At 33.9% G+C, this 72,089-nt stretch overlaps 5 protein-coding genes, 1 non-coding gene and 1 pseudogene across 8 annotated transcripts; 4 read left to right on the top strand and 3 right to left on the bottom strand.

Annotated features, from left to right (window-relative positions):
* Positions 1-25: 25 nt before the first annotated feature.
* LOC143617959 (serine carboxypeptidase-like 18) lies at positions 26-7,248 on the bottom strand. Its single transcript, XM_077090339.1, has 6 exons — positions 7,200-7,248; positions 6,714-6,849; positions 6,083-6,228; positions 1,862-1,938; positions 1,626-1,748; positions 26-106 (listed from the first exon to the last, which is right to left on the bottom strand). Exons 1-6 carry the CDS (start codon positions 7,246-7,248, stop codon positions 26-28), a joined length of 612 nt encoding a protein of 203 aa, XP_076946454.1.
* Positions 7,249-11,648: 4,400 nt separating this feature from the next.
* On the top strand, positions 11,649-18,229 carry LOC143617956 (ABC transporter G family member 3-like). The gene is made up of 12 exons (XM_077090337.1): positions 11,649-11,752; positions 12,641-13,162; positions 13,783-13,862; positions 13,947-14,233; positions 14,701-14,872; positions 14,973-15,086; positions 15,678-15,806; positions 15,893-16,084; positions 16,461-16,547; positions 16,641-16,913; positions 17,366-17,473; positions 17,931-18,229. Exons 2-12 carry the CDS (start codon positions 12,682-12,684, stop codon positions 18,180-18,182), a joined length of 2,175 nt encoding a protein of 724 aa, XP_076946452.1. The 5' UTR covers positions 11,649-11,752; positions 12,641-12,681; the 3' UTR covers positions 18,183-18,229.
* A 1,647-nt stretch (positions 18,230-19,876) lies between these two features.
* On the top strand, positions 19,877-25,759 carry LOC143617961 (dolichol kinase EVAN-like). Its single transcript, XM_077090343.1, has 14 exons — positions 19,877-20,248; positions 20,644-20,756; positions 20,826-21,032; positions 21,143-21,247; positions 21,380-21,450; positions 21,526-21,606; positions 21,695-21,909; positions 22,510-22,699; positions 23,410-23,475; positions 23,573-23,661; positions 23,742-23,856; positions 24,811-24,862; positions 24,940-25,040; positions 25,564-25,759. The coding sequence occupies exons 1-14, from the start codon at positions 20,061-20,063 to the stop codon at positions 25,675-25,677; spliced, it is 1,707 nt and encodes a 568-aa protein (XP_076946458.1). The 5' UTR covers positions 19,877-20,060; the 3' UTR covers positions 25,678-25,759.
* A 1,127-nt stretch (positions 25,760-26,886) lies between these two features.
* LOC143617962 (serine carboxypeptidase-like 18) lies at positions 26,887-39,358 on the bottom strand (annotated as a pseudogene). The gene is made up of 13 exons (XR_013150927.1): positions 39,310-39,358; positions 38,668-38,803; positions 38,041-38,186; positions 34,759-34,835; positions 34,542-34,669; positions 34,314-34,454; positions 34,133-34,234; positions 33,925-34,011; positions 27,803-27,982; positions 27,631-27,702; positions 27,376-27,524; positions 27,119-27,290; positions 26,887-27,037 (listed from the first exon to the last, which is right to left on the bottom strand). The product of XR_013150927.1 is annotated as a serine carboxypeptidase-like 18 (transcript).
* Positions 39,359-58,163: 18,805 nt separating this feature from the next.
* Positions 58,164-58,523, top strand: LOC143617957 (auxin-responsive protein SAUR50-like). The gene has a single exon (XM_077090338.1). The coding sequence runs from the start codon at positions 58,164-58,166 to the stop codon at positions 58,521-58,523; it is 360 nt and encodes a 119-aa protein (XP_076946453.1).
* Positions 58,524-61,867: 3,344 nt separating this feature from the next.
* LOC143617960 (lactoylglutathione lyase-like) lies at positions 61,868-64,962 on the top strand. Of its 2 annotated transcripts, none has more exons than XM_077090341.1 (9): positions 61,868-61,972; positions 62,221-62,349; positions 62,467-62,528; positions 63,208-63,268; positions 63,382-63,461; positions 64,026-64,096; positions 64,212-64,301; positions 64,622-64,736; positions 64,823-64,962. In XM_077090341.1, the coding sequence occupies exons 2-8, from the start codon at positions 62,257-62,259 to the stop codon at positions 64,732-64,734; spliced, it is 570 nt and encodes a 189-aa protein (XP_076946456.1). In that variant the 5' UTR covers positions 61,868-61,972; positions 62,221-62,256; the 3' UTR covers positions 64,735-64,736; positions 64,823-64,962. The 2 variants fall into 2 exon arrangements, with proteins under 2 accessions (XP_076946456.1, XP_076946455.1); XM_077090340.1 differs by having other exon boundaries at positions 61,944-62,126.
* Positions 64,963-66,743: 1,781 nt separating this feature from the next.
* TRNAF-GAA (transfer RNA phenylalanine (anticodon GAA)) lies at positions 66,744-66,816 on the bottom strand. Its single transcript has one exon. It is a non-coding gene; the product is annotated as a tRNA-Phe (tRNA).
* Between the last annotated feature and the right edge of the window lie 5,273 nt (positions 66,817-72,089).

Here is a 72,089-nt window from a genome sequence, read left to right as displayed (position 1 = left end):
GAAAAAACGAAGAGAATATGTTACCTTAATTAAGGGATTTTGACTCTTCTTTTTTCTCAACTTCAGGGCCTATAACAGGACCTAGTACATCAGCAAGCCCCTGTTCCTATAAAAACACAATTTAATTAACACAAACAAGTATGAACAAGCTAAAAAAAACAAGAACGGGTAATTAACACTTACATCAACAAACACTTTAGCATTAAGTGTGCCCTCTTGACAAACATCCAATACTTTCACTTGAGAATTGTTCCCGACTTCAAAACAACGATCCTTGAAGAACATGAAACTAACCCGAGGTACGCTTATCTTGATATCTCAACCGAGACCGGATAATCACCAATATAACCCCCGGTGGGCTCAGATTAATGTTCTCCGGTCTTCATGATGAAAGAACTCACACCTCGATCTTCTTTTCCGGTTTGCTCGAGACTTGCTAGGGAAGGCAAGGGAAGTAGGGGTGTGCATTTGGATCGGCCCGACCCGAACCGAGATTTTCCGGACCCGGACCGAAACCCAAAAAATCACAGAAATAAGACCGAAGACCTGCCCGTTTGAGTCACTTCGGGTTCGGGTATTATGGGTCTCGGTCACCCGAGTATCGAAGAAAGACCGAAACCTGTTTTAAACTACAAGCAAGTGTTAGTTAGGCTGTTTTAAACCTGTTTTAAAAATCACAGTGGGATAGGGGTGTGTTAATCACTTAATCCAGCATCATCCATAGCGGGTTATAGTTATAATTGATTTAATAGATTATAGTTCTAATAGAATTAATAGATTATAATTATTGGTTTAAAAAGAACAAAAGAAGTTTCAAGCATATTCATTGGTTTAGCCAATATTCAAATTATACATTTGAAGATGGGCCACCGAATCTCTTTATTTAAGTATTTGGACTTTGAACTTAATAATATTCTTTCGGTTATATCAGACGGGCCTATCACGGTTTGACTTTCAATTCATCTCACCACCATGATGCAATTGTACAATTATTATTAGAATAGAGTACTAATCTCTTTATTTGAGTATTTCGGTTAGTGGCGTTAACTGTCACTAAAAATATGTTATAAGCAAAGTTGGCATACACAAAATGTCATTAAAAACTAAAATTAGTGGCATATGAGCTAAATGACATTAAAACGTGTGCACTAGACTTTTAGTGGCATACACAAAGTGCCATTAAAAACTAAAATTAGTGGCACAAGAGCTAAATGACATTAAAACGTGTGCACTAGACTTTAGTGGCATACGCAAAGTGTCACCAAAATCATAAATTAGTGGCATTAAAACTAGATACCACTAAAAATGTGTTATATGCAAAGATGACAGACGAAAAGTGCCATTAAAAACCTAAATTAATGGCACAAGAGCTAAATGCCATTAAAAACGTGTGACACTAGATTTTTAGTGACATTCGCGAAGTGCCACTAAAATCATAAATTAGTGGCACAAAATCTAAGTGCCACTAAAAATGTGTTATAAGAAAAGATGGCATACAAAAGTGTCATTAAAAACTTAAATTAGTGGCATAAAAGCTAAATACCATTAAAAACGTGTGCCACTAAATGGCATTTTATTTGTAGTGATTTTTTAATTAAATTATACTATATATATAATTAACCAACCTTTCTCATAAATTCAGCTGTTTGTGCTGCTGATTCTGTATCACTGGAATGCGCGGCATCCGGAGTTGTAGTATATGAATATCCAGTTAATGTTGGTGCATCCAGATATATAATATTTGCCACCTTTTAATTCACAAATCACCCATAACAAAAAAAACATGCATGATTTTAATTATTAATTGCAGCACAAGGCAGGAAACGTACGTCTTAATTAAATGAAAAACATATATATGTACCTTTGTCCAGGAATTTGGATCCAGTTGTAATGCTGGAACATTATCCATGTAACTCCCATACTTAAGTTGCATTGGACCTATTTATACACACACAAAATTAAACATATGAATATTCCTTAAAGACTTATCCTTCAAATTAAGATAATAATCTTAGGTTTTGGTCAAGTAGATAGATAATAAATGTCTTTGTTTAGCTAATCTCTCTTACTAATAAATGAGTGGATTTCAAATCAACTTTTTTTATTTAACCAGAATCCTTTAAAATGCCACATGGCAATTCCTAACAATTTTTATTTAATTTTAATTCAATATTATAATTCACATCTACATCTGACTATTTCAAAATCAATATCGCAGTTTCATATTTAGAGATATGTTTATCAGCACTCAACAGCTTCTAACCCTAGCAATCAACTAAACATGTAACTATCAAACCTTTGTGGATTCATATATTCAATCTTCTCACCTAAACAAATTCAATCTTATTTGCAGCTTCAATCGGATTCAATCGATTCATCTTCACATCAAGGTTAAATCAGGTTAAACTGATCAATCTTTATAATTCTATTAACATGTTCAATCGATCAATTTTTCTAATTGTATTAATCGGTTCAATTGCTCAATCTTCGAATCTGATTATGCAATCTGATTTAGTCGATCAATCTTTGTAATTCTATTAACAGGTTCAGTCTGATTCAGTCTTTTTAATTATTTAATCGGATATATAAATCTGATTCAAATTACATGTATTCGATCAATCTTTGTAAACTTTTGAATTTCAATTGAAACCCTAATTCAATTTAAAAAACCTAAATTGATAGTTACTAAATATCAAAGAACAATAAAGATAACCATTTCTTAGAACAATAAATATATGTTTAAGAATCCAATATATTATACACACATATTTTATAAAGAAAACTATCTCTTAAAACAGCAAAATACCATAGAGATATGATCACAGGCTCAATAGTTTTTTTTTAGATTTTTATTCATCTTTGTTTTATAGTTTTCATTAACAAATTTAAAGCAATTACCAATCATATTACGTCTTCTTCATCTAGGTAATATCGGTTCCAAATAGCCTTACATACAATAATTATATCATCACTTCTTTGGTTAATAATATATTGGATTGGATGTTTTATAGATTATCCAATAAATGACTTCGGACAGGGAATGTCAATGATGAAATTCGGAACTTAACACCCTCTGACTTAACAACAAACAAATACGTCAATCAGGTTTGAATTTATTTTATTCTTAGTGAATTTTTAATGAATATTTACGGACTTTTATTGTTTTTAAGGAGATGATGTCCTTCAATGGTGACACTATGATGTATTCTACATCTACCAATACTGCATGTGTTGCGAATACCTATATCTAATAGTAGTGATGGTATATTTCTCTAAACTCTTATTCTTACTATTCATTATTGATATTGATTACATCATATTGTTTATTTATTTGATACAATTAGCATATTTCGTTTTTTTTAATATAGGTATCAACAATGAGAATTTCGCCTCTACACAACGAAAATTGATCACAAATTGTAAGCTTACTTATTAAACTTTTTTACCTTTACATATATGTAAGGAAAACCGACGTATAAGAAAAATTATTCGTGATAACAAAAAGAAGAACCCCAGATAGATAACTTTTCAGTCTGTACATTATAATGCAGTTTCATATCACCCACACCAACTTTGACATCAGTGTTTGTGTTTAGGTAGTCAAGATCTACTTGTGGCTTTTGTTTTATCTATAACCATTATACCCTTCAGATACATGCTTCTACACTTGCTTATATGGAAAAATGATTCTAGACTCGATGGATATCATATAAATTTTTTCAAAATTATTGCAGTAGAGCAATATAATTTGATCAAAGCTCAACATCACACGTAACAGTTGCCTGCTACAAAATTAACATATGTTTTTTTCCACTAAAAAAAGTATGGATATGTTATATTTAAAAATGTAATGTTAATATTTTTAGTTAAGTCATTTTTGGCATACAAAATTTATTTAGAAAGTCTTTTGTATTATAAATAAAGTTTGTTTACCATATGGTGATCATATTTGATGTCATTTGTTAAATTGGTTAGTGACTATGTTTTCTTTTATTTCAACCATCTATGCATTTTATGATGTTTTACACTAACAGTAAAAAGAGACATATTTGAAGTTTATGCATTTGATAACATTTAGGCTTAGGTGTGTTTATATTCTAGGTGATTTTTTGTCACTGAAGATATTATTGTCTTTTTATAAAAAGAACAAAATAAATTCTCTATCTTATGCATTTGTGTTTATAAATTCTCAGGTTATGAAAGGAAGTTCAGCTTGGTTTCTTTCATTAGGTATAGTTTGGTTTTGTAGAAATTAGAAGCTGCAAGTTTTAGTTTTAAATAAAGTGGCATATGAATTGTTTAGCTGCAAGCATTAGAGACTAATTAACACATATAGAGATGTTTGTTTATTTGTATGCAATATAAATTATTGAACAAAACTTGAGCAATCGATATCGCTTATTAATTTTAGACTATTTGGATTGAGATGTTAACTATTATTTTTGATGAAAAGGTACAATATATATCTAATTATTTCTTTTGTTTTTTATCAACCCGTGTATCACACGGGTTCTAACCTAGTTTAGGAATAAATAAGTGTATCAAACCCATACCAAATTACAATGTCAATAAATCTTCTTTCTTTTCATTCTTAACATAAATTCTAATTCTGTGACTCTCCCTTCATTTTCACAATATAATAATTATTATTATTAGAGTAAACTGCGGTTTTCGTCCTTATGGTTGTCCAAATCTACGGTTTTGGTCAAATAGTTTCAAATTTGCGATTTACGTCCATGTGGTTTTATTTCATTTGCAATTGAACCCGAATTTATTAACTCCGTTAAATATGTTCGTTAACCCATCAACGCGCACGTCATGTGAGGGGAAGTTTTGTCCTTTTTCTCCCTAAATAAACCTCAGTCCTAATTCGCAAGCCTCTCACGTGAGGGGCTGGGGTGTATTTGGGGAAAAGGAAAAACTGTCCCTCACGTGAGGTGCACGCTGATGGGTTTAACGACCATATTTAACGGGGTTAATGAATTCAGGTTCAATTGCAACTAAAATGAAACCGCATGGACGAAAATCACAAATTTGAAACTATTGGACTAAACCACATATTTAAACAAACAACGTTGACGAAAACCGCAATTCACTCTAACAATTATTTGAGCTATATAACGAAAACAAGTCACCCCTAGCAAGTTGCTAGTGGCAACTATTACAACAATACAACCATCATTGTAGCCTATTGCATCCACGCCTATACCTTAAATCCCCACCAATACAACCCATTAAAACTAAATGCACACCATCTCCCCATGTTCGATTCGACAACTAATTCGGCCTATTTAATTTGCACCCATAAATAACTTAATGCCTTTGCTTCACAATACTATCTATAATTCTAGTTTCTGTAACTTGTTTCAAAATGGGTAAGCTAACAGTTTGAAGAAAGACAGGCTGTTATTTACCTAATTAACATTAAATAACGATGATGCTTCATTTATATTAGTTTATTTTTGTCCACCAAGTTGTCACACAAGTTGTAATTAAAAATAAACGAGGAGTAGTTGAGTGCCAGAGATGGATAAAGATCACCCATAAATTTTGATTGTTAAATACAATAAATGACAATAACTATGTTTAATAAAATAATAATAATCATTGATAGTACTTATAGATTTATTAAATACAACTATATAAACCAAATTTATACTCTATTGACTTGAATACTTGATAGATATCTTGCTACGTTACTAAAAAAACATAACTTTTTAATTATATCTATGGATAATGCACGTGCAACAAATAGTACATAGTTGGATGGAAGCAAAACTCATCAAAAGCATTCAAAAGGGTTGCATATAGTGATCTGACGTAAGATTTAATATAGTAGTACTCTTGCTATCTCACACGTACATGCTTGATGCATGTCATTTAAGAAAGGCAGCATTAAATTAATAAAATCATTTCTATATTATATAGATCGAACACATGATCAAGTAGACTAATTAATAAAATAATTAAAACCAAAACACAATAATGGTTTTGCGTATTTATTTTGTTTAATAAATAGTACTTAAAATAACGTTGATCTAGTTAATTAATATTAAGCTAGCTAGCAGTGACGTAGACGTACCTATTTCAAAAAAGAATGCCCGGAGAGTGCCACAACCGGGTCCTCCGGCGAGCCAAATAATAAGTGGATCTTCATCCGGGTTCCCTTCGGACTCAACAAAGTAGTAAAATAGCTGCACAGCTTCATCTTCTCCTACTCCGATGTACCTCATCCATCATATATATATGCCTTACTAATTTGAAGCAAATTCTACATACATATGTCATATGGTATATACAAACACACCGCAACTGAATTAAAACACACCGCACAATAAACACACTTTTCATATCCACCATCATATCAACATATATAATGCACCAGATTACTTCTTACACTTCTTATACGCACTTCACTCCTTATTTTATCCTCACTCTCTCTCTCTCTGTATATATATACACACACACACACACATAGAGTTTGAATCAAATACAAATGAAATTAACGTGCTAAACGTGAGAATTAAGTAGAGTAATTATGTAATTGCTTTATAATAATTACTGTATGATGTAATTACATAATTACTCTACTTGTATATGTATTTACTCTACATGATTCTCACGTTTAACACGTTAATTTCATTTATACGTTAACTATCCCATATATATATATATATATATATATATGGATAGGCAGGTAGATAAGTACGTACCCGGTTTCTAGTTTGAAAGGGAGAGGACCAGGATAACCGGGCAAGGATGTAACGATGCTTTGAGAGGATACAAGTATGGTGGAAAAAGAAGCCAAAATAATAAGGATGAAGAGGACACAAATGTTTGGTTTTGCATCTTAGTTGTTTCTTTTTCTTTTTATTTTCCTTTTCTTTTTGGTGAGTGGAAATATATGATTGGTTTGTTTTATAGGGAAGTGCAAACGAGATCCATGAGGGGGGTAGGTATGCCTTGTACCAAACTTAAAATAATATTAGCTCCTGCTTGTGTTTTTCAAGGTAAAAAATGATTGAAATGTTTATATATATACCAAAGTAAAACGTGTCTATTTTAAATTTGTATCTAAAACCGGGCTTCATGTCAACATGCATGAGGGAGGAGTGAGAGTGGGAAAGGTATATGCCCGGGTATTGAAGAAAGACCGAAACCTGTTTTAAACTACAAGCAAGTGTTAGTTAGGCTGTAACTTTGAACGATGTCTTCATCGAAGTGGATTTCATCTTCATCTTCATGCATGTATGAAGGCGAGGTAGAAGGTTAGAGAGGCGGTGGGACGTGAATTACGAAACTATCTATTTGGTTGTTTTAAGAGGGTAGAGAAGTGGCGTGTGACAGAGTGTGTGATAAACAAACACGTTCTTGAGAACATTAGATAATAAATTTATTTTTAATTTATAGAACGTAGTTTTATCCTATGGATAAAGAAAAGATATTACTAGCGGGTAATGATCCTTTTTCTTTATTGATATGATACAACTTTTTCTACTATGTTCTCTCACACACAGTTATCCCCGATAACCTTAGACTCAAACATTCAATTACTTCTCCAAATCGTCATAGATTCACCGCCACTCTCGCTTTAAGTTGCAACTGCTTATATGAAGCCATCTGAGGCTGATAATTCATGGGCGGCCTCACCTGCTTGGATTTTGATTATATGTTTGGTCGGGTTCGGGTTTTGTATGATTTTCAGGGTAACCGACCCGAGACCACCCAAACCCGAAAATGCAAATATACTGGAACCGAAGACCGACCCTACGCAGCATATTGCTCTCGGTTTCGGTTAAATTTTGGTCCGGTTTTCGGGTAATTTCAGGTCGGCCACACCCCTAGAAGGAAGTGGAGATGACTGATAAGAGTTTCCTCTTGTTGATAGACACAATAATATGTCGGAGGCCAATGGTCATTTCAAATGAGAGATAAATCCCCCTTATATAGAGCACTCATGACCTCCATTATTAAACCCTAACCTTTTTGGGCCAAGCCTGGTTAGGGATTACCTCCACAACCCTCAATCCATTGGCCTTGGTTAGTATACAATAATCTATATCTAAAATAAATAAAGTTTTCTAATGTCACATGTCATTATCAAAATGTTTCTTACAAAATTTTCTCTCTTCCCTATCATATTAAATATATTTCTTTCTTATTAATAGTTTTGTATTTTATTTTTTCTTTTTAATCTTTCATGTTCTCTTTTTAATATATTTTTTAATTAAAAAAAAACTAAATGCCAGCAAAAATATGTTATTTTGTTTTTATATAAATATATTGTATTGGTTATAATATTATGTATTTATAAGTAACCGATTTTCACGTTGATTTATAAATAATGATTGCAAAAATTAAGGTTTTAAATCTTTTATTATATATTAGTTAATTTTATTAAGGTTTTATAAAAAATGATATTACTAGATGAAAATGCAAGATTAACTTAACTTTAAATTTACAATAAACTTTAACTTATTAAATATATATATTTGTTGACTAAATTACAAGTTTTTTTTCTTTCAACCCCTTAAAAAACAAATTCACTATTGATGTATTTTCAGTGTTTATGTTAATTTAAACGAGCGAGATTTTTAATGCGCTCGGACCAACTATACTTCACTTTCTAGTTCCTATTCGAATATCACAAAAACGAATAATTAAGAATAACATCAAATAAAAGCTCCTTGGGAGACCTCAGCGGACACAATGTGGAATCGTCTCAGAATCCCCATAAAACCCACCAATATGTCTTGTTTGAATAAAAGCCTCCATAAGTTGTTTTCGCTTACTCGGAACCGATAAATCATCCAAAGATATGATAATCTCATTAGGTTTTGCAATCCTAAAACACCGGAATATCAAGCCATTTGAAATCCAAGACAATGTATATGGTACCCAATGAGTAGGATTGCTCGGGTGTCAGAGCCAAAACACATTGTATAACAAATTAAGAAGTAGATAACATGCAAAGTTATTGATCACTCAATAAGGACCTAGTTAGATAAGTCTTAAAAGGTTATAATGAAATAACTACCTGCTAACAGCCTAACATAGAGAACATGCTATAACGAGTATAAGACAATTCATTCCTCCCACATAGAGAACATGCTATAAACAGTGACTGAAAGATCTTGTCGAGCTTCATCAAGCAACAAACCGCCAATTTTCATGTTGCTCATATGTGAGACCCGGGCTCCATCATATTTGGTTCTAATTTCTTCAAAGAAATATCTTCCCAGGTTTACAAGTGTCAACTATTTCCTTTTTAGTTTAAGACACGCATTTATTTGATTGACTTATATTATGGTTATGCACTTATACATATGTGACACATTTTGCTTTCAGATTCGTATTTACTCTTTCAAAGTCCTATATGCTTGTTAAAGTAAGCTTTTGAAAGTTGGCTGTCAAACATATGATTTTGATATTAATACTTTTAAAGAGAATCGATAATCAAATTGTTTAACTAATATTGAACACCGGCGAACTAGACGTTGCTACTTGCTACCGAACAACCTCCTAGATCTACATAGCATTACAATACTAGAAGACATGAGACGGTCGTTTTAATATTAGACATCATTGTTCATCAATTGGGTGTACCAAAATGATTAATTTAGAAAATAAAATAGACATGTATAAACCTATTTATGTAAGTTTTAACATTTATAAATTTGATAAGAGTTGATGACTATTTTACGATCAATACATAAAATTATTTTACGTTAAAACTTTTAAATAAGTTAAGTTATAGAGTAAATTAAATTAAAAATTAGATAAATTCACAAATAAAATTAAATTTAAAAAAAAACAAACTATGTATCTAACTAGCTTTTTACGAATTTAGGCTTAACGTATAGTTGTCATGATGAAAAGTTGGTGTGAAAATATTTACAATATGAACGAACAAAGTTGATGAATGAGATCCAAAATTTGAGTAAACTACAATTCAATTATAATAATTTACTTTATATTTTAAAATTACTTGTTTGGTGGTCTTTAGTATATATATTTTCTTTTAAATATTCAAATTAAATAAAAAGGTGTTCCATATCTTTTCTCCTAAGTTATTAAAGATGTTATTCACCCATTTTAAATTAGTATGAAAATAAAGGAAGGAAACATATATAGTATTTATATGTTCCAGAAAAGAATATATGTTTGCTTTAGAGAAAGTAATTGAACGGTAGTGTTAAAATATAAAGGGAGACAAATATAAAAAGTATCAGAAGTATTTGTTATCATACAAAAAATCTATTAAAAATAAATTCAAAAAAATAAAAAATTATAACTCATAATATAAATAAAAAATGAAAAAAATTTAAAAACTAAAATGTTTTCACTATTATTCTCGTTCAACTTTTTTTAAAAATACAAAAAAATAAAACAATTTGACGAAAATACACAATGCCGAGATCAAATACACAATGACGAAAATAAACAAAAGACACAATTATAACTAAAAAAAACACAATATATCGTAAAATATAATACAATACCGAACAAAATATAACACAATGTCAAGTAATATTACGCAATATAAAGAAAAAAGACACAATCAATTACGAAAATTAACCCAAAACACAATGATAAACAAAAAGACACGACGATTTTTTCACTAAACATTGTGTTTTTTTATGAGGACGAGAAAGACGGTGGAAACATTTTTGTGTTTTTAAAATTTTCAATTTTTTATTAAATTTTGAGTTATGATTATTTATTTATTTATTTTTATGAGGGTTTTTTTTGTTGGTATAAATCATTTGCATTTTTTGCATTTTTGTTTTCACTTTATAGAATAACTTGACTCAATAATTAACAATTAAATAAATAAATAAATTAAGAAAATCTACAAGATTTTCATTTCCAACCAAGGTAAATTATAATTCACAGGTTAGCCCCTAAATTTAATGACTTCTATAGCATATAGATAGCTCGAACTAAACTACATTAAACGAGTTTTTCATGAAGAAAATTCGTAAAAGTATACTATTATAACACAATGATGGATGCATAATCAGAGTTAACTATAATTTTAGTCGAAACGTTACAAGCGTAGTAATATCAAATTTTTTTTAAAGATATAGTAGTGAAACTATATCCTTTTGAGAACATACTAATGAAGTCAAGATATCCCATATAACACACAGAAAACAATTTTTTATACAAATAAATAAAATGTTGAATAACCCTAACCTTAGTTCACACCTGCCATAGACTTGATTCATGGACTCACAATTTATAACTCGAAATAACTCAACACAAAGACAAACTAGTAAATACTCGGGAAACAAAGTTAAAACAAGTCATCAACACAATTAAAAAAATATGTGTCTAAGTGGATTCAACCCGCTTTACCCGTCACAACACCCAAAATCATGTTAATATTAGATTGCAATGGTACGATCAATATGAACAAACTGATTACAATAAAGTGACATGTAAACCAACAACAATCTGTATCACAACCCCTTTCTGAATAACAAATCCGATTATACTAAAAACAAAGTTTTAAGTCTCAGGTGCCGAAGAAAAACTTAACCCGCTGAACCCTGTTAAAAATTTCACAGACTCTGATGCCGTACTACCGGGAACCCAAATTGCAATTAGAGAGAATAATAGAGGTTTTTATAAAACTAATAATCATTCCACAAGTGGAGTAATGATGAGCCTTCTCACCTCTACGCTGTCTTTTGTCTTCCACCACTCTCACACATACAAACAGTCGATTTCTTCTCTTCAGATCCAGGTTACTTTGTCACTCTCTACTGCCATCTTTGTCTTCCATTTTATAGCTTCTTCTTCTTCTTCATTATTCCAGTATTATTTCGGCCCAGTTTGATTTAAGTGTTGTTTCTTGAACTTAATGTGTAGTTATAGTTCAAGATTCTTGTTTCTGGGTGGTTATTTTTGTTGAAGATTTTATACAATCTTGGTTTAAGTTCATTTATTTAACTAGGTTAGATACAGTTTAATGTATTTGGAATGACTTGATTTTGTAGATTTGAATGTGTTAGATGCCCACCAAGTGTTTGTTAAAAGTCTTGAGCTATTTTATGTACTTTTAGTTTTTAACCGGTGTTGCAATAATAAGTATTATTAATCGTCGGCTGGTCGGTGAGCTACTGATTAAACATTTTCTGCTAATCGGTGACTTTAGTCTGCAGTCGGTCAAAAATGGTCAAACCGGTCCAAATCGAACCTTTTCTTTTTTATTTTTTTAAAGGCAATTGGACCTTGGTTTTCTCATTGATTTGTTATGTTTACGTTTAATTGTTTATGTTTGAAGTATTTATGTGAACATTTATATTGATTTTGAAAAATTATATGTTCGAGCCGAGGGTCTCACCGGAAGCAGTCTCTCTATTCCTATGGGGTAGAGGTAAGGCTGTCTACATCTTACCCTTCTCTTACCCTACCATAGCTTTGCTATTGATGAGATATACTGAGTATGACGATGATGATGATATATAATTTTGAAATTTTATGTAAAAATTATAATCCGATTAATCGCTAGTTGGGTACCCCACTGCCTGACTAGCGGTTCACGAGTTCTACAATACTGGCTTTAACTTGGTATTTTAACATTTCTTAACTATTTATGGCATATAGTTAATTTCCAACTTGATGGCTGCAGGGTTTTGAATGATTTGATGCAGTATCTAGTTAGATATCATAATGGAAGAAATACAATCTCAATCAGAAAACTATAGATCTTCATCATCTTCAGCTAGCAGTCCTGCAAGTAGAGTGCCATCAAGTAACTTCTTTTACTTAAGAAAACAAGGAGCGTTAAGACAATCGATTTCATTTGAAGATTCACCCGATTGGGGGGAGGATAATAATGCAGATGTGGAGGTTAGGGTGGAAGAGGGCGGTGACTCCATTAACACCGCCACTACTCCCATTTCACCGTCTCTTTCAAAGCTCAACAGTGGGTCCCTACCATCACCACCGTTACCGGAAAGTGCGGTTGTGGCTAGAAAGATTGCAGGGGCTACTGTTGTGTGGAAAGATTTAACAGTTACTATAAAGGGTAAACGAAAGTATTCTGATCGGGTTGTTAAAAGTTCAAATGGTTATGCGTTACCTGGCACGATGACTGTGATTATGGGCCCCGGGAAGTCGGGGAAATCGACCCTATTGAGAGCACTTGCTGGTATGTAGCATACTTTTAAGAGCACAATGTGATTTTAACGTTTTTTGAATCATTTTATGCAATAGTTTGTTACCATAATATGAAATTTGTAATCATGTGATGCAACTAGTTATTGTTCTTTAGTATTTATTATTTAATGAGACGTATTCTAAATATATGTGCAATTTGTAATCATATTATGCAACATATTCTTGCAAAAATTTGCAATTTAGTTTTAACTTTGTACATGCACACGTAACTTATATCTTTTAACCATTTCATGCTATAGTTCCTTACCAAAATATGCAATTTATAATCATGTAATGCAACAGCGTATCATTTTTACTATTAAATGCAATATGTTCTTACAAAATGATGCAGTTTCTAACCATATAATGCAACAGCTTACCATTTTTTACCATTTAATACAACATCTTCTTACCAAAATATTCTATTTGTAACCATGTAATGCAACATGTTTCCTGTTTTTACCATTTAATGACATACTTATCATTTTTTAACTATAGGTATGATAAGTTCACTTTCTTGTAGTTTTCTCTGTTTTAATTGCTAATTTTGATAACGACATTTTACTCATTTGTAGCTTTGATTAGATTTAATAGCTTCTCATTCTCTTTTAGGAAGGTTGGATGATTCAGCGAAAACATATGGTGAAGTATTTGTCAACGGGGCTAAATCGAGCTTGCAGTACGGATCCTATGTAGGTCTCTAGATTTAACATTAAACATCACTACGTTTTGTGGGTCCTGCAACATCCAACTAATAATTCGTTTTCAATATACAGGGATTTGTTGAGAGAAAAAACACACTCATCGGATCATTAACCGTGCGTGAATTTTTATACTATTCGGCACTACTTCAACTTCCCGGTTTCTTTTATCAGAAAAAGAGTGTTGTAGAGGATGCTATACATGCAATGTCGTTAGGTGACTATGCAAATAAACTCATAGGTGGCCATTGTTACATGAAGGGTCTACCGAGTGGTGAAAGAAGGCGAGTCAGTATTGCTAGAGAGCTCGTGATGAGACCACAAGTTTTGTTTATAGACGAGCCTCTTTATAATCTTGATAGGTAAAAACTCTAAATCTGCTTGCCTGTTTAACGGGTCATGTTCGCGGGTCGGTCATCCACCAGACACGAACCCTAACGTGTAACACAAAAACACGAACACGACATGAATATTCGTGGGTTGACATGAACACAACCCGGACCTGAAAGTTTGACAGAGCCCGAACATGAAAATCATGTTTGACATATAAATTTGAACACGACAAGAATATTTGCGGGTTGACATGAACACGAACAAAACCCCAAAATTGTTTCAGACGTATAAACTCGAACATGACTCGAACATTCGTGTCAAACCGGAAGGTTCGTGTGTTACCTGTTTAACCCTTTTATTTTTTGATTGATGATGGTTTGACCCCAAAACTGACAAGCCCGTCTATACTGAACATTTAAACCCAAACCCACAAATTTTGTGTTAATTCGTTCTTAATTTATCAGTTTGCTCCTAAGTAACAATAATCTATTTTCAGTGTTTCTGCACTTTTAATGATGGTGACATTGAAGAAGCTTGCAAGCACCGGCTGCACTCTAATCTTCACTACTTATCAGAGTAGCACGGAAGTGTTCGGTCTTTATGATCGGATTTGTCTTCTTTCAAACGGGAATACATTGTTTTTCGGTGAGACATTGGCTTGTTTGCAGGTAAATCATCTAGTTTTAATAAGTTTGAAGTAAATATTCATTTTGTTATATGTTTATATAGTTACTGAACGCATGCATAATATATTTTATGATCATGTAGCACTTCTCAAATGCTGGATTTCCTTGCCCGATTATGCAAAGTCCTTCTGATCATTTTCTTCGTGCAATAAACACTGACTTTGACCGGATTATTACAATGTGCAAAACTTGGCAGGTAACATATATATTTTTTTCTGTCTTTTTTATAAATATTTGTTGTCAAATATGATATAAAAGTTATAATATATCAATAATAACCTATTTTTCTAAATAAAGTTATTCATGATGTTTTGATGTGTTATGCATAAAAAGTACAGTTTAGGTTAGGGGTGTGTATGAGTCAGTTTCAGGCGCAAATCAAACCTAAAACTGAAATTTGATTTTCATAATGGGTTTGGTTTCGGTATATTCGGTTTTATCATTTGAGCTTGAAAATTGGTTGGCCAAAAACAAAATGCTCAAAATATTGAATTTGGGCCTAAATATCTTTGTTAAATGATGAATACTTAATTATTGGTTTTCACTTTTTTGTTGATGAAAAACCGAAACCGAACAAAAAAGTCGGTATTTTTAAAAAATATAACATCCAAACCATCTGAGTTCGGTTAAATCGGTTTCGTGCAAACCCCTACTTTGGATGATTTCGACCAATCTACTGTGTATCCTTTTAAGCTATTTTCTTCATATTTGTCCTGTTTGACCAGTTATAGATAAAACATAGCACAAGTCGACCGTTTCATAATATTTCTTGAATTTATTTTTTCAGGATGATAATGGGGATTTTTCAAATGTTAATATGGACACAGCAGTAGCAATCCGTACACTTGAAGAAACATATAGATCTTCAGCAGATGCAGCAGCAGTCGAGACTATGATACACAGGCTAACCGAAAGAGTAAAATATGAATTCAAGTTTACATTTTTATTTTATAATAATTAATTTGGGTGTTAAAAATGTACTTTATGACATCATGGTCACAGGAAGGCCCGACTCTCAAAAGCAAGGGAAAGGCAAACAGTGCTACAAGAATTGCAGTGCTGACTTGGCGATCGTTGTTGATTATGTCACGGGAATGGAAATATTATTGGCTTCGGTTGATTCTTTGCATGCTTCTTGCGTTATGTGTTGGCACTGCGTTTTCGGGTTTAGGCCATTCTTTGTCTTCTGTTGGGGTATGCATAATATTATACGCTTATTGGATATTTAGTTATTTTATTTGTATGCATGTACAATAATGTGTGTGTGTATATTAGTTATAGTCTTATGGCTATAGTTATAATTACATAGGATCAGGATCATTTCAAACTTCCATATAATTTTAGAACTCTTAACAAGAACAAAATATATAATATTACACATAAAGAAAAAGAAGAAAATATTTAATATTTTGTTATTCTTTAATAGTTTTTTATAAAATAAATATCATCTTATAGATAAAAATTATCGATTTGCAAGCCTAGTCAAGCTTGGGCTCGAGCTCGTTTATTATATAGAGTATTAAGTCATCATTTATTTATAAATAATTTTGATGATCAAATCGTTATGCAGACAAGAGTTGCAGCAATATTTGTGTTTGTTTCTTTTGCTTCACTCCTAAGCATTGTTGGGGTACCTGCACAATTAAAGGAGGTTAAGGTATATTTATATATTTAATATTGTTAATTTTACCATCTACATAAGTTAATAGCATAAATATAACATGTCAAACCGTTCACATGTTTAATGCAGGTGTATGCCTGTGAAGATTCAAATCAACACTCAGGAGGAATAGTTTTCTTAACTGGTCAAATTCTTGCCAGTTTCCCGTTCTTGTTTTTAATCTCGATTACATCGAGTCTCGTTTTCTACTTTCTTTTGGGGCTTAGAAACGATTTCAGCTTTATGATGTACTTTGTGCTTAATTTCTTCATGTGCCTTTTGGTCAACGAAGGACTTGTGCTCGTCGTTGCTACCGTTTTGCAAGATGCTTTCTGGAGTATTTCAACGCTCGTGTTTATACATGTGGGTTATGCTTAAAATTATGGGTGTCAAGATCAGTGGGTAGTTGGGTAATGGGGGGTTAAAATGGGTCATTTTTTATATAAATTTTAATGCGCCAGGTCGGATCCATTTGATCATAAACACTCTTTTCTTTTCTAATAAAATAATTGTGAATAGGAGTATGCATGGGTTGATTTTGGGCTCAAACCAAACTGTTAGTTTTTTATTGGGTTTGGTTATTTCGGTTTGATTATGTCGGCTTTTCTGGTTACGATTCGGTTATTTCGATTTTGTGCACACTTATAAAGAATAAGTAATGTTTAATTATGATTAGATAAACAATGTTATTAGAATGGTAATCTTAATCTTTGAATCAAATAATATAGGGGGGTGTATGCATAAAAGATTATCGGTAAGGATCAAACAACTTAAAACTTATGAATCTAAAATCCTACCTGCATGATGTTTTACAGGTAATGATGATGATTTCTGCGGGCTATTTCCGAATTCGAAGTGCTTTGCCGGGACCCGTTTGGATGTATCCTGTTTCCTATATTGCTTTCCACACGTATTCAATCCAGGCAAGTCTATGGCAACACGGGCTGGGCCGTTAACTCATTTTATCATAGCTAATATTATTTTTAGATACATTAAAAAAAACTTTGCTTTATAGCGCATCAGTGTTCGGTTGACTATTGAATCAGGATGCCAATCGTGTCCGGTTGACGGGTTGAGTTATAGAACATATTTTTATTCGTGCCAAAAACATCAACCCTAACCTGCACATACGTCAAATTGTGTAACATGAATACGACCCGTTTAACCCATTTATCTAAACATGTTAATGAATTTTAACCGGGCTGGTGGGTGGTAAAATATGGGTTGAAAAGGTCATGAACGGGTTAGCGGGTCGACTTGTTTTACTAAACGGTTTGACCAGGTCAACCTAATCACAACTCATTTAATTAAACAGGTTGACCCGAACATGATCTGTTTTCTAATCATGGAAAGTAATTGACTTTGAATTATGTGTTTTAGGGTCTGTTGGAGAACGAGTATGATGGGATATCATTTGCAGTCGGTCAAGTTAGAACAATATCCGGGTACCAAGCTCTTCATAACGTTTATGATATTTCACCCGATGATAATTCAAAATGGAGGAATCTTCTGATCCTTTCACTAATGGCTGTTGTTTACCGAGTTGTTGTGTTTGTGTTGCTACATTTTTGTGTGAAGAAAAACTCGTCTTTGTTTAGATTTGTGTGTTGTAAACTCAAGATGAATGAATGAATGAATGATATGTACGCGCTGTGTAATATGATCACTTCAGTTTTGTTCTTGGTGGCTTCAAGTTTTGGTTTTTAGTCATTAAAGATGATGCAAATCTGAAATTTTGACTTGTTTTCCGAAATTGTAAAAGATTTAGTTTATATTGCCACCATGTTACAAAATTTCAGTCCTGGTTCTAGTTTGACCTGGTCAAACATGATCATAAAACTGAATTTACTGACATTTGTACATAACTGGCTACCAAATTATGGTCTGACATGGTCCAAGTCATGCAACAATATTGTGGTCCATAAAACTACATTATGATTTAAACATTAAATTTAAATAGTTTATTGATATTTCGAAAACATTATGTAGACTTTCTGGGCACAAAATAAGTAGTCTTCTTTCATTTATATTTATTTAACTTTTAATTGAATCCAATTTTTTCAGCCATCTTTTAAAGATCTGGCTATGTATACACTTAATAGAGATGAACATGCTCGGTTATGGGTCATATTGTCATAACTCATAACTTAGCCTACAGCCGATTTTTTGACTTTTAGATTTTTATAACCCATCGGTTTCGCTTATAAATGATTTAATTAACTATGTTAGTGGACAAGGTGATTCGGTTAATCATCGGTTTTGAATTTGAGTGAATTATAACTAACTTCAGTTAATAAATTCAACTAGATTTTGAATAGAATCAAACATTACAATTGTTATAAGACAAATTGAAAACTTTATCACAAATCACCCTGATAATAATGACAATTTCACTTTAACAGAAATATAACTATGTTTCATTCATAGCATTTCAAAACAAAAGTACAAGATGAGATGAAAATCAATTAGTTATTCATCAAACACAACCAAAATTATTCCACATTTGAGTATGATTGCCCTTGATAACAAAGTGAAAATTGTAATTAACACCGATTTCATTATAGGTATAAATTAATATCGATGAATTATTAAAAATCCATTTATTAACAAACAAAACCCATACAGTAAGATAATAATAGCATCCAAAGTCATGCTTATAATTGTTCTCCTAGATCCGGAAGAAAAAACCAAAGAAAGTAGAAACTACATAATATCACAATGGGTATTCTGGTCCAATGATATGAGGGCGATGGTTAAATCTTGAAATCTAAATGTTTCAAATTCGAAACTTGACTCAAGGAGGTCTTCCAACAGTGGTGGATATCCTCTTGATGGTTGACATCCCGTTTCAGAAAGACTTACTTGGGTATTAAGGTGGTTCTATGACTATGTGTTGTGGGATTTCGTTGGCTCCAGATTCATCCTCCAATATTACGTCACATTGTGTTGACCGGACGCTGACTAGGCTTCAGAAAGAGTCCCTGCTCGCTCACTTGACTTTGTTATGGATAAAACCCATGCTCACTGGCCATAAATAACCAAACCTCCTCCAACCTCTCTTAAAGACGGCGAGTGAGGTGAAGCCCCTGATCGCTAGAAGGTGTTATGGTGTTCGCGAGTGACGTGACTAAAACCCTATTAAAGCCCCCAATGAAGCCCTACAACACATTTTAAATGCTTTCAACAAAAGAAATTGCATCATATATCTTTCTTGTATCCTTCGCATAACATAATAATAATAATAATAATAATAATAATAATAATAATAATAATAATAATAATAATAATAATAATAATAATAATAATATTCCCGTAGAGTTGGTTGACCAACTTTTTTTCCAACGACCTGCAAACAAAACCTTCCCGTGTACGCGCCAATCACCTCCAACTGTTTCACGGTCCCTTCATTCTTACGCTTTCGTAATATCTTCTTCCCCAAATTCACCTATGAATCCGTCAATGCAATTCACGTGTTTTTGACTCAACAATTATCCATCCCTAACAACGGCCATGGCTGCTTCATCGATGATCTTAAACGGCGAGCGAGCTGTCGTTTTGTTCTTCGTGTCCACCATTCTCCACTCCACACGTCTTTCCCTAATTTACGAAGCCCTAGCTTTCTCCGTTCTCGCTATTTTCGCTTTATTCGTCGAGATCTCAGTCGAATCGCACGCTTCCACCTCCAATTTCAACACCAGGTAACTTAATTGCATTGAATTACATCCTTAGGGTTTACCACTTTTTGTTAGTTTTATGGTGTTTGAGGTTAGTTAGAGTTCAATTTCGAGCTGATTACATGCCTCTTTCCACTAGATAACTTTTTTTTTCATGATTCTCTCAATTGATAATTTAAAATATTATTTGGTTAGGAGTTCTTCTTTAGTTATCAAAGGATTTACTCTAAATTTGTACAATTGAGAATGTGTTTCTGGATTTGTGATATCAGTCCATTTTTAAAATGTTCTGTGTTCATTCGTTTAACTCTAACCGAACAAACGACTGAACACGATCAATTAAACATTGTTCGTGTCCTTTAAGAAAATGATCGTATTCGCTTCCGTTAAAAAAATGTTATCTGGATTTGTGATATTAGGCCAGGTGCCTCATCAGGGATTCTGTTGGGGGCAGTTACTCTTCCTGGTCTTGCAGTTTCAAGGCTGATTCAGTTATCAAGAGCTTTATCAGTAAATGAAGTAGAGATTAAAGGTACATAGCTTTTCAAGTAAATCCATCAACTTACTTGGAACACATGATTGAACATGTTACATTATACAGATGTTGAATTTACACGGTTGCAATATTGGGCCACATCTGCTAGCTGCCTCTTTGTGCTGGTTTTCCTGCGCCTCACTTTTCAACGTGAATCCAACAAGAAAAAATCTGTGTCTGTTAATAGCGGCTGGAACACAAAGTTCATTATTAGTTCCATAATCGCGTTTGCAGTGTTATGTTGTCTATCTATTGCTGCAAAGTCGTCTACTGGTGCGTTTGTTGAATAAACTGACTCTAATGATTCCATCTTTTGTAAATCTGGATGCAACAGTAACATAAATCATGGTTTTTATTACACGATTGAACCACAAAACTTTCAGGATCTTACATGGCGTTGACCTTGTTTTGGATTGTTTTTCACGGATTGGCTGCTATTAAATTCATCCAGCACGTGCTCCACACGTTTCCAGCATGTGCTTCGTTCGGTTAGTTCAGGATGTTTTATTATTATTATTATTATTATTATTATTATTATTATTATTATTATTATTATTATTATTCAAGGTTATGTTTTTGCTTTACAAACTTTGTTGTTTACACCATTGTTTCGCGTTTAGGTGAAGCACTTTTGGTTACAACTGGATTTGTTGTTTATTTTGGAGACATGTTTGCAGTCACAATAGCAAAGGTTCCATTTATTCACCAATTTTTTTATTCATTTTCTTTCCAGTGAAAAGAAACTAAGGTCTTATTGTTTAAACAGATTACCAAACACCTTGTATCATATGGGCAAAGTTCTATCTCATATGGTGTTAAAAGAAGTGAAATAAACACTATTATTCAGGTTTACATTTCTTCAAATTTTTTTATAAAATTTTAATAATTTATTTGGAAATACGTTATCACGTTTCCGTATGTTTTCTTATTTGCAGGGAATGCTTCTTGGCCTTCTTCTTTCTCCAATATTATTCAAATTCATCCTTAAAAAGTTGAACTTGTATATGGTCCCACCAAACTCTGAAGTTGGAGGGCATCACGAGTATAAACGGGCTGTAATATTTTACGGGTTTCTTGCTTTTATTTTGTTAGCAATCGTTCCATTATGGATGCAATTTGTCCAAGATTTCCCTGTTCATCCCTTTTTATGGTACTGCTCGGCTCTATATCTTATTTTCACCTAGGACTGTAAACAAATGGAGCATGTTCGTGTTTGTTTGTTTAACTTTAACTGAACAAAACAGACGTACATGATCATTAAACGAAGAGGGTTTTCTTATTTCTGTTCGTTTGTTAAGAAAATGATCATGTTCGTGTTTGTTTATGTTTGTTTGTTGACAGTATAAATGAACAGTTCATGAATGAAGACGAACAAACATAACTGAACATTGTATGAATGAACATAACTGAGCTAAAGTTACTAAAACCAGACTAAGTTCTAATGGGCCTAAAAACTTTAAATGAATATATTAACAAACTTTGTAAATTAAGTAGCATGAATAAACGTAAATGAAAGAAAATAAACAAAATTGAATGAATGAACATAAACATATGTTCACGTACATAAATGAACGAACAAGACATCTGTTCACGTTCGTTTACTTAAATGAACAAAAAAATATTGTTCATGTGCGTTCATTTATTAATAAACAAACTGTCCGCTGAACGTTTGGTTCCTTTTGCAGGACCAATTTCACCTTAAACTTCTATTATTTAATATTTTATGGTTATAACTATCTTCTGTTGTCAGGGTGCTAGAGTTTGTTTTCTCTGAACCACACAAAAGGCTATCTTTATGTGTATATTGGGTGGTGGTTATATGTGTATCGGTGTTGCGATTTTACAACATATCCAAGAACAGTAAGATTGAGAGAATTCTTCTCAGAAAATATTATCATCTGGTGGCGGTTTTAATGTTTGTGCCTGCAGTTATTTTCCAGGTGATACGGAATTTTATGTTAAGATAAATTCACACCTTTTGTAGAGATGGCAAAATGGGTGGGTTGGGTAACAGGTCAAAAAGGGTAAGTTGTAATTTAGGTCGAAAGAGATAAACAGGTGGAGTGTTGATATATGATTATGAAAGTTATATATCGTTTTAAGAATAATTTTAGTGGTTTTATAGTTAGATGTTAATCCAAAAGTTATATAATATCAAGAGTAATTGTAATTTTCGAATAGGGGTGTAAACGAGCCGAGTCGAGCCTGATCTCGCATAGCCTCGAGCTCGGCTCGTTTAACTTTTGTTTCGAGCTCTTTTTTAAAGTTCGAGCTCGGCTTGTATAGGCTTGTGAGCCAGTTCAGGCCCGGGCTCATTAACAAGCTTATTTTGAGGCTCGAGCTCGTTTAATCTTGGCTCGATTTGAGCTTTTAACGAGCCATACTCAAGTAGCTCACGAGCGGCTTGGCTTGTTTACACATCTATATTTAAACAATGACTTGTGGTTTTATGGATTAAAGTTACACTTTTTAGCTAATTATTAGTTTGACCTGCTTGACCTGTCACATATATAACAGAACCCAAATACAGTCACTTGAAAGTAAACGGGTTGAAAGTGCCACTTCTACCCCCTCCCTGTTGACTGTATCTTGTTGAGTTTGACTTTTTAGCTAATGCAGTCAAACCTCTTTTTTATGTTTTTGTATTCAGCCATCGTTTCTGAACTTGGCTTTCGGCGCAGCTTTGGGAGTTTTCTTGATTCTAGAAATCATTCGAGTAATTTCCTCTTGAAACCCGCCTTTTAATGTTTATTTTAATTCTTTTTGTAGTTTAAAATGTTTTTTTTTCAATATAATTAAACTGTTTTAGGCAGGTATGGAGAATTTGGCCTCTGGGATCAATTGTACATCAGTTTATGAATGCATTCACCGATCATCGGGACTCTGACCTTCTTATAGTCAGGTATTTATATTATTCCATAAAACACAATAAGTTTAATATCAAGAATATTTATAACATAATATTTTTCCTCTTTTATGCAGCCATTTTTCACTTCTTTTAGGATGCGCATTGCCTATTTGGATGTCTTCCGGATACAATGATCGGCCTTTAGCTCCTTTTGCTGGAATTTTGAGCCTTGGAATCGGAGATACCATGGTACGATTGTACGAATACAAATTTTTATTTTGGTAAAGCACATTTGTCCTTTATGTATGTGATGACTTGCAGATTATATCCTATAACTTCAATAGTTAACAAAAATGTCCCTGAAGTTCTTATGTTGGCACGCTTTTTGCGTTTCCACTAAGTGGTGTTAAATTTTCTGTTAGTTCTTTATTTGAAATGATCATTTTGCCCTTACAGCTAAAAGACAAAATGTGTAATTAAGTAATTTCACAATTATTTTATATTCTGTTTTTTTCTTCTTTTATTCTTTTTAACTGTTCACTTTTTAGTTTTTTTCAAAAATAACTATTTTGCCCTTATAAGTTACAGCTAAAGGATGAAATCATAATTTTGACAATTATATTATTTTCTATATTTTCATTTTATATCTTTTATTTTTTTTCCTTTTAATCTATTTATTTATAAAATTAAAAGTGATAAGGCGGATAAAAGAAAAGAAAAAAATAGAAAATAATATATTTGTGAAACCTACAAATTTTGTCCTTTAGATCTGAGGGCAAAATGATCATTTTTACAAAGCTAAAACCTTTTAGTGGAAAGGACGAAAAGCTCGACAATATTCGAACTTCAGGGACGTTTTCTTGTGCTTATTGGAGTTAGAGGACACGTATTGCAAGTTACCACATACATAAAGGATGAAATCTTTAATTTCCTCTTTTACTTTTATTTTGTTTTCTATGTAATTTATTCTATTTATATAACTAGGGTTTGGATCAAATACAAATTAAATTAACATGCTAACTATAAGAATCAAGTAATACATACAACATAGTGTAATTACACTACGATGTAGTGACATAATTACACAACTTGTATATATAATTACACAATTTGATTCACATGTTTAGTACAATTTTTTAGTTTGTACGTTAACTTTTCCCATATTATGTCATTTGTAAGGATTGTTTAAATGTTATTTTATAGGCATCTATGGTTGGATACAAGTATGGTGTTCTTCGGTGGAGTAAAACAGGCAGTGAGTTAACTTATCTAAGCTTGTAAAATGAACAGTTTGTTAAATTTTATTATTTATTTATTTAATATTATTCGCAGAAAAAACCATTGAAGGCACCGCTGCTGGAATCACATCCGTTCTAGCTGCTTGCTCAGCCCTGCTTCCCCTTTTAGCTGCCACAGGACCCATGTTCACTCAGGTCTGATATCTTTATATCTATTTATATCTATCATGTGTAGAGGTTGAAAATGGGTGGGTTAGGTAATGGGTCATATCACATATGGGTTTGAGCCTAAAAGATAATTTTTTAATAGGGGCGTGCATGAAATCGGAAAAAAATAACCGAAATAGTTGAATCCAAACAAAAATCGTTGGTTTGCTTATATGCTATCGTAAAATCTGACCATTCAGTTTGGTTCGGTTCAGCATGCAATTAAAGTCTGGAACACCGAACCGAATTGATGGAATTTCATATTTTGAAATTTTATTTTATAAGAATTTAATAAATATTGTAGCCCAAATATTTGATCCCAAATGTATACTAATCAATCAACTTGTAATTAGCATTTTGGATAAAATGATTTAGAGGTTACATGCATTGAAATACACTTCGCCCAAGTTTCATACCATGTGGCCTCCTGTTTGACCCGTTTCCTTTTTAGTCAATTTTGACCCTTTTTTTATAATAAATGAAGTGGTTTCTAAATTTTTGAGCGGTGCAGCACTGGTGGTCTCTTTTGTTGGCGGTGACGATGAGCGGTTTGCTGGAGGCGTACACTGCACAGCTTGATAATGCCTTCATACCCCTTGTGTTCTACAGCCTTCTATGCCTGTAAATACTAAATATTAACAAGTAGTAAAAATAAGAATAATATTTAGGAAAGTAGATGTATACCTTTTTGTAATGATAGATTTTGGATGATTAATGATTTAAGCATACAACACAATTTCACTAGTGGAACAAGTTGGCCGGGTACCTCGGGTTGACATTTATAAATATTTGAACATAAATTTAGAAAGGTTTAATTATGCTTTTGCCATCAAAATACACAAGTTGGTAAATTTTATTAAGAATTAGGCTGCGATGTTTGTTATATCAATTTTTATGAGTTTGGTCCATTCATGAAAGTCAAACGGGCCTAAAAAGTAAGAAAAACGATTTAAGCAAGTGGTTTGTTTTTAGTCATACTAGAACCCGGTTTTTATGACGGATTCGTCCCCAACATGGTAAAAATGTTATTCTTACTTTAGGACTTTTAAGAGTTTATGTTTTAAAAAGATTCCATGTATATCAAATATCCAAACTTTGTCCAAAACAAAAATAAGGTCGGACGAATATTGTTGACAAATATTTTTACTATGGGATAACGTCCTTAATGAACAAAACTTACAAAAAAAAATAATTAACATATTAACCCGAGGAAAGAACCCAAGACAAAAAGATAAAACTTGTAACTTCGGTCGGTTTGACTTTTTGAAGTTAAACTTATCCAAAACACCAAAGAGAGCTCAAGAACAAGGGATTTTCGTAATTGTGAATGTAGCAAAGTGAAAGGCAATTTATAGGAGAAATAGTCCAGGAATGTTTCATCAGTTTCAACTTGGTTAAATTAGTAAAGAAATTTATAAAATTGAAAATTTTTAAAAATTTTGAATGGATCATAAATTTATAAATTTGAAGTTGTAGCATAGAGATAGAGGAAATAATTAAGAGGTGTTAATGGAGTCATAACCAAGATAATCAAAGCAGAAAACAAATCAATATGCTCATGAATTGGCTTGAATGTTCGATATTAAACTAAAATTCGTTACAACTACAATGATCTCGTAGCGCGACCAGAACATGACCAATTTTTGATTTCTTTACACTTATGGCCCTTGGACTTTGTTTTTGATGTAATAGTTGTTCGGAATACATGAAATTCAACTTGTAAACAATTACATAACATGTATAAACGAAACAAGTATTTAACCGGATTCAACTACAAATACAAATTTTGACGAATGTCACTTTCAAAACATGAAATCTAACTAAGTGTCCCAACTAAGGCATGAATGATGAATTAATAACACAATTTCTAAAAATAAAAAGGTGACGTATTATGCTAGAGTCTAGATTGGTCTATGAGCAAACCACCTCTTAGCTATCTCGAAGCATTCTGCTGGTTTGTACTCTTGAGCTGTGTGACCAGCTCCCTGCATAGATCACAAGAAAATATTATATATTAATGTCTCTATTATTAATTACTAACAGTTTTTGTAAGTATATATACATACCTTTACAGTAGCAAATACCAAAGTATAGTTATCACGGGCATAGGTGATTTTGTATCCTCCATTTTGACCATTGACATAGTATGCCTCCCAGTTACTATCTGTGATGCTCAAATTAAGTGAATTTATCCATGTGCGTGTGCCCACATGTGGAACCTTCATGTCATGATCTCCACTGTGTACATGATATATACATTTTAATATATATATATATATATATATATATAATATACGTATGATACTTAAGCTTAATTCGTTACCTGAAAATCAAAGCTCTACAGTTTCTCTGTGTTAACTTTTGATGGTAGACAACACTGCTTTGGACATCGAATTCATATAGCGGCATTGAAGTTTTACCGTAAAAGTATTTCATGTCCACATTGCACACCGACCATTCCTTCACCGTTCCCTAATTATTTATAAATCACGTTCATCTTTATTAATTAATTATTCATCTCGTATAAGAAACTAAACACATGTATGCATGTAGCTAGTGTAATCAACAATGACTTTACCTCGTGCACGTTAAGTGCTTTCATTACATTTTTGTCATTAGCCCAAACAGCTGCATTGTCATAATATGCACCCTAACAAAACAAAACAAAACAAAACAAAACAAAACAAAATAACATAATCATCAAGTCATATAAATAGTATGGAAATTAGTGAGAGAATTAAATTACTTACTCGGCAAAAGGTATCGTTAGTGATCAGAGTAGATGATCTCGCAGGAAGCATTCTAATTGCATTCTCCTTTAAAGTTCTCCGGTTACCCTTTGTAATAGGATTTCCACCTCTAACCAAATTGGTTGGACCTGGTTCGCAATCAAGCTCCAAGATTTGTTGAATGTTGATCTCTTCGACACGCTAATATTAAAAAGATAAGTTAATGAGTGAACTACGGTTTTCGTCCATGTGGTTTGTCTAAATATGCGGTTTTAGTCCAGTAGTTTCAAATTTGTAATTTTCGTCCATGTGGTTTTATTTTACTTGCAATTAAACCCGAATTCACTAATCCCATTAAATCTGGTCATTAAACCCATCAGGGTGCCCTTCACGTAAAGGGTAGTTTTGTCCTTTTTTTCCAATTACACCCCAGGCCCTCACGTGAGGGGGCTTGTGAATTAGGACCGGGTATATCACTACTACAAAAATAGGTATTTGCTACGAGCAAATCCGTAGCAAATCTGTAGCTAACGCCCATTTTGCTACGGATTTGCTACGAATTTGGTTCATAGTTACAAGTCTCGTAGCTAATTTACTTGCTACAGATTTTAGCTACAGAATCATATTTTGAAACGGTTTTTGCTACAAAAAGAGACGTTGCTATTCTAGCTACAAAAATTGCTAGGAAAATATTTGCTACGGATTTGGCTACTAGTTAGTGGCTACGGATTTTTAGCTACAAAACTTTGCTAGGGATTTTTAGCTACAGATATGATTTTGGTTACAGATTTTAGTTACCGATTATTTTACAGTTAGCTATGGACATTTTGCTACGATTTTTGCTACCAATTTTTGCTATAGATTTTGTATTTATTTTTGCTACGAGTCCAGCTATGATTTTTTTGAGGATATTATTTCATATTATTTTCAAATTGTTTCCTATAATAATTCATATTCAGCTAAATACATACAAATACTATCAAGAACAAATATCCAAACAAATAAAATAATATATATCAAACATACCCAAACGTAACACAATACAAATTTAAATTATTCGGAAACAATACATCAGTTCTCCAATTATGATATTTACCAATATAAACTCATGCTTAACACAGTGGAGGATTTATGGCAACATGTGCATAACAATTAAAGTCTCTTTGACCAGGGGCGTAGGCAGGTTTAAGGGAACGGGTTCGACCGAACCCGTACAAAATTTTGTTTTAGTGTTATACATTAGTGTATTCTGACATCGAACCCGTACAAATTTCAACATCGAACCCGTAAGAAACCCAAATCTAAGTTATAAACAATAGGTCGTCCGTCCCTCGAAATTTTCCGAACCCCTAGGAAAATCTTTCTGGCTACGCCACTATCTTTGACATTCAAAGTTCAGCGTAGTATTTTCTTCACTTTTCTTCAACAAGAAAATGTTTCTCTGCAATTTCTTTTCTTCTTTGATCTTGTTTTAACTCCACTGTTTGCTTCTTTAGCCACGTTACACCTATAAGTAATACATAAACTAAATACATAAAGACCAGTGAACGATAAGAGCACATAAAAATAAAATATAAATGCACAATATTTTTTGATTAAAACATTTAGTTAGAAAAATAATTGAAGTATTCAAATCTTAACCAATAAACTGATAAAAACTATGTGAATTACAAAATGTACTTTAGAGTCATGATAAATCTTAAAGGGACATGCCAAACACAACTACGTTATATCAAGTTTCAGTGCGTTAGATGTAATGAAGTATGTGATTGACCATGAATGACCAAGTTTGATTTGATTAAGTTTAAATGGGTTGCACGCCTTAGGGAGTTATATTTTAAACCTTAAGAATCACCATAACTCTTAATGGGACTTGTTGGCCTTATTAAGTCATATTTCCATTTAATACGCTATACTTGGTGAAATTTGTTCATATGATTGACCTCAAGTGATCAAGATAGACCTTGTTTGACCAGTTTTTATCTTATTGAGAAAGTTTAACTTTGGTTGACAAGACATGCCGCAATGAATTCAGCGAGTCTTACATGTCCAGAAAAGTGATGTTGGATCTTAAGTCATAATCGCTATTAGTGGGAACAGAACAATCCTTATCATGCCAAAAAATTGACCAAGTTTGACGTTGGTTGACCAAGATAGATGGTAATGAATTATAACGGGTCATACGTGTTTTGAGGCTTATGAAGCCTTCAAATTATACTAGTGCATGATTCGTAGTCCACATCCGATCGAATAAGTAAAGGGTAGTTTAGTCAATAGGCTATAATGTAATATGGCCCATTCGCTTTGGATTGTATAGAGAATGGGGTCCATTCGTTAAACTAGCTGCCTATTCGTTAAGTTAGGAGCCCATTCACTAAGGGATTTAGCGAATGGCGGCTCATTTGTGTAACATCCTAAAATATTATAATGTTAAATAAAGAAAGTTACGTTTAGTGATTTCGCGTTATTAATTAATTAGTATCGAGTAAAGAACGGATCATGGACTTGGATTAATTAAGGTGGGTTAAATGGTAATGGGCTTTAGGTCCATGGGCAAGAGGTATAAATACCCTCCTAAACCAACCTAAAACCCTAAACCCTCATTTATTTCCATCCTAATCTCTACACACTAAAAAACCATACACTTCCTTATTATTATTTACGGCCGAGAGAGAGGAAGAGGGTGAAACGACAAACGAACATCGAATAGCAATAGATCTCTCATATACGAGCTAAATACAAGATAACCAAGCAAAACGCGACCAACCGAACGTATAAAAGGTATGTTTTGATCCTAAAGTTTACGTTTTTATAAACGTTTAGCCTTGAAACTTAGAACGAGAATAGATCGGGTATAAACGAAGTGCAAAGTTGTAAACTTGATGCTAAAACGAAACTAATGAACCCTTAAACCTGTGCGGCTCGATTAAATGGAACCCTAAGATATAGTATTGAACGTTTTAATCTTAAAGGCCCAAACTTTATGCGCTTTTGGGTCAAGTTTTATCCGAAAATGAACGTAAGAACGTTTATGGGTTTGGTTAATATCATTCCAAGGTTTCACGATGAAACGGATACGAGTAAGGGGTTTTAGAACGAACAGAACCTACTGCTGAGCAACTTCACCTGCAAGCCAAGTTCGCTGTTGCCAAGTTCGCCAGCAGGCAACTTCGCCTGCTGGTTAAGTTCGCTTAAGGTTTAACTTCGCCAAGTTAAATTCGCCAGCAGCTAAGTTCGCTGATGTTAACTTCGCCAGTAGCTAGGTTCGCTTCTGTAACCTCGCTATACAAGTTCGCTGAATGTAAGTTCGCCTAACACATAAGTTCGCTTAAGTTAGGTTCGGTAACGAATCGGATAGCGTATCAGACTTGATTCGTTATGAGGAATGAGTTAACGAATTGGGAAATAAATTAAAATCCTAATGGAAAATGTGTTAACACAGTTAATGAAAATAAAATTAAAATCCAGCTCAACCCCAGCCAGGGGCTCTGCCCCTTGGACCCTGCTAGGGGCTGCCGCCCCTAGAACCCTGCTGCCAGGGGCGCTGCCCCCGGACCCCCGTTCTTTGTGGGTAATAACTAAGACTAGAAAGATTTTATGAGTAGTGATAGGTATTTGATACGTGTAATTATTATACAGTCATCCGTGCACAACTGAAGAAAGGTATTACCATTAACGGCGAACGTAACCGCATTCTGGTGAGTTTCTAGCCACATTTCCTTGTCATGTTTTCGGGGCTGTGTGCATACTCGATGTGATAGTTAATACACTTACCTTAACTGGTAAGTGTATGCCTTATATGGTTTATATGTTATGTATGTATAATCGTAAATGTGAATGAAAGCTTGTCGGTATGTGAACGATCTTCGGATATTGCACATGCTAACAAGGGAGGTATGTTTATGATACATGAATGTGTATGATAGATATATATACAATATATGAGTATGTATGAATGATATGGGTATGTAATGACGGTATGTACGAAGATGAAGAAAGAGGGACCAGACCCTAATAATATCTGAGATAGAAGGGACCAGACCCTAATAATATCTGAGATGAGAAGTAAAAAGGGACCAGACCCTAATAATATCTGAGATAGAATGGACAGTAATTACATAGTATGAAAGTAATAAAGTATGAATGTATGTATGAAATTATGTAATGAAAGTAAGTTAGTAAAGTAACTATTATGTATCTTCAGATGCATGATTGAAGGTAAGTGTATGTATTATACGATACGTGATTAACTAGAACTCACTCAGCGTAGCTGACTTTTAGTATGCACGCAAGTGAGTAGAACGAGGCAGTTCGCTTGATGAGGACACATGGCATCGAATTGAAGACACTGGCGTCTCAATGAAATGTTATGATGTTTTAAAGACTATGTTTTGTTTTTTAATAACTACGAATGTTTGATAAGACAAGATTTGAAAGTTATGTAATGTTTTATGGTTGAAGTTTTTATTCCGCGTGAAGTTTTAATTAACTCTGATATTTAGAACTGCGTTTATGAGTAAATCCAACACCAAATATAGGGCACCGGGTACGGGGCCTTACAATTCGTTAAAGTAAGAGTTCATTTGTTATGGAATATAACGAATGAGAGCCCATTCGTGAATGGACCACCTCATTCGTTAGTGATGTTAATGAATGGGGTATGTGCCTATAAATAGGCAATCCTATTCATGGAGCAGAAGAGATCCATGCTTAATGTGTTAACATGCCGTTACCATGCCGGATTCTCTCCATAACTTATCTAATGTATTCATCCTTTAAACGTTTCAATAAAGTATCAATTTAACGTAATCGTCTTGATGTATTGTGTTAGCGACTAGATCTTGGCTCGTATAACGTATTCTCAAATTCATCATATCACTCAGTGGATCATAATTTGTCGTATTAGGTCATATTAGGTATTAACGTGTAAGATTTGATAAATGATGGTCATCTATAGTCCTGAATAACAAAAATTGTCATTGTTTGATCAATTAAGACTTTGAGTAGCCAAATTCACTTGAACCAACATAAATCATCCAAATGAGTTACAATAATGCAAATCTTAATTAGTCATATTGGATCTCAGGTATCATATAATAGCTCTTAAAGGAGGTAAAATTGACTTTTTAGGTCTTATGGCTAGTCGTTTTAGGTACTTATAAGATATTAAGATGTTGCATTTGATTTTATAAATCAACATTTACCCGCGACATATTTTATTAAATTAATATGTTTTTCATTATTAAATTAATTATACCGCTTGATAAATTCAAACCGACATGTCTTACTAGTGTACTTGTCTAGTGTCTGGTTACTAACTTATTCTAGTTACTTTTAAATATTTTATTTTCCGATATTGCTATAAATTTTGTAAGGAATTATTAAACTACTTTTTACATAATTGTTTCTTCATTTGCTACGAACTTTGTTAAAAAATTTAAATATTTGATTTCATGATTTAGCCACGAAGTTTGCTACATATTCTACCAAATTAGTTTTAAAATTTATCTTCTTGACTTTGCTATGGAATTTGCAACGAATTTACATTTTTAATATTTTTATTTTCTTAAGTTTGCTACGGGCTTTGCTACAGATTTTACTACATATTTTTTTATGAATTTCTCAATATATGCTTTCATGATTTTGCTACGGACTTTGCTACCGATTTTATGAGTTCATATTTTTTATACTTATTTTTTCAAGATTGCTACGGATTTTGCTACGAACTCTTTTTTGCTACGGAATATGCGTAGCTAAATCATAGCAAAATGTGTCCATAGCTAATCCGTAGCTACTTCGTAGCAAAATTTGCCACCAATTGTTTCCGTAGCAAAAAATTCATAGCTAATACTTGTTTGTGTAGTAGTGTATTTGGAGAAAAAAGGACAAAACTACCCCTTACGTAAGGGGCACGCTGATGGATTTAACGACCATACTTAACGAGGTTAATGAACTCGGGTTTAATTGCATGTAAAATGAAACCAAAAGGACGAAAATCACAAATTTGAAACTATTGGACAAAAAACCGCAGATTTGGACAAACCACATGGACGAAAACCGCAATTTACTCTTAAATTAATTAATATTGTCGAATAAATTGATAGCATGCATTTTTTATAAAATAGTACATTATAGACGCTTACTTGGTTAACTTCATCAATATCCAACATGTATTGCAGATTGTTTGAGTCAGCTTCTGCGTAGTTATAATTGCAATCCTTTTGGGTTGCCTATAAATAAAAGTTCATGTACACATAATATGAGTTATATAAAACACACATATATACGTATGAAACTGTGTACGTTATACGTAATATATGAATGAATGGGAAGTTAAATATATCATGTTACCTCGTATAATTCTTGAGAAATAAGTCCCACACGATAAGCATATTCAAGTCTAGAGTTGATGTCACCAGTTTTGTCGGTCAACGGGTTTCCTCCCGTGTATCCCTGCGAATTCGAACGTTAGTTAATATATTGACATAAAAGTAAGTAGATTATTTAGGTAGCTAGCTAGGTTGTTACTTACTTGAATGTTCACTTTTGGTTCTAGTCCTTCATCGTTACCTCTGTATAAGTTCTCGGTGATTATCGGAATGACAATCCCTGAATAAGAAATTCCAGTAACATACATGGGATTTTTCAAAAACCTTGGATGATCCCTAACAAACTGCATGCGCGATAACAGTTTAATTAAGTAAAATAATCATTTTTTAATTAAATTATACTATATATACATATATAATTATCCAAAAACCTTTCTCATAAATTCAGCTGTTTGTGCTGCTGTCCTGCTGAATCTGTGTCACTAGAATGCGCGGCATCCGGAGTTGTATATGAATATCCAGTTAATGTTGGTGCATCCACATATATAATATTTGCCACCTTTCACAAATCACATAATAACAAAAAATATGATTTTATTAATTGCAGGACAGGTCTTAATCAAATGAAAAACATGTGTATATATATACCTTTGTCCAGGAATTTGGATCCAGTTGTAATGCTGGAACATTATCCATATAACTCCCATACTTAAGTTGCATTGGACCTATTTATACACACACAAAATTAAACATATCAATATTCCTTAAAGACTTATATATCATTATATCCTTCAAATTAAGATAATAATCTTAGGTTTTGGTTAAGTAGATAGATAATAAATGTCTTTGTTTAGCTAATTTAGGAATAAAACCAGTGTATCAAACCCATACCAAATTACAATGTCAACAAATCTTCTTTCTCTTCATTCTTATCATAAATTCTAACTTCTGTGACTCTCCGTTCATTTTCACGATATTATTATTATTATTAGAGTAAACCGCTGACTGCGGTTTGTCCAAATCTACGGTTTTAGTCAAATAGTTTCAAATTTGCGATTTACGTCCATGTGGTTTCATTTTATTTGCAATTGAACACGAATTCATTAACTCCGTTAAATCTGTTCGTTAAACCCATCAACGTGCACCTCACATGAGGGGAAGTTTTGTCATTTTTCTCCCTAAATAAACCCCAGTCCTAATTCGCAAGCTTCTCACGTGAGGGGCTAGGGTGTATTTGGGGAAAAAAGGACAAAAATGCCCCTCACGTGAGGTGCACACTGATGGGTTTAACGATCAGACTTAATGGGGTTAATGAATTCGGGTTCAGTTGCAAGTGAAATGAAACCACATGGACGAAAATCGCAAATTTAAAACTAATAGACTAAAACCACATATTTGAGCAAACAACATGGATGAAAACCGCAATTCACTCAAATAATTATTTGAACTATATAACGAAAACAAGTCACCCCTAGCAAGTTGCTAGTGACATCGATTATAACAATACAACCGCTATTGCAGCCTATTGCATCCACGCCTATACCTGACATCCCCACCATTACAACCAACCCATTAAAATTAAACAAACACCATCTCCTCCATGTTAAATTCGACAACGAATTCGGCCTATTTTGCACCCATAATAGATAACTTAATGCCTTTGCTTCACAATACTATCTATAATTATAATTTCTGTAACCTGTTTCAAAATGGGTAAGCTAACAGTTCGAAGAAAGACAGGCTGTTATTTACATAATTAACATTAAATAACGACGATGCTTCGTTTTATATTACTTAGTTTATTTTTGTCCACCAAGTTGTCACACAAGTTGTAATTATTACTATATAATAATTATGAAGTTTGGTGCCGCTTGACCATTCATTGGTCCAAGTGGCACCTCACAATTGGTCAGACCAGTTTTTTTTCTTTTTTTGGTTTTAGTCTTATATCCTAACAAACATATTCAAAATCGACCGAACTCGCGTAGACTTACCGCCATAATATCCAGGCCCGACAATGCTCGGGTATTACCAACGCCCAAGTTTTACCGATTCACAACCACAATGCTCGAACTAACAACACTCGGTTTTTACCAACGCTGGAGTTTTATTGATTTTTTTAGTCCCGGTATCGTATCAAACGTTTCCAAAACCACCAAATTCACGTCGACTTACCGCCGCAACGCGCGGCACTTACAACGTCTGGGTTTTACCGACTCAATGACACAACACTGGGAACTGCAATGCTTGGGTTTACCGACCGAATAATCATTATTTTAAATATATTGATTTCTTATTTGTTAATTTGACGAATTTATTTTTTTGGATTTAAATGATTGGGATTTACCAACGCTTGTTATACCGTGATTGAAACTGACCGAATTCGCATCGACTTTCAGTCGTAACGCTCGGGTTTTTCAACGCATGGGTTTTACCGACCTACCCCCGGGGACCGCAATGCTTGAGTTTTACCGACCGAATAAACATCGTTTTAAATATATTGTTTTTGATATATTAACTTGATGAATTTATTTTTTGTGGTTTTAACAGTTGGATTTTATCAACGTTGTTTATACCATAACGAACGTAACCGATACTGATCGAATTCGCGTTTACTTTCCATCATAACGCTCGGGTTATACCAACCAACTGTCCGACGTATTGCGCCGGGTAAAATTATAGTTAAAAATAAACGTGGAGTAGTTGAGTGCCAGAGATGGATAAAGATCACCCATAAATTTGATTGTTAAATACAATAAATGACAATAACTATGTTTAATAAAAATAATAATCATCATTGATAGTACTTATAGATTTATTAAATACAACTATATAAACCAAATTTATACCCTATTGACTTGAATACTTGATAGATAACTTCCTATGCTATATCTAATAAAATCTAACTTTCTAATGATATTTAGGCTATGTGTAGTGGAGGGGCTACAAATTGGGACGTTTTGCGTCATGTGACGTCCAGTCAGTAAATGATGGGTTTTTGTTTTTGGAGTGTAGTGGTGTTGTAGCCCAACATATATATACACATATATATACCACATACACAAGAATATAATAATAATAATATCTTCAAAGAGTCGGCCAGCGACAAAAAGCAATCGCCCAGCCCTATTCGCCCCTTTATCGCCCAAGTTGTCGCCCCGGGGGCGGTATTCTCGCCCCTATTCGCCCCTTGTCGCCCAAAATTATAGCCCACTACATATACCTCATGGAGTCATGGGTATTGCACGTGCAATAAATAGTACATAGTAGGATGCAAAACTCGCAAAAGCATTCAATGTTGGAAGTAATTTTCAACTTAATAGACCCGTCACGTGCAGGTGACCGGGTTGGATCTATTGGGCTCGTGAGATTCATTATTATGTAATGAGTTTATGTGGTTGCAATTAGGGTTTATTATATTTAGTAATGTCTTGGCTAGCAAGTTAGGTTAGTCTATATAAACGTGAGTTATGGTTAGACATTATAGAGGGTGAAGTTGGTGTAACCGAGTTAGGGTTCATCAAGAATCAAATCGAGTTAGGGTTTGAGAGAGTTGTAATCGATTTTTTGACTAAGATTTTCTGATTAATAAACAAGAGTTATTTGTTTAGTTCGTGTTTGATTATCGATCCGTGACTTGATTCAAAAGGTTGCATATATAGTGATCTGACGTAAGATTTAATATAGTACTCTTGCTATCTCACACGTACATGCTTGATGCATGTCATTTAAGAAAGGCAGCATTAAATTAACAAAATCATTTCTATATTATATAGATCGAACACATGATCAAGTAGACTAATTAATAAAATAATTAAAACCAAAACACAATAATGGTTTTGCGTATTTATTTTGTTTAATAAATAGTACTTAAAATAACGTTGATCTAGTTAATTAATATTAAGCTAGCTAGCAGTGACGTAGACGTACCTATTTCAAAAAAGAATGCCCGGAGAGTGCCACAACCGGGTCCTCCGGCGAGCCAAATAATAAGTGGATCTTCATCCGGGTTCCCTTCGGACTCAACAAAGTAGTAAAATAGCTGCACAGCTTCATCTTCTCCTACTCCGATGTACCTCATCCATCATATATATATGCCTTACTAATTTGAAGCAAATTCTACATACATATGTCATATGGTATATACAAACACACCGCAATAAAACACACCGCACAATAAACACACTTTTCATATCCACCATCATATCAACATATATAATGCACCAAATTACTTCTTACACTTCTTATACGCACTTCACTCCTTATTTTATCCTCACTCTCTCTCTCTCTCTATATATACACACACACACACACACACATAGAGTTTGAATCAAATACAAATAAAATTAACATGCTAAACGTGAGAATTAAGTAGAGTAATTATGTAATTGCTTTATAATAATTACTGTATGATGTAATTACATAATTACTCTACTTGTATATGTATTTACTCTACATGATTCTCACGTTTAATACGTTAATTTCATTTATACGTTAACTATCCCATATATATATATATATATATATATATGGATAGGCAGGTAGATAAGTACGTACCCGGTTTCTAGTTTGAAAGGGAGAGGACCAGGATAACCGGTCAAGGATGTAACGATGCTTTGAGAGGATACAAGTATGGTGGAAAAAGAAGCCAAAACAATAAGGATGAAGAGGACACAAATGTTTGGTTTTGCATCTTAGTTGTTTCTTTTTCTTTTTATTTTCCTTTTCTTTTTGGTGAGTGGAAATATATGATTGGTTTGTTTTATGGGGAAGTGCAAACGAGATCCATGAGGGGGGTAGGTGTGCCTTGTACCAAACTTAAAATAATATTAGCTCCTGCTTGTGTTTTTCAAGGTCAAAAATGATTGAAATGTTTATATATATACCAAAGTAAAACGTGTCTATTTTAAATTTGTATCTAAAACCGGGCTTCATGTCAACATGCATGAGGGAGGAGTGAGAGTGGGAAAGGTATATGCTCGAGGCTTCGGTTAATTTGGGATAACCAAGAGATCCCTTTCAATAGGATTGTGGGCTAAAAAGTGGTTGGGTTGCCTATCACCGTGCATGGAAAATCGAAAATTTTTTAAAATAGAAAAATAAAGAAGGATAAGATGGATAATAGGAGAGAGAAAAAAAGTATTAGAAAAATAGGAGATCCGTCATTTGAAATGACGGATCTCAACAAACATGTAAGACCTGTCAGATCTTGTCTGGTGAGGTGGGCGACAACCATGAGATCCGCCATTTTAAATGGCGGATCACGAATATTTTATTCGTGTTCCGCCATTTGAAATGCCCATGAGATCCGCCATTTTAAATGGCGGATCACGAATATTTTATTCGTGTTCCGTCATTTGAAATGGCGGATGTCAACTTTGATGATACGCCAGTTTGACTGGCAGGTCATAGATTTCAAAGTAGGATACCTCTATGTGTAAAAGTGAATTTTGTTGGACATTCGCCATTTGAAATGGAAGATGTCATCCGGACATCCGCCATTTAAAATGACGAATGTGAATAGTGATTTTGACTGATGACATTACAACACACTCCCTTTTAGTTTGAATGATTGTCTCGTTTTTTGCGAACTGCTCCCGTCCATATAATATCATATTCTTTTGTATCTAAAATATTAAATAAATAATTCATTTTAATTCCATTAATAAATAATGAATAAGCCATTGGGTTGTGATCCAATGGCAGAGGCAAAACTTTTAATACACTAAGGTTTGAGGAGGTTGTGGGTTCAAAACCCACTTCCAACAAGGGATTAAGAAATTCACATTTTAAAAAAAATAATAATAAATGAATGAGTAAATAAATAACGAATAAAAAAATCTTTTTAATACTACATTTGTCACACCTCAAAAACCTTAACTTAACAGCGGAAGACTTAATTAACTAATTTGGGCGGTGACAGATGTTGTTCAGCCAATCATATTCAAACTAATGAACCATTAGTTGGACTTATATTAAATATAAGAGTTTTACACGTGTCAAACATGCACGGTTCTATTTTAAATTACAAGTCCAACTATCATTCATTCAAACGCACAACACAATTTTCCCGAATCCTTCACGAAGCATCCATTTTCTTCATTTACCTGAAAAGTATGTTAAAATAATTTTTGTCAACACGAATGTTGGTGAGTTTCTCAATTAAAAACCACGATGTAACAGTTCTCTTCTTTACACCCATTTATTCATCATTCTTATCAATAATAATTTTCATTATTCACCATTCTTATCAATGGGATTTAATTTTCCATTTTTCCAAACACAGCTATATATTTCTTAAACAAAACGTGTTAGTTGTAAACGAGCAAAGAGTACAACACATGTATGACTATCAATATGATAAACCTGATACATACCAAAATCAAAACATTCCCACCTTTTCAACCAGAGCGACTGGAAGAGTGGGGGCGTCGCCCCGATAGATCTACCAATATTTTTAGGCCCTTTCTCTCTAGGTTAACGGTTTTTTCTTTCATAATGACTCATCCCATTTAACATAATTTGTAAAATATATAGCCCTTTCTTTACATACTTTTCCCCCAAAAACATTTATAAATCATTAAAACATTTTAAAGTGGGGATTCACGAGAAAACTCACCTTTGCCTCGGCTCAAATAACATTTAAGTGTGATAATATGCCAGTCAACGTCAAGATCTTATAATAGTCATCCAAATGATAACCGGATTCCTATGTTTAATACCAAGTATATTAACACATAAACATAGATACAAATAGAATCTTATCATAACTTAATTTATTATCTTCACGTGTCTTATTTATTGTAATTTTAATAACTAAATTACAAACTTTTATTGTTTAGGAAAAATCTCAGCTGAATCAGATGTTTTAAAATATCTTATAAATATATTGGAACATCATAGTTTCAAATAATCGTTGTAAAACTAATATATGATTTTGAAACTACACTTGGACGTTATTTAATAAAAGTATAAACAGTTATTTTAAAATACAATATTCTTTTATAGTGTTTGAATTCTGACAAATATATATTATATACCACTTTCTTAACAAAACATAATATAATCGTTATTTCTATTTATACCGAAACGTGTTAAATTAATATTCTTAATATAAAAACTTTGTTTTCATATTTTATATAAAAATTTACATTTTCTAAAAGTATATATTTATTTTTATTATTAATTGTGGCCACTATCCGGATAAACTATTCCGGTCCAAATATCCTGTTTATAAATATATACAAACGCATGAAATCGTACAAGTCTCAATTGTACCATTTTTTAACACTCGATATTATCTAACGGTTTTCTAAATAATTATTAACAACATTTTGTCTAAGTTATTTTCGATAACAATATTTATATTAATTTCTTGTTATCTATCTTTTTCAACACTTAAAGATATACCTCCTCGCGTACAGTGCGAGTCTATAAATCTGCTCAAAACCCGCATGCAATGTGATCCGGGTATACCAACGCGTTCGTTTTTGCGGCACGAACGTTTCTCCGGTCTCGGATCATCCATACGATACCGCATATTTAAACAAACAACGTTGACGAAAACCGCAATTCACTCTAACAATTATTTGAGCTATATAACGAAAACAAGTCACCCCTAGCAAGTTGCTAGTGGCAATGATTACAACAACACAACCATCACTGTAGCCTATTGCATCCACGCCTATACCTTAAATCCCCACCAATACAACCCATTAAAACTAAATGCACACCATCTCCTCATGTTCGATTCGACAACTAATTCGGCCTGCTACTTCGAGTGACGTTGTATTTTCCAAATACATTTCGTCAAAATACATTTTCTTATTTCATTCTCGACTTAAATTTGTCTCGTTAACTTATTATTTCCGTTATTAAGTTATTGATGATTGTTACATCGGTGTCGGTTCCGTGTTACTCCGAACTTAATAAAACTAGTGTAGTTTTTCCCAAAAACAACTCATCCAAACTTATGGTGTCTATTTGGTTTATTTTATCTAAATAATAAACCTCAATTATGGAGATAATATCAACTTTTACAAGCTCATCGGTACATGGGCTTTAACGACCGTGTTCGAAAATACTAATTTGCATTTTACCGCTTCGTTATAACTCAGAATTGAGCCACGTTTTCACCTACATTCTCGGTTTTGGATTCTATAAGGGGGGGGGGGGGGGAGGGGTGGTGGATGTGGTGTGATCACTCATCACACACCCCACCCAATCAAATGGTGCCACATCACCAACCCCAAATCCATCACATGTGATGGTTTTTACTAGGGGTGGTGGTGTGTGATGGAATTTTTTTGTTTTGTTTTTGTCCGATGTCTTGATGTCTCGTGTTTATTGTGTTTACCTTTGGCCTTCAACACTCACACCCACATATATATATATACATATACATACACCACCAATCTTCCTTTCTTTTCCAATTTAGCAACCCACTTTTACAATATATACACATACATATACAATATATACACCCAAATTCTCACTCACACATACATATACCACCAATCTTCCTTCAACACTCACACACACATATACAATATATACACCCAAATTCTCACAAACCTTCACCACCACCACCACCAATGGTCGGACCCGAATCCGAGATCCACCCCGCCAATTCATCCTCCAGCGACGAAGCCGAACGCTCATTCGACGGATCCGAATCCGACCCACCACCTCCACCACCACCTTCCGATCAACCCGACCCGAATCCCACCAAACCCAGATCAAAAACCCCAATTCAATCCACCAACAAACGTCCCACAAAACCCACAGCACAACTCCTTCTTCCCTGTTAATTTTTCAGCAATCCGTCACTTCCGGCGACGGCTGCCCCCCAACTGTCATAACCACCCCCTCCCAACGGCTCTTTTTCTTGGAATCAACCCTTCATAACGCGTGACACCCATCACGCAAAATCCATTTTTTCCGCGTGACAAGGGGCGGCGGCGGTGTGGAGAGGCTCACCACGCGTGATGGGAGCTCCATCACGCACCGCCCCGTCCCCCCTAAAATATTCAAATGGATTCACCCCTGGACACTTTCTCGAATGTCAGGTTGAATTTTCACACGTTTAACGGAATACGTTCGTTTCTCTATCATTTATCACCGGAATTTATTTATTCTGTCTCACTTCTCACATGTTTTACAATGTATATATTCCCTTCATTCTTAGCTTAAAATAATATATTTAACTTATGGGTCTTAGTCTTCACTTAATCCAGCCTAAACATGTCTTAATCTCGTTTATGGAATATAATAATACTTTTTATTTTGCCGGGTATCACATTCTCCCCATCTTATTTGAATCTTGTCCTCGAGATTTGACTGAGCATAGAGGATATAACATTCTAATGCTTTGCTTCAACTTGCTATCTTGTAAGTAACTTACCATTATATAAATTTTCAAATTCTTTATCGTCACTAGGTGCACGTTTCTGATTTGAATAAAATCTTTAGTCGGTATTAACAACAATATATCTTCTTGATCGTATGGTTATCTTCCCTGAGATGACAGCGTTATCTACTTATCATGGTATGGGTTTTTCTATCAAGATCCTTAACTAACTCCATATCATAAGTCAAGTAGTTATCCTTATGAGTGCAACTGTGTTATGCATAGGCACATACTCTACTTCATTATTTAAGCACACACCCAAAATTTGATAAGTCTATCAAAGTAAACTACCAGATCTTGTTTCTAGTTTAAGCACTGGTTCTTTGTGGTTAATCTTGTCTCTGACATGAGGAGGAATTTTTTTTGCCGATATACGCATCCATATTTACTATTCTTCTAAGTTAGTCTTTTCCGAAATGATAGCAGCCGGTCTTCAGACGGACTACTACATTTAAGTGCATTTTGCGTTCTTGAAAAGAGATTTATGCAAACACCTTCTATTTATATTGATTCTCTTTATGACGAGTCGTAAATAATTTTGTCCTACGATTATCTCTTAGAGTCTAAGGAATCTATTACACTTTAAGCACAAACATTCATTCAGTATTACATAAATGCTAAATGTCATTATACAGAAGAACCTAAACATTTAATATTTCTCTACCATGAAAGGTTGGTAAATATTGTACGCTGGAGTCAAATAGATTATGAAAACAATGATGTCACAATATGGTCAAAGAATTTGTAGACGTAGCTACAATGATACTTAAAGATCTTTGAATATTCCAGTTGCAAACGTTGCACAGTATTCAAAGAATATGAAGTTGATGAATATACAAAGGATAACACCTTAACACTATCTTTGATTGACAAGGAGTTGTTGCTCATTAATGTTTTCCAAGAATGCAACCGGGATCAAATATGGAAGGTAAGTCTTTCACATAGTTCAACATCACTATATACAATTCGGCGTGACTATATATAGTTTGCCATGACTATGTTTATGAACATGGTTTGCATATATACTTTACTAGGGAATGGTATATGTGATCAACAGATTACATGGAGTTGTGTGTAAACTGCTATCACACTTTGTTATAGCATAAGTACTAGGTATAACTTAATATGACTTCACAATACAAGCATCCGATTAAGATTTAATCTCCAGTGTCAAAAGTATTGTATAATACCCTTTAACATATGATTTGGTGTGCTTAAATATATATATTTATTATTTCTATCTAATCACACCAAGCACACATTTTCATTAGAGTGCTCTAATTTTCACAACGACGACCTGTTAATACAAAATACTTCGGAGTATGATTCTTCTATATTGTAACTTCCTAAGAAGTATAAGTCACAATATAAATTTGAAAATTGTACTAGTATGTAAGGCCCCGTTACCGGTAGCCCTACTTTCGTGTTGGATTTACTCATAAACGCAGTTCTAAATATCAGAGTTAATTAAAACATTCGCGGAATATAAAAGCTTTCATAAAACATTTCATAACAAAACACATCTTGTCTTAAAACATCATCTTGTCTTTCAAAATAAACGAAACATTAAACTCAAACGTCTTGAGTCTTCCGATGCCAGCCTCTTATTCAGTGTCACGTGTCCCCTCAAGCGAGCTGCCTCATCCTACTCACCTGCGTGCATACTAAAAGTCAGCTACGCTGAGTGAGTTCTAGTTAATCATACATTATACAATATACACAAACTTATATCATTTCATTCATACTTTCATACTTTCATACTTTCTTTTGTACTAACTTGCTTTCATATCTTACGTTATAAAGAGCATTACGCCCTACATTCCTCGAGTATTATTAGGGCTCGGTACCCTCCTTCCTCGAGTATTATTAGGGCTCGGTACCCTCTTTCCTCGAATATTAGTAGGGTTCGGTTCCCTAGTTCTAGAATATTAGTAGGGTTCGATTCCCTCTTCGTTACCATACAACCATACATCATACCTCGAGTATTATTAGAACTCGGTACCCTTTTCGTAACCATACAACCATCCTTTCCTTCTTTTATTAACTTTATCACGTTCATACACATAAGCTTACATATCATACTTACCTTATACATAGCGTTACAACCTGACAGTACGTGCAATATCCGAAGATCGTTCACGTACCATCAAGCAATCATTCATACATTTCACATTATTCACATAAGGCATACACTTATCTCTTAGGATAAGCGTATTAACAAACATATTGAGTATGCACACAGCCCCGAAAACATAACACATAAATGGGGCTAGAAACTCACCTGAATCCTGTTACGCTATCCGTTAATCGTTATTCCCTTCTTGAGCTGTGCACGGCTAACTGTATAATATTTACATGTATCAATTAACTACTACTACTCATGTTGTATTTCTATCTTTATATAACCCACAACGAACGGGGGTCCGGGGGCATCGCCCCTGGCAGCAGGGTCTAGGGGCGGCAACCCCTAGCAGGGTCCAAGGGGCAGAGCCCCTGGCTGGGTTCGAGCTGCCAGGTCAGCTTGGAAAAATTTTATTTCCATTAACTGTCTTAACACATTTTTCATTAAGTTTTTAATTTACTTTCTAATTTGCTAACTCCAGCGAACTTATCATTAAGCGAACTTAACAATAAGCGAACTTAAAATTAAGCGAACTTACTGTAAGCGAACTTAACATTAAGCAAACTTACTGTAAGCGAACTTAGTGTTAAGCGAACTTAATCATTAAGCGAAGTTAAGCATTCAGCGAACTTAACTCAGGCGAAGTTAGTGATCGGCGAAGTTAACCCTAGGCGAACATATGCCAGGCGAAGTTGAGCATTAGCGAACTTAGCCTTAGGCGAAGTTATCATGGGCGAACTTATCACCAGGCGAAGTTACAGTTAGGCGAACTTGGCTTTAGGCGAACTTGCTTGCAAGCGAACTTGCATGAAGGCGAAGTTATGGCTTGCAGGCGAAGTTGCCCAGCTGCCGTCTCTGTTCACTCTTAATCACCAAAATCACCCTTATTTCATCGAGAATTTCTTGGATATTATGTTAACTAACTCCGAGATCATTCCCATGGCCTAGTTCGGGTAAAACTTAGCCCGGAAAGACATAAAGTTTGGACCTTTATGGTAAAAACGTTCAATACTACGTAAACTTTAAAGGTCAAGAACATACCTTTTGTGCTCGTTCGATCTTGGTTAGCTTGTTTATGCACTCTAGATCTCGTGAAATAAGATCTAATACCAACTAACGTTTACTCTCTCTCGGATCTTGCTCGTTTCTCCTTCTCGGCCGCTGGCCGTATATGGTGTGTGTGTGTGTGTGTGTGTGTGTTTGGAGTGTGTAGAGATTAAGATGGAATGAAATGAGGTTTAGGGTTTTATGATGGTTTAGGAGGATATTTATATTCTTCAAGGCCCATGGACCTAAGGCCCATTACCCTTAACCCATCTTAATTAAATCCAAGTCCATGATCTTTTCCATATTAGACGTTAGTTAATATTATTAAACGCACGACAATTTAATGCAACTTTCTTTATTTATTATTAGAATATTTAGGATGTTACATAGTAACACATTCGTTCCATATTACTTAATGTTTCTCTAGCTAATGAATAGGTCGACTTGCCGTTGAACATTAGTAAATCACATTTATTTTTGTGTTTGAGCGTAAGTCTTACAAGACTGTACTCATTTTTAACCGCAAAGAAGCGTAGACAAAATAACACGTTGATCCGCTACTGTCAAAAGTATTGTATAATACCCAATTCAAATAGCGGAACACGAATAAAATATTCATGATCCGCCATTTGAAATGGCGGATCTCATGGTTGTTGTCCACCTCACCAGACAAGATCTGACAGGCCCTACATGTTTGTTGAGATCCGCCATTTCAAATGACGAATATCCTGTTTTTCTAATACGTTTTTTTCTCTCTCCTATTATCCATCTTATCCTTCTTTGTTTTCCTATTTTAAAATTTTTTTCATGGAAAATCAGGGAACAACTATAGATTGGGGGGGGGGGGGGGGGGGGGGAGAATATAGGTGGACTGAGGTTGGTACTTTGGGAGCCAATGAGATTTTTAAAAGATCTTGGGACTAATTTGGGTGGAAGATCACCTTTTTCTGTCATCCGCGGTTAGGCGGTGGTGGTAATGGTGGTGGTGTCGACGGTGACAATGGTCACGTGGTTGCGGCGGTAGTCAATTGATGGTGTTGGTGGCAGCGGTGGAAGTCGGGTGGTGGCGCTTGTGGTCAGATGATAGTGGTCAGGCGATGGTTGCAATCAGGTGTTACTGTCGAAAGAGTATGATGAAAGAGAAACTAAATGAAAAAAAATGAGTGGGAGTGTATGGTTTTGAACAAATGAGATTCCTTAACCATTAATTTCATTTCATTAACCAAACAAAATTTTCCTTTTCATTTTATTCAAAATGATTTACTTCATTCCATTTTCCATTCATTCCTTCATCCATAACATAGTCATAGTATAGTCTTTTCCAACGCAATAAAGTTACATAGTGTTTTTTTTTCTTTCATAAAGGGGTATTTCCGTGGGTTTGCCTTGGTATTGTGTTCATACCGTTGTATTGAATGATCCCGGACGGTTGCTTTTTGTTCATATAATGCATACAGCTTTGGTTGCTGGTTGGGCCGGTTCGATGGCCCTGTATGAAATAGCAGTTTTTGATACCAAATGTCACATGTATGTTATCTATAATTCTATTTGTTAGTGTTCTTTCATCCTACAATGAATTATCGGCCCCACTTGTTAATCGGTGTATTATTGTTTTATATTATTAGTATTAGCTATCAGAAAGATCAACGTGGCCAATTAAACACCGGCCGACAATATCTCGCAATTGAGGGCTTGAATCTCTTGCGAGTTGTGGCACACTGGCACATGCTTTCTGGGATCACAATGCTTTGTAGCCCAAGTTCAATAATTGCTTTTCCGATTAAAAGAAAAAAAAGACACATGAGTGTTGTTTACTGTTTAGGAGCTAACATCCACTCTGAGTTGATCTTAAAACGTCACCTATCTAACCTTATGAACAATTACCTGAAAATGTTTTTAAAAAAATACGTCACTGATATGTTAATGAACACAATTAACTAACACGGGTTATAAAAAAATCTAAGATAATATAACTAAAACAACCTTGACCGTACATCTTTCGATGGTTACTAGATAATTTTTGTTTTTCGAACGATGCTTACTAGATAAAGTAAGGAGGAGATATGCTTCTTATGGTTCAAAACTTTTTGTAACCCTTTCCATGAAAGTAGATAAACAAGCACATAGATAAGATACATAAGATAGTTGTTTAATTTCTATTTCAAATAGAGTATCTATAACAAGCCACACCTCCCAAAATTTGGGTGATGTGGCAAAAAGCAAACTTGATGTGGAAATAATTACCATTGTGGCGCCAAATCCATGGACTCACTCCCATCTTATACACACACATATGATATATACATATACATACACATACGTATTTAATATTTTTTAAATAGGTTTGTGGAATTTTGTTGTTGTGGAAGAAAGTTTAGGTTTTTAAGAAAAATTTGGAATCTGGTGTGACAATGATGTGACGGTTTGTATGAGTTTGTTGTTATGAATGCTCTGGATGATAAATTCTTTATTTTCCCAATTTAAGGATGTCCAGTTTCGTTAGTTAGGCAATTGTTATCATTTTCTAAGGGGGTGTTTGGGATTCCTTATTTTGCCTCCTTATAACTTATTTAAGGCATAAGTTATAAGTTACAAAATTGTAACTTATACCTTATATACTCACAAAATCTAACTTTCCCAAACACCTTATAACTTATAACCCATAAATTATAAGTTGTAAAGAGCAAAAATAAAGAATCCCAAACAACCCCTAAATGATAAGATGCATATAAAACTGCATCTCACTTTTTATTTCCACTTGGGAATTAGGATGATAGATTATTTTCCCCATTTAAGGATATCAGTTTCATTCTTTGAAAATAAGATTTTTTTTTAGAATATAATGTATATTCATGATATGTATGTCACTTTTAACGTTTCATTCTTAGACAAACCTATATGTCACTTTCATAATACTTATAAACCATTTTTATAGCCATTTTCACAATGTATAACAATTAACAAAAATATTTGGGCTTTAATTCACTATTTGGGCCACTTCTTTTTCTTCCGCCAACCAAACGGAAACGGAAAAAAAGGGTCATACGAGTCTGAGTCTAAAAGATTATTTTTTGTTTTTCTAGTACAAGTGAGGTCGGGCTGGTTTGACCCAAGAATTCTTTATCCATATTTAATCGTTTTCTGTAATAAATAATTCCTTAAATATGGATAAAAAGCTATCTTTTTACAATAATAGCCTAACGTTTTGGATAAAATGATTTAGAGGTTACATGCATTGAAATACACTTAGCCCAAGTTTCATACCATGTGGCCCACCTGTTTGACCCGTTTCCTTTTTAGTCAATTTTGACCCGTTTTTACAATAAATGAACTGGTTTCTAAATTTTTGAGTGGTGCAGCACTGGTGGTCTCTTTTGTTGGCGGTGACGGTGAGCGGTTTGCTGGAGGCGTACACTGCACAGCCTGATAATGCCTTCATACCCGTTGTGTTCTACAGCCTTCTATGTCTGTAAATACTAAATATTAATAATAATAATAATAATAATAATAATAATAATAATATTTAGGAAAGTAGATGTATACCTTTTTGTAATGATAGATTTTGGATGATTTAAGTACACAGACAAAATTTGACTAGTGGAACAAGTTGGGTACCTCGGGTTGACATTTATAAATATTTGAACATAAATTTAGAAGGTTTATCTAACTTTATTATGATCTAATCGAAATAAAACATAAAAGACTTAAAAGAGCATTTGTGAGGCCCACTAAATTCGGTAACGTGGAAGTATATGAATCAAGTGTTAATGTCGGACATGATATTGTGTGGTTTTGGATAAATATTATACGTACATCTTGTTAAACACAATGATGGTTTCAGAAATTTTGTGTATGTTAGAAAGAATTCAACTTCGTAAGAATATGAAGATGAATGAATCACATGACACAAAATAAATACTGATCTAACATTTATATTTAAAGGGATGTAATTAGATGAAAAAGACATCAAGATATAAACATACTTGATGCATTATCAAGAGATAACTATTTTGTTGTTTTACTAAAAATAACAAAAAATATTAAGTGTCCCTTTGTTGTAGATAAAAAATTAGGGGTTTCAATTGTGATTTGTTAAATAGATAAAATAAGTGAAATCAAACATGGCCCGTACTGAAGACACTAAACTGAAGACACTTAATATCGTGTGGAGTTTGGTTTGGCTTGACAACTTAATTACAATTTAAACAATCAATGACTATAAACCAAAATAAACTTTTTATTTTATTAGTGTTGTAATTACAAACCAACATAAGAACTCAACTCAAAAGACTAGTATGGATGAATGAACCATTTGACATATAAACTCCACATCAATTGATTGTATAATTGACGTGAGACAAGTTTCATACCTTGTAATGGTTTCAGTCAATGACAAAGTCTTTTCAATTGTTTTTCAGTCACTTGTTAGTTCCGGTTCTGGCGGTTCCAATCCGTTGTACAACCCTATTTTTAACCCTCTAACTTTCGTATATTAATTATAAACACAAATCAACCATTTTATTTCATGTATTGTCAAATTTACTACGTTTATTATTCACCGATACATATTTCCTAACACGCTTTATGATAAACTGCATTTAATGAAACAAATGAATGAAGTCATGTGATCGAACCCTTACTCAAGTAACTCGATACCAAACAAATTAGAAAAAAAATATCTCTCGAACAATCTTAATCTGTCACTTGAGGAACTTTTGATGCCCTTTCTCATGTCGAGTTCTATTAATTAGCAGTACCCATGTCTCTTATTCATTGAAGGTACAACTTCACAAACACAAGTTACAACTGAGTTTATGTGTTGTGATTGTCAAGTTACAACACAAGTTACACAAGTTACACTCGAGTTTGGCCCTGCTGCCTTGAGACTTTCTTTGCCATCTCAAGGTCCCATATATCGTGCGTGTTCATATTGGATAAGTTTCATTGTATAATACTTGCAACTTATAAGTTTTCCACTTTTAAGGCTACATAAAACACTTAATGGTATAAAAAAGAACTTGGAACATAACTTTTAGTTGCAAACTTTTTTCAGTTTGAGTGTATGCTCTCATCTTAACAATGGTTCTCACTGAGTTCAAAATGATATATTTGACCAACCGCATTCCTTAATGAGTCTCTCAATTCTATAAATACTCAAAATAGTCATTAAAGAACGGTCGGACTGACTGTTTAGTTATGTCTTTCGACGGTTTATGGAACCAACAAGATCCTGACACGTGTCCTCAAAACAAACAAGATCTGTCATCTCACTGATTTATTCTGCCGGGGGACTGATCTATTTGGTCTGATATTTCAGAAAATGGATTATTATTAAAACAAAGGGATTTATTTTTAAAACAAAGGGCCGACCGAATAGATCAATCAGTCGGTCGACAAATTAAATTAGCCGGTCAACATAATAGATTAGTAGGGTCAAGGATGACAGATCTTATTGTTTTGTGGTGACGAGTCAAGATCTTATTGGTTCCATAAACCATCGAACGACATGACTAAATGGTCGATCTAACCGTTCTTGGAAGGGCCATTTTGGATATTTATGGAATTATAAGGTCAGTTAAGAAATGTGGTTATCAAATGGGCCATTTTAGTTATCTTTCCTAAAAGATTTACACGATGACATCATCATAAACAAATAAAAACTAGTATAATGCATGTATTGGTTATGAATACACACTACTGAATTCACTACAAATTAATGATGGGTGCATAGAATTTTTAAACATTCTTTAATACATTTATTAGTGATCGGTACACTTAGTTTATGAGTATAGGTGCATTTTTAGCATACTTCGGTGTATTTATTAGCGAACACGCTATTTGCAGAATATGAGAACGTTAGTGTATTATTCACATGTAAATACACTATATGTAGATTATTCACATATATATATTTGTTTTCATTATTTCTATATTCTCATTTTGTTTCGTTAACTTGTCAATACCAAATATATGGATTCTCTGCATAACAACTATATATAACAATTAGGAGTTTTGGTGCCGCAAAGGCACCGATTGGGCCATGTGACGGCCAGCCATTGGCCACATTAATTTATTTTATGTTTTAGTTTTAGTACCGTATCGAATATAAACAAAACCGACCATTATGTTTTAGTTTCACCGCCGTATCGAACATATCCGAAACCGATTGAATTTGTGTAAACTCACCGCCACAACGCGCGGAACCGAAAAGTCTGGCTTTTACCGATTAAATAAAGGCCGTTTTATTATATATGACAATTGATAACTTCGGTGTCGCTAAGCCCTGATTGAGCCACTTGGCGGCACCATACTTATCGATTGCATAATTTTTTTTTTCAATTTTGTATTGTTTTTTTTGTTTTAGTTATAGTATTGTAACACCAAACGTCAATTTTGTGGTTTTTTGTTTGATTGACTTCCGGTCACGTAACAAACGTGATGGAAACCGATTGATTCTGCCTAAACTCATCGCCTCAACGTCTGAGATCGACAACGCTCGTGTTTTACCAACGCACGAATTTACCCACGGACACCGCCCCATTTGTGTACCTCAAATTTATATATTATCCGTTTTTTCTCTTTGGTAACGTAACGAAAACTAACCGAATGTCAATTTTGTTGTTTTAGTTCTCATGTTCTGACGAACGTGACGGGAACCAACCGAATTCATGTAGACTCGCCGCATTTTGTTTTTAATCTGGTACCATAACGCACGTAACGAAAACCAACCGAATGCCAATGTTTTTTTTGTCTTATTGCGTTATGTGTACATCATCATCTCAACGCCCGAGATCAACAACGCTTGGGTCTTCCCAACGTCCGGGTTTTACTGACCAACGCCACCCATTAGTTCATCTCAATTTTTATATTTTTATTTTATTTTTGGTTTTTAGTTATGATATCATAACACACGACACCAAAACTGATCGAGTTCACGTCGACTTATCACATTAACGCTGTGAAACGACAACCTTTTGGTTTTACCAACCTGATCAGCGCGTCTAATTTAGTATATACAGTTCTTCACTTGCTAGTGAAGTACGTGTTTTTGAAACTCACAAATGTTTAATTAATAAACACTCCAATTTGTTTTTAAATAAAATAATAATTTGAGTTGAAGATCTTAAAGGTTGTTGATCAATCAAAATAAAGTTGGTAAAATTTTTTTTGATCCTCCTGCAGTGTATAATTAGACATACTCGAGAGAACAATGGTATATATGACGATCAAAAGGATTCAAAATTAATGAGAGAGACGAGGCTTCTATTTTACTGTTTACGATTCAGATATGAGGCGTTATATATGTATAATAGTGGCGTAGTCAGAAAGATTTTCCTAGGGGTTCGGAAAATTTCGAGGGACGGACGACCTATTGTTTATAACTTAGATTTGGGTTTCTTACGGGTTCGATGTTGAAATTTGTACGGGTTCGATGTCAGAATACACTAATATATAACACTAAAACAAAATTTTGTACGGGTTCGGTCGAACCCGTTCCCTTAAACCTGCCTACGCCCCTGAATTGTCGATGGACCGTGATTTTAGTAGCTAAGAGAAGAGTATCAAGGTTCAAGTGTAAAATACCTTAATTATGCATATAATGTAATATAAACGATAATTGGGCATGTGATATATATGGTTCCATACATAACACACACATTGAAAGCAACTTTGTTTTGGTACGATTTCAAATCCAAAATGACTAACATTTCTACACATGCATGCATGTCAATATCCCTTAATCCTCTAAGGATAATATCCATTTTGGGTGGTGAATAGAATCAAATAATCTAACCGGACAATTTAATCAGTTGGACCCATGAATATCCTACGGTAATTCATATATTCTTAATTATAAATATTCATAATTTTATATAACTTCAATTCTATAAACTTTTTTAACATATATGTTACTTTTATGGGCTGTTAGCAGATCTAGTAATATTCCGCCAGGGTTACAAGTTATAACCAATGTTTTCATAAGACATCAAGCCAAACGTCTCACCTGGTTGCAGGACAAACTGGATGTTAGAATTTACATTATAACTAGTTTCAAAATATTTTGAAAATATACAAATTTTTTATAACAAAATATGATATGACTTGGTACATCGTATCGAGCAAATCCGCACAAATCAGTTCATATCGAGCAATTAAACACAAATTAGCAGCATATATATAACTCAACTATAATTTAAACTAATTAGCAAAATCAAGTGAATCTACCTACACACATATATAAACATACATAAACGTACATTCATACACACATACTAACCGAATTTCGGTGACAAAGAAGGTGAGGTGTCATGGCGGCGTGGACAAATTGGGTGACGTTGTAGTGCTCCGGTGTAAGCTCCAATTAATGGACTATGGTGCTCTGGTAAAGCTAGCTTGCCGTGGCGACGACGACATAGATTAAGTTACGATACTTGAGATGGATGATGGACTGGATTTTGCATAAATCGCTAGCTGCAGGGAGGATGCGCGACTTCACTTTTATGGGTAAATGAAAATGAGGCATGTCAGGACGTTAAACCTTAGACAAATGAATCAAGAACACCAAACAAGATATTGCATAAAGCGTTTATGCCACTCTTTTCTTATCAGTAATAAACAAGAACGGAATAACTACGAACCAAAAAATAAAAATAAAACTTTTGATGAGTTTATATAACACCTATAATTCTAATCTTACTCAAATCAGGAACTATAATCAAACTAGACGTCTAGACTTCTACTTTATTCAATAATAATATTAAAGATAACCTTAATTAACCAAGTTATTTAACTTGGCTCTAAACTTTGGATCTCCACCAATAGAACCGCTCATTGGGATCTTCCATACCACTCTTATACTTTTTGTATTATTCATTCGGATCCTTCAAGCTTCCAAGTTGGTATTGCACCAAGTTTTACACTGGAGAGAAATAGACACGAGATTTTACTTTTATGATTTTAGTGGTGACATGGATCCGTTATTGAGTTTAGTACGATAAAACCCTAGTAGTTGGATCCATCGCTAAATCAACGGCTAATGTAACATCACGGAAAATATCGAGCCAAAAATGTCAATTTCCAAAGTTAAGGGACCAATCCTACCAAATTCCAAACTCGAATGACTAAAATGTAAATTATATTTTTCCTAACCCATCGCGCTACGCGATGGATCAGAAGAGATTCCCATCGCGTACCGCGATGGGATGTCTGACATTTTGTGACACGTGTGCCACGTGGCACACAGTGGCACCATCTGCCGCCACGTGTCACCACATGGCAACACGTTCGCCACGTGTCACCACGTGGTGCGGCGCCTGCCACGTGTTGACACGTGGCAAGGCTATATGCAGTGACTCGGCAAGCCTACGTCGTGGTACGCGACGGGCTTGCCAAGTAACCCATCGCGTACCGCGATGAGGACCAAAATCAAGCCTATAAATAGCGGCCGCGGGATTTCATTCCATCACATCAAATCTCACACTACTTTCTCTCTCTAACTTCTCTCTAAAACCCCGAGAACCCGACCCTCGATCCACCTCGTTTTGCGTGCCGATTTCTCGTTTTCCGTGCCCACTACCTCGATATTCGTACCACTCCCCGACAACATTCTAATCAAGAAGGAGGTGCTGTCCCGACGATCATCTCGAAGTACATGCCGTGAAAAGTTGACGTCCCGATAAGCGTGTCAAAGGGAAGGTTTTGATAAAGAAAATAGAGTCAAAGTGATGCCCAAGTGAATAGGGATTATTGAGCCGACAAAGGTAGGCATAATGCCCGAATAAAATAATAATCAAATATTATAAGGGCTTAATACCCCAAGTCGAAGTTATTCTCGATAAACAAAGAAATATATAACGAAGAAAATAAAGGAAAAGAAAAGAGAAATATATATATTTGAGTACATATATGTGTATGATTATTCTTTGTTATATATATATTATTTAGGTATAATGAGTATACTTAAATAATAAAGAAAGAAAGACGTTTTTTTAAAAAAAGAAGAAACGTAGAGTTTTTATAAATAAACTAAAGGTTTATAAAGATTACTTTTTAACTAAAGGTTTTAAAGTAAAAAGAGATAATGAACTAAAGGTTCATCGAGATAAATAAGACTAAAGGTCTTAAGTCGGATCGTGTATCCGACTAACAAAAGTTATACTCGTATTATAGGTGCGAAATAGCAAGAGAAAGACTCACGGACGGTGTTGGAAGCCGATCCCATTTGAAAGGTGAATACGTCCCACTTTTACAAACTTGTTTTCAAACAAACAAACGTGTTATGTGTAAAACTTTACATGAGGCTACGTGTCTCTAAAAACATTATAAATAAGAGTATAAGCCTAGCCCTCAGGCTGTGGTATACGTTTGTCTGGATCCTTACATATGTGGAACGCGGTGGGCACATCGCACCACGCTTGGTCACGACCTCCAGCCACGATGGGCCGGACCTAAGTTATGCCCGAGTGAGACTGATCATGTGTATATTTATGGTACCAAAGTTATGTCGAAACGTTGCGGTGTTTTGCTGAGGTGACCTAGTGTAGAGACTCGAGTTAATGATGATTATTTAACTTGATTATTCCTAAGCCAAGATGGGCCGAGACTTACGTGGTCTCGAGGGGTGATTAAGTAAAAGAAAACATTTTAGCGTCAGCATATTCACAAGCATTCGTTGCTGACGTATTTTATTAACATTTTGCAGGTAACCAAAAATAGAGCTTGAAAGACGAAAAAGCTCAAGAATCCGATGGCTCGTATAATTTGTTTGAATATTAAAATATGATGTTTTTGTAAAACATATAAACAAGTAAATACTAAACGAGACTTTCGTCTCGTCCTTTTTGTAATGTAAATATTTACAAGTTTGATCCTTATGTTTTATAAAAGTCTTCCGCTAAAAACCGTAACTCTGATTTATATACAAACATAGTACCAACTGTCAGTTGCACTCCTAGGCCTAAGATGGGAGTGTGACAGCTAAATCGACGCGAGATAAAGTGGGACGCAGATAAGGTCATTAGTGGCGACATTATGGGTTTTGCCACTAGTACCACTGATGGGCCTATTAGCAAAGGCAACGCTTTTAAAACACCAAAATTGTCAAGTTTTCTTGCATGAATATCAAACTAAGAGATAAAACAATTAAAAATAATTAACCGGATCCTAAATCACTACCAATCCCAAAAACAATTTCACCATATATATCACATGCATATGAGAAGTGATAATATGTCTTCAATAAAGTAAGCATAGAAGTGACTATACCTTAACAGGGCCCCTTTATGCTAAAATCTTCAATCCTCATGCACACGCAAATGCTCATAAACAGTACCTCTGTCACTTTCATTCTCTATCTTTATTGCTCTTTTTCTCTCTTCCGTGGTGTATATATACGTAAGGATACATGACACATATGGGCATTGCAACTTATCAAGTGTACTTTGATCATTAAAAAAGTCAGAAAATAAAAAAAAAATGGCAAAAGTGAGGAATAGTAAGAAAAACAATGGCATTTTGAAGCTTAAGTTAGTCCTGGAAAGATTGCAAAAGGGTCTTTTCTTGGTCAAGAAACGCTCGGATTCGATTCTTGATCAAGAAACGGTCCTAAAAGACGTGAAAGAAGGTCACTTTGCAGTGATAGCAGCTGATGAATATGTTGAAAGGAGATTTGTTGTTCCCATTGAGTGCCTCCACCGTCCTTCGTTTCTAAGACTCCTGGAGCGAGCCGCGGAAGAGTATGGGTTCGACCATGAAGGTGCACTTATGATCCTTTGTAGACCGAGTGAGCTAGAGTGGATGCTACAAGGGTCTCATGATGATGCAGAATCAGACTAAACTTTTTGTGTAAACCATTGTGGAAAGTTGTTTGAAACTATGCGTAGTTATAAAGTTGTTAATTATACGTAAACCCTTATACATGGATTAGGGTTTTTTAAAGGATTATGTACGTAAATGTTCGACGATTAATAAGTAATAATAACACTACTTGTTTAATTAGTAGTGAATCACATAGTTATAGCAAAATCATATTAGTATATAGTTGGAGAATGGTGCTCATGATCACACTAATTGCTAGGCCAATTTTTCTCTCTTACTATGAAGTTTGTTGTTTGGGATCTTATCCTAATGAGTTTTTTATTTCTGTATTTTGAATTATTGTTGTTAATTAATATTTTAGGGTATAATTAGCAAATTGTTAAGGGGTGTAATACTGTAATTGGTTTTTCTTATCAATGTAGTGGAAGTATAAAGTATATTTTATGGGGATTTCAATCTAATTCATCTCTAGTAGTGGTTTTTAATTCAAACTTGTTTACATCAGTAATGATCAGTTTACAATAATAATATTCTAATTAAATGGCATATGTCAATACAATAAGTGATTAAAGTGTTATGAACTTTATATGTCTCATGTACGTTTATACAAACCGGTTTATAAAATACAAAATGCTCATAAAATCAACTTAATTCCATAACAAACGTTGTGGTGTTATAAGTATTTTTTTTCCTTTCCTAGCTTGTTTCCACTTATTATTAAGAGTTACAAAAGAACACCATCATACGGTCAATATAAAAGTGTACTGCTTGCAAGGTGGTCTTAGGCTAAACCTCAACATAAACTCACCGTTTAGGATTGAGCATGAAAATAGCTTATTGGCTTATTGGATTTTTCAAATAAGTTAAAAAAGTGTTTGACAGCATAAATTATTTTTTATTTTAGTTTTTTTAAAAGTGTTAAAAATTTATTTTCTAAGAGCCACAAATTATGTATTTTCAATATGACTTTTTAAAAAAGTCAATAAGCTACCCACATATTCGTGTTTAACTCTCAAAATTTTTCTGAATTTGAAACAATTATGTTAAATAGGTTGACACATAGATATATATTCTGTAATATTATAATATATCCACAAGAAGTAACACGAGTATGTTGAATAGGTTCACGTAGCCTCATCCCTCAATTTATTTCACGTGGTTATGTGACAATACTCAACAACCATATGTTCTACATTTTCAAGCATGGAACGACTAGTTGTGTCCCATAATTTAAATCGATTTTTTGTACAAGACAAAAAATGGCATTACTATTTAAATGGACAATACATGATCGTGTCCTACATTTTTAAGTCATGATAGAATCATTTATCACATTTCCACCCAAAAATTGAATTTTCCACGTCTGCATTCTTTTTTTCAAATTCATTCTCTTTTATCCAAATAGATTATATAGTTGATCTCATACTTGTTTATGTGGGTTATGGATTTTCAGTCATCCCTAATCTCAGCCCACATGTTAAGATTCCAATAGCTAGATTGTTATGTTTTTTATGAACAGCTAATAATCTAAGAAAAGATGTAAGAATCGAGATTTATGCCCGATCAATCACAATCCAAAACATACTTTGTTACAATGGTATACACTTGGTTAAAGCGGCTATTATGCTATTTGCCTCACTAGAAAATAATGTTCGATAACACAATCAGTTTCAAATATATCAGCAGGCTCGTTGAGCAATTAAAACTTCAAATGGATTGTACATTTGTACGCACACGTTTTGTGTAAAACTCGAAAACCTTGAGAAGAGTTAATCGAGACAAGTTCTAGTTACCTCGAGCTTGGCTTATAATATGTCTTAAATATGTCATGAAAATCTAGAAAACAATCATATTATATCTGCATTAAGCAAGGATCCAAAAACTCGATAGAAATTCAAATTATCGTGAGCTAAAGTTTGGTTCGTAGATAACTCAAAATTGATTTTACGCTCCAACTTGATATTATATCCTATAAAAACTTGACACGATTGTAACCCTAATCTATGATTCCGTAGGACACTCCGCATGCAATGTAATAGTCAATTAGAAACAGACAAATGGCCTACGATATATGGCACGTTGAAGTATTCCAAGCCTAGCAGGTGTGGTTGTAGCTAGCCAATGGTTTCAATGGTGTAATGGTTGGGGTCCGGTGGTTTGAACTTTTTTCGTTATTATTAAACCATGGACCCAGCCCAATCTCCTGAGAATCTTCCATCCAGGGGGCTTAAAATATCATAGCTAATAATTGACACCCAACAATAAGATAATTATTTTATACTAGCACGTTTTTGTAGTATCATCCAACAAGTTTTGTGTTATATTTTAGTTTTGGTAGTGGTTAGTTTTTGGTTGAAAATTGGTGTGCGTTTTGAGGTGACGAAGATATATATACGATTGCTCAAGCTAAAATGTTTCCCGATTACAGTTCTACAAATTTTATACATTCAGTAAATTTCAACCTTCTTACGTGTTTAAAATACGTTGCTTATGTATAATACATATATCCATCACTGATTCACCATAAAAAGATAATAAATCACTTTCTTAAGACACACTGTATGTATAGATTAAAATTATTTATTATAGTATCTACCGCTATATAATATTTTAATTTTTAATGTATTTTATTTTGATATTATGTACTTGTGTCGTGTGTTATGTATCACTATTTTGGAACTTTCACAAATAACAATAGTCGATAAAGCCATAAAGAATTAAAAGATGCCCAAAATTAAGCCATCAATGGACTGGACTGGACCACTGAATCATCGACCTAATAAAAGAGTAGGCCTGGGCCCAGATAGTTCAATTAAAGATCTAGATATTTTTAAACGGCTAACTAAAAGATCCAATCTAGATATCCATAGATTCCAATCTATAATGAAATATGATAATTAGAATAAAATACTACATCACAACACCAAGTTCAACATGGTATACTTTACGGAGAATTAACACCAACACGACTCATTTAATTATCGATTTCCTTCCACATACTAAAACTTAAAGTTTATAAACTTACAACAAAGTACAAACATGCATAAAACACATGGCAGTTGACTCTCACTCCTTTTCCACACACAGTTCTCTCTCTCCTCTTCTTACTTCAGCAAAGTGCAGTTGAGAATCATCCCAAAAGAGGCGCCCGAGAGGACAACGACCTTGTACCCGCTAGGCAAACTCAACTCGTCAGCTACTACATTTCCTGTTATTTTTCAGTAAATGAATAAAAAAACATTAATACGCCTTTCCAATTGACACTATAAAAATTCAAGCCTTCAAGAAGAGTGGGGTCCGTTTAGCCAACCGGACAAAAGACCTTTACGTAAAACTTTACATACACATTAAGTCAAAGGGTATAACCGCAATAAATCATATATTGAGACTTACCGTTTAATGAACCGGCGGGATCCTTTATCCAGTTAAAAACTCTGTCCACCACCTAGGGTTACCCTTCATCTCCGGTAAGCTTTATTCTCTCTCTATATATCTCTAATGGCTGATTTAATATCCACTATTTCATTATCTCGTTCACTCCGTTTTGCAATTACCAAACCTTATTATTATTATTATTACGCTTCACCAATCCCCTCTATTTTGACCAATTCTCCATCAAAGGTTATTGTTATTATTATTATTATTAATCGCTAATTTGACCTAATTTTAGCTTCTCAATAATCTGAACCTTCGTTTATTGTATCGGTTGTTTTAGGTTAACGTGAATCGACGTCGTTTTGTGTCATCGGCAATGGCATCGGATAATGAATCGCCTGCGAAGAATCCAGGTCTTCGAAGTGATCCGCCGGATGAAGAAACCAAGGGCTACTTCATGCAACAAACGGTATTGATTATTATGCTTTTAATTTGTGTTAATTTTGTGTGTTTTGTTGTAGGAATGGAAATTATAAGTTAGTTTAGAGGATGTGTTGTGTTAACTAATAGGCATTTTGATGTTCAGATGTATCGAATTAAGGATCCGAAAGTCAGCCTGAAGTTCTACTCGGATGTTTTGGGAATGTCGTAAGTCTTACTGCTTTATCTAATAGTCAGTATTGAGTATTGGAATCGGACTCCAAAAACTTGAAATTTGATATAAATTTGAATTGCAGATTCGGTTTGTGATTTTTAATATTTGTGTGTGAATTCGATTCGAAGCTAGTAATCGAATTAAGAAACGAATACGAATTTGTGATTTCCGATTCGAATCAAATTATGCCTTCTATATTACATTTACGCACATAATTATATAAATAAGACTTTGAATTCTGACATTAATGTTGATGAACCCAAAAAACGTCACCTTATATCAATACGTGTGTAAAGTTTTAAATTCATAATCTAGTAAATTGGTTTTAAGTTTTTGTATTTGATTTCTAGTTTATTTAGTTTAATGATTTGTTATTTGACTTGGATTTCTAGAGCAGTTTGTTAACCAGGGTTGTTTAGTGTTCGAAGCAGAGTCGAAAAACTCGAGGTTCAATTTGGTTCTACTTTAGTAATCGAATTCAAATCCAGTTTCAAAATTACAAAAGTCGAATAATTTGATTAATTTGAGTATTCGAAATTCGATTCGTTGAATGCCCCTACATACCTAAATCAAACGGCCAATTTTCTATGAAACTTTGTAATTTTGTATTATCATCATTCGAGGAAGAAGTAGAATTGTAATGACGATGTTTGCCTCATTTTGTAATTGCAGATTGCTTAAGAGACTGGATTTTCCTGATATGAAATTTAGCTTGTACTTTATGGGCTATGAGGTAACAGTTTGATTCAATTATTATTCTGCATAAACATATATGTAATCTGAAGCAACCAAAGTTGTTTATCATGTAAGTGCTTCAATAAACTGTTAATGGATCTTCACTAACAGGATACATCATCAGCTCCTAAAGATCCAGTTGAGCGTACCGAATGGACATTTGGAAGAAAGGCCACTGTTGAGCTTACACAGTATGATATACCACCACACATATTTGTTCTTTTTCTTATTTTTAATAAACAAACGAACATAAACACAATTTTTTGTTCCTGTAATCGAACGAACGAACATGAACTTAATAAACGAATGAACATGAACACATGACCTGTTTGTTCATTTACATTCATTTTTGTGCATTCATTTACGTCTGTTTATATTTGTATGCTTATGTTCGTTCATTTAAATTTTCATTCAAATTTATTTACTTTATAAGTTTTGGATTTGATGATCAATTGATCAAGGTGTTTTTAGACTTTAATTTGGAACTACGTGTATTTTTAGCAGTAATTCATATATGTTTGTGAACTGTTTGTTTATAAAATTAACGAATGAACATAAACGAACAGTAACAGATTCTTTTTTTTAATTAACGAACATGAACAAGGCTATCCATTTGTTTAAGTGTCTGTTTGTTTGTTCAGTTTAAGTTAAACGAATAAACACGGATAATTCAGTTCGTGCTCACATGGTTCGTTTACAGGCTTACATATTTCCAGACCCATGTTTAAATCTAACATTTGGTAATACTTTTCTAGCAACTGGGGTACCGAGAATGATCCCAAGTTTGAAGCGTATCATAATGGGAACTCAGACCCTCGAGGATTCGGTATGGTACTATCTAACATGCATGTTTTTGTTATAGATTATTATGTTATATTATCTAAAAAGATACTACTTAATTTTTGTTTCATGCAACTAACTTGCTTCGTTTATGCCTGTAGGACATATCGGTATAACAGTTGATGATACTTACAAGGCTTGTAAAAGATTTGAAAGTCTAAATGTTCCATTTGTCAAAAAGCCAGATGAAGGTAACTTTACCTCTCTAGGCTAACCTTTAAATGAATCGAACGAACACGAACAGAGCGTGTTCATTTATGTTCATTCATTAATAGTATAAACGAATGGTTAACGAACTTCAACTAACATATGCTAACGTTAACAATCATACATAACATAAACGAACGGACATAACAAAATAATTGAATGAACAGTAAAAATGGGCTTGGCTAAGCAGAGTTCTAAAATATAAAACCAAGTATGTTTTAAAACAATACTTGTAACAAATAAATGTATGATTATTTAACGACCGTAACGTGTATTAAGTATTTATGTTTGTTCGTTGATGAAGGAAAAATGAAAGGGATTGCATTCATTAAAGATCCCGATGGCTACTGGATCGAGATATTTGACACTAAAAACATTACCAATGTAGCGCAGGCTACTGGTCCAAAACCAGAGTAAAGGTAATTTTTATTAAAGTTTCATACATGTGTGGATGAACCTAACATTTTGAAACTTTATACTAATCCCAACTATTTGGTGTTTGCAGGATATGTTTTATATGGTATGTGGGTCTCAAAACTCCTGGTAGCAAGTGTCTTTTATGTTCAAAAAATGTTCTATTAAAGTGTGTTGGTGCAAACTATGTCATATGCTTGTACACCTTAACAAAATCATCGCTTGCACTCGTATGGTATTCCAAAGGAAATATATTGAATGTACAACGTTGTTACTAAATAAAGCTGTTTTGAGCACATTAGTGGAATTGTCTCACCATGGACATGATACACATAAAGCAAGCAGCCTGATAACCTTTAATGAAAATCGATCACAAGAACACACAAAAGGCTTGAACTACCTAAACAAGCCCAGACCTTAGTGATCATACCAAACTAACTTGCTCCCTGTAAGGAGTTTATTCAATTGACCCTACACACTAAAACAAACCACAAAAAAAGAGAAACATAACTTAGAAGCAAGTCAGCAACCCAATCTTCTCCAACACTAGCTTCAGGACCTGTTGCGGAGGCTGTCCCAACCGGTGTCCATGCCATTAGACTTAACATCCTTCTTGTTGGGGAGGCTGTCCCAGCCAGTGTCCATGCCATTAGGCATAATAATCACTTTGTTGTGGAGACCATCCCAGCCGGTGTCCATGCCATTGGGAGACTTGGCGTGTTCTTGAGACCGTCCCAGCCGGTGTCCATGCCATTAGGAGACTTGGCATTCTTCAAGCCGTCCCAACCTGTATCCATGCCATTAGGAGACTTGGCATTCTTGAGACCGTCCCAACCCGTGTCCATGCCTTTTACTACAGAGTTAACGATGCTTAGATGGTTGAAGAAGGACTTAATGTTGTTGTCATCTATGGTAGTGGTGATGACGGTGGTTCTGATGGCAGACACCACAGAGAATGCTAAGATGGTTGTGAAGGTGAGTGCAAAGAATGAAAGGTTTGCCATATTTGATAGTTGCTGGAAGTGTCGAGGAGCTGTTGCCTATTTATAGTACAAATATATAGTGGATTTGCATGCAAACCACGTGGAATGGTTGATGGTTACTATATGTTGGGAAATGCCTGATCTATCAGGCTTTAGATTTAGACAATAATTTACAATACTTGTGGGCATGCGCATGCAGGGGTCCCTGCTGGCCGGTGATATATGCCTTATAGACTTAACAAGTGGATTTGGAGTTGTGTTTTTACAGTATACATGAATGCATGGGAACCACGTGTAGACTATATATGTATGCATGTTGATATTTAATTACTGGAAACTTGGAAAGGAGCCTGACTTATTACAGTTATCCTTATCCAAACCCATCCTTATCCTTATTCAAACTTAACATGATACTCAAGTATTTGATTGCATTTACAAAAATGAAATTACACATAGAATACTTACCAAATGCATTTAGGTATAGTTTATAATACAATTAGCTAAGTAGGCTAATTTTATGTACTAAAATCAGGGGCGGATCCAGCATACAAACGGGTGGTTCCCCGGAACCACCTGAGTTTCGAAATAATAGTGTACGGATATATAGAAGACGCGTAGGAACCACCTAAAAAAAATTCCTGGATCCGCCACTGACTAAAATCCAATTTTTGAACATTAAAAGGGTATGATGAGATTATTTTGAGACTTGAGATACACTCAAGAATGCATATTCATCATTACAAATATCCAAATGTTATCGACGCCAAAAAACTATAACTCTGTTTTCAGTAGGATAGGTTTTGCAATTTAAAAGGGGGTTGCGGCGCAACTTGCTGCTCGTTTACCGACCTATATTGTAATTGGATTATGAATTATTTTGGTTTTCAAAAAATTTAACATGTTGCTATCTATATGTGATGCTGGTTTCTTTTGTTTATAATGAATGAAAATGTATACTTCAAAAGAGGATAAAAACGGTTAATAATAAATGAATGAAAATGAATACTTCAAAAGTGGATAAGAACGATTTGCGGTGAACGTGGATCGAACACGTGACCTTCAGATCTTCAGTCTGACGCTCTCCCAACTGAGCTATCCCCGCTTGGTGTTTTCAATCCATGAGAAGTTTAAAAATAATTAGTAAATATAGTAAAAGGTTTAAATAAAATTACATAATTCCTCAAAATATACAGGAATATTATTAAATCCATCAATATAATAATAAATTGTTAACACATTACTTAAGTGAAAAAAAGGTGAGTTCTTTCCAAAAGGTTGAATAGAAAATTATATAGCAGTAAGACAGGTAACATTACTTAGAATTATGTGACCATATAGACTTAAACAAGTGGATTTGTTGTTTTGGTTTTATATGCATGTAGTTTTGGATAAGTAGTACATGCATGGGAAGCACGTGGAGAGAATTATTTCAACATAATAGCTAGTAATTACAAGAGTGGAGATTTATACCAAATGCATGTAGTGCCGATGAGCTTTAAAATTAAGATTAATTGAACATAAAATATAGTAATTTAGAATTAAGCTGATGAGTGATGAATATATATTCTAGGATCAGATTATAATTAATACTCAGTAGAATTTGAGTTTCGGGTTCTTTGGGTTTCAAAGTAAATCTTGACCTGAAATCCAGCCAAAATCTCTCACAGGTTTTTAGGATTCAGGTTGTTTTAATCGGGTTTCAAGTATTCTAGATAAAAAAATAAAAATAATATAATGTTAAATTAAAACAACATATTCTCCTTGCTCGTAACGAACATAACCAAATTATGAACCAACATAACATGATAAAACAATTTAAATGAAGAGTAAAACAAACTCTAGCCATAATCTTCTTAATTCAGACGTGATTACGGTTGCTATTAATTAGTCATAAATGGAAAACATAAATTAGCAATAAAGAAGCGATCCATAATAGGCAAAATGTTCGAGGTATAATTTGACGGTTTTGACCCGAACTGGGCTTGATCCTCAACCTAAAGAAGTTCACAAAATTACCAAGGAGAAAGGTGAAGGTATTTCATGTCGTTTGCCACTTTGCCTCGTTTCGTTTTGGAGCCTATGAAAGATGAAAAATGGCATGGTTTTTAATGGCAAGGTGATTAATACGGTGGGGAGTGTAGTGGGAGATATTAAGGCACTTAATTATCTTTGGGTTAAGAAAAGATTAGAATATATATCTTTATCATGGAAAAATTGTTATGGGTTTAAGCCTTTAAGGCGTAATTGGATTGGGTTGCTTAGTAAGACAAGTAACATATTTTCTAGGATGGCGATAAGTCATTGTGCACGTTTGATGTTAAATCCATCGGAAAAACAGTCCCAAGTCCAGAATAACACATTAGTGAGAATTATGTGACCATTAATGCATATATAGTTTGATCTTGTACAGTTAATAATAATTAGACAGAAAGAAAAACTTTGACAGTAGTATGTGCGGAGCATGACTGCATCCGGAGGCGGATTAGATTGAAGGTAGAGGATGCACGGGAACCCCAAGTTTTAAAATATGATACTAAATAAAATCCTAACAAAACTTATACCAATTTATTCTTTGCCATGGTTCTTTACAATCACCTGAAAAATAGATTTACAAAAATATATAGGTGTTTTGAGCATATTACTGGAATTGACTTATCAATGAACCTGTTAACACTTAACCTTTGAATGAAAACCAGTCACAAGAACACACAAAGCACTAACTATGCGACTTTTTTTTTATTAAATTGAGAACCGGTAACAGGACTTAAAACAACCAAATAAACACAGGCCCTACTGATAACACTAAACTAACATGCTCCATATTGTAAGGAGTTTATTCAACCGACCCTACTAAAACTAGCATAAACCACAAAAGAGAGAAACATGACTTGAAGCAACCCAATCTGTTCAAACATTTCAAGATCTGTTGCGGAGGCCGTCCCAGCCAGTGTCCATGCCATTAGGCTTTATGTTCTTCCTGTTGCGGAGGTGGTCCCAACCTGTGTCCATACCATTAGGCTTAACGTTCTTGAGGCCGTCCCAGCCGGTGTCCATGCCATTGGGAGACTTGGCGTTCTTGAGGCCATCCCAGCCCGTATCCATGCCATTGAATAAGGAGTTAACGTCATTGTCATCAATAGTAGTGGTGATGATGGTGGTTCTGTAGGCAGACACCACAGAGAATGCTAAGATGGTCGTGAAGGTGAGTGCAAAGAGTGAAAGGTTTGCCATTGTTGATCGTTGCTGGAAGTGTGGAGGAGCTGTTGCTTATTTATAGTACAAATATATAGTGGATTTGCATGCAAACCACGTGGAATGGTTGATGGCTACTATATGTTGGGAAATGCCTGACCTATCATGCATGTTTTAGATTCTCACATTAATTCACACTACACCGGTAATGCCATATAGACTTAAACAAGTGGATTTGCAATTGTGTTTTTATATGCAGCTTTGTTTTTACGGTTCATGCATGGGAAGCACGTGGAGAAGCTTAACTGAACATACCAGAACATACCAGTAACAAGATAAGATAAGATAAGGTAAAGATATATTTGGATAAGTTTAATTTAGTGATTTTAAATTTATTAATTTGCATGGAAAGCACGTGGAGAGGATACAGTTGATGGTTACTGCTGGAAACTTGGAAAGGGTCTTGATTTATTACAGGCGTAATTAGAACAAGTGGCAATTGTATTTAACAAATGCATTTAGACATATATAGTTACCAAATCCATTTTGTTAAAACCAAATATAATATACCCAGTATTTATATAATATGATAGTTTATAAATTTGATATGTAACCGGCACTAATCATTTACTAAATTATTCATTTCAACCCTAGTTAAGGGTTAAATCGTTTGGCAATTGTATTTTGTGAACTGCAAGTTAAAAGTAACTGAAGATTAAAAAAAGGATTATTTGGTAGGTTTATACAACAATTAGTTTTAGCGGGTTTCACAAATTAACAATACGTACTTCTGCATACGATGTAGATTTAATGGGTCTGCAGGCTACAAACGAATAATGATGTGGGTTTTGTAACAATGAAATTTGTAAAAGACCCTCCATTTTTATTTAACTTTGGCCATCAATATGGTTGGACTACCCTGATCTTAATTAATGTTAAGTTCATCTTCTTTGACGAGAGCAGTCTTGTAGTTTACTTCAAAGTTGTCTTAAATCTGAAATATTTACAGATAGATTTCTTATGCTGCTTGATATCTTCTTTCTTGTTCGTCTTGGTACAAGATCTTCTTATCCAAATATTTCTTATGTTTTTTTTTGTGACGCATTGTTGGAAGTATTTTTCTAATCAACAATAGGATGCATACACTAACCACACACGATTATCGTTTGCTGAGAGTTGTTTGTTCTATACGTTGATGGTTAACGTTGTATAAAAGCTTGTTATACATATTTAATTTTCACATACATTATTCACCAAGTTAAGTACACTGATTAAAAAACAAAAATAGTGTGAAAAAATTTACACCCATTATGTTTTTAAGCAACAGGAATTTTTAGCATTTTTAAGGAACTTGATTGCCTTTTCTCATTTTCACATAGCGAGTTTCCTAATTGAAATATAACGAAGAATCATGGGCAAATTAAAGTGATAGTATATCTTATGAGTTGCATCCGAATAGACTTGGTATATGTAGTAACTTCTAAGTAGGGGCAATTTGGTAAACTTAACACCAGCAAATGCTAAATAAGTAAGAGATCTAAATGGTTAAGTGATTGTGAGACAGTAATTGTTGAGTGATCAGTGTTGAGTAGGCCGGTCCGGTGATGATTGGTAGTGGATGAGACGGTTGTGGGTCTAGGAGGTGGCATAGTGAGGGTGATGAACACATGTGAAGGAACGAATGGGTAATATTTTATTCGGTATCATTTAGAAGCTTGATAGTAAAGGTTTCCTGACCGCTTCATATGTGTCATTCTGGTGAACCAAACACACCTAATATTGATTGATTTAAATGTAGTCTGTTAATAGAAAATTAATGGTAAGATTATTTGAGACTTGAGATACACCGAGAAGCACATTCACCAAAACCATATCCAAATGTTATCAAATGATAACATCTTGCTAATTGGATTTCTAATATAAAAGAGTTATGGTTAACGGGTGGATATGCATTCCCTTTTGGAGGTGCAACTACATACTGTAAATGTTACAGAAATTCAGTTTTTTAAAGAGAAAATGTATATTAAACAGAAAATAAAAACGGCATAAATTAAAAACGGAGTGCGATGAACATGGATCAAACACGTGACCTTCGGATCTTCAGTCTGACGCTCTCCCAACTGAGCTATCCCCGCTTAATTGTGTTTACTTATTAGAATATAATAAAACTAGTTTAACATTTTAAGAAGTTTATAGAAAAATACATATAGTTCCTCAACATATACAGGAATTTATTTAATCCATCAAAATAATAATAAATCATGTTAACACGGGTTGAAATCACATTACAAAATCTTTAACATTCAGATTAAATTAAATACATTGTAGGTACGGTTAAACTATAAGGAATTGACACCGTGTTAAATACCTTATCAATACTAGATGGATACCCGCGCCATGCAGCGGGAAACGCAGACTATGTAATAAGTTTATGGGTGTTTATTGTTCGGTTTGAAACCGTAAAACTGTTCATCTTTTGATTTGACGGTTGATTTTTTTTTCTTTAACTTTTGGCCAGTTGTTTTCAACTTTCAAAGGTTTTGTCTTGGTTTTCGACGACAAAAAAAACTGTTACAAAAGGTTTGGCTCACGATTTAATTTAAAATTATCAAAACCAGACCGAAACACACATACATAAAATGTATTTTTTTTTAACTGAAAAAAATTATGACAATATCATACTCAAATTAAAGATAAAAATATGCTCGTTTTTATAGTATAATGTTTTTAAAAAAAATATTAGCGTATGAAAAAGTTAACGTTTAAAAATCATGGGGGTATTTGGGTTAAAAGTGAAAATTAAAATAAAATTTAAGTAAAGATTAAGGGTTATTGTTGTAATTATTCTTTAAATTTAATTATAATTAAGGGGTGAATATTGTAACTATATATTAAATAAACTGTTGAGTTTTGTTTTAATGTGAGAATGACTATTTTGCCCCCCTATAAGGTTGTACCATATGCAACATTATTTGTAAATCTCTTAAAAAGTAGTGTCTTAATTTGCCCCTCTTTACTGTATTATATATAGTATAGATAATTTCATAATGTTACTTTAGTAAGGAGACATGTAGTTTTTTGATCACACGTCATAATTTCTTTTAAAACAAGCATTAAACTTGTATATATCAATATCATTTTATGGGATTTTCTCCTAATCTGATTATGTTTCTTTGTTTTGTT

The sequence above is a fragment of the Bidens hawaiensis genome, unplaced genomic scaffold (assembly GCF_021521415.1).
Source record: "Bidens hawaiensis isolate Kalapana, Puna unplaced genomic scaffold, B.hawaiensis_p1.1 tig00061017_1, whole genome shotgun sequence".
In the NCBI taxonomy this organism is placed as follows: Eukaryota; Viridiplantae; Streptophyta; class Magnoliopsida; order Asterales; family Asteraceae; genus Bidens; species Bidens hawaiensis.
This window is presented reverse-complemented; position numbering and strand designations above follow the sequence as displayed.

Bases quoted from the DNA above. Each gene is read 5' to 3' on its own strand.
- LOC143617959 (XM_077090339.1), bottom strand. From the start codon at position 7,248: ATGCATGAAGATGAAGATGAAATCCACTTCGATGAAGACATCGTTCAA. The intron at 6,850-7,199 runs GTTACAGCCTAA...GAAACAACTAAG, and splicing joins CGATGAAGACATCGTTCAAA to ATGCAAAACCAAACATTTGT. The intron at 1,939-6,082 runs GTACGTCTACGT...GTGTATAAATAG, and splicing joins GGCATTCTTTTTTGAAATAG to GTCCAATGCAACTTAAGTAT.
- LOC143617957 (XM_077090338.1), top strand. From the start codon at position 58,164: ATGGCAAAAGTGAGGAATAGTAAGAAAAACAATGGCATTTTGAAGCTT.
- LOC143617960 (XM_077090340.1), top strand. From the start codon at position 62,004: ATGGCTGATTTAATATCCACTATTTCATTATCTCGTTCACTCCGTTTT. The intron at 62,127-62,220 runs GTTATTGTTATT...CGGTTGTTTTAG, and splicing joins TGACCAATTCTCCATCAAAG to GTTAACGTGAATCGACGTCG. The intron at 64,302-64,621 runs GTAACTTTACCT...TCGTTGATGAAG, and splicing joins TGTCAAAAAGCCAGATGAAG to GAAAAATGAAAGGGATTGCA.
- LOC143617961 (XM_077090343.1), top strand. From the start codon at position 20,061: ATGGCTGCTTCATCGATGATCTTAAACGGCGAGCGAGCTGTCGTTTTG. The intron at 21,033-21,142 runs GTGCGTTTGTTG...CAAAACTTTCAG, and splicing joins TGCTGCAAAGTCGTCTACTG to GATCTTACATGGCGTTGACC. The intron at 25,041-25,563 runs GTCTGATATCTT...TGAGCGGTGCAG, and splicing joins CAGGACCCATGTTCACTCAG to CACTGGTGGTCTCTTTTGTT.
- LOC143617956 (XM_077090337.1), top strand. From the start codon at position 12,682: ATGGAAGAAATACAATCTCAATCAGAAAACTATAGATCTTCATCATCT. The intron at 13,863-13,946 runs GTAGGTCTCTAG...TTCAATATACAG, and splicing joins GCTTGCAGTACGGATCCTAT to GGATTTGTTGAGAGAAAAAA. The intron at 15,087-15,677 runs GTAACATATATA...TTATTTTTTCAG, and splicing joins CAATGTGCAAAACTTGGCAG to GATGATAATGGGGATTTTTC.